At 32.3% G+C, this 72,089-nt stretch overlaps 4 protein-coding genes and 1 long non-coding RNA gene across 5 annotated transcripts; 4 read left to right on the plus strand and 1 right to left on the minus strand.

Annotated features, from left to right (window-relative positions):
* Window positions 1–17,777: 17,777 nt before the first annotated feature.
* LOC133036236 (uncharacterized) lies at window positions 17,778–28,329 on the minus strand. Its single transcript, XM_061112755.1, has 3 exons — window positions 28,323–28,329; window positions 23,820–24,893; window positions 17,778–17,876 (listed from the first exon to the last, which is right to left on the minus strand). Exons 1-3 carry the CDS (start codon window positions 28,327–28,329, stop codon window positions 17,854–17,856), a joined length of 1,104 nt encoding a protein of 367 aa, XP_060968738.1. The 3' UTR covers window positions 17,778–17,853.
* Window positions 28,330–35,542: 7,213 nt separating this feature from the next.
* On the plus strand, window positions 35,543–37,204 carry LOC115695938 (uncharacterized). The gene is made up of 3 exons (XR_009686695.1): window positions 35,543–35,690; window positions 35,996–36,086; window positions 36,222–37,204. It is a non-coding gene; the product is annotated as an uncharacterized LOC115695938 (long non-coding RNA).
* Window positions 37,205–46,631: 9,427 nt separating this feature from the next.
* On the plus strand, window positions 46,632–48,293 carry LOC115715171 (uncharacterized). The gene has a single exon (XM_061112756.1). It carries the CDS (start codon window positions 46,632–46,634, stop codon window positions 48,291–48,293), a length of 1,662 nt encoding a protein of 553 aa, XP_060968739.1.
* Window positions 48,294–50,084: 1,791 nt separating this feature from the next.
* On the plus strand, window positions 50,085–51,617 carry LOC115694974 (uncharacterized). The gene is made up of 5 exons (XM_030622077.2): window positions 50,085–50,411; window positions 50,527–50,760; window positions 50,855–50,947; window positions 51,049–51,165; window positions 51,251–51,617. Exons 1-5 carry the CDS (start codon window positions 50,121–50,123, stop codon window positions 51,275–51,277), a joined length of 762 nt encoding a protein of 253 aa, XP_030477937.2. The 5' UTR covers window positions 50,085–50,120; the 3' UTR covers window positions 51,278–51,617.
* On the plus strand, window positions 51,289–53,671 carry LOC115715172 (uncharacterized). The gene is made up of 6 exons (XM_061112215.1): window positions 51,289–51,823; window positions 51,910–52,505; window positions 52,593–52,971; window positions 53,054–53,126; window positions 53,218–53,318; window positions 53,440–53,671. The coding sequence occupies exons 1-3, from the start codon at window positions 51,530–51,532 to the stop codon at window positions 52,768–52,770; spliced, it is 1,068 nt and encodes a 355-aa protein (XP_060968198.1). The 5' UTR covers window positions 51,289–51,529; the 3' UTR covers window positions 52,771–52,971; window positions 53,054–53,126; window positions 53,218–53,318; window positions 53,440–53,671.
* The last annotated feature ends 18,418 nt before the right edge of the window (window positions 53,672–72,089 follow it).

Consider the following 72,089-nt stretch of genomic DNA (forward strand, 5'->3'; position numbering starts at 1 on the left):
TCAGTATAATCAGATTTACTTATAGATCAGAAATAACATTTAATGTTGCATGGTTCACATGATTTATTTCATGATTATATGTACATAATGTATGAATTCATCTGAAACCCTTTTCACATACTTGATCCTGTTTATTGTGTTGTCAACATATTGGAAAGTAAACATGACTATGTGAATAAAGTTTCCTAGATTTATCAGACACAGGGTTTTACTGATATGATAATCTACAACAGAGTTTACTTGCATTTGGAGAAATGCTATGTTTTTTCCAGAGCATTGGTTAAAGTAAAGCTCAGGTTGGGTGCATGGAGTATGCATCGAAAGGGACCGATATTGAACTTTGACTTAGATTTATTAAACTTACCGTAATATCTATTCAAGTCAATATCGCCTAGTTGATCCTAGATCAAATTGTAACGCCCTAATGCTAAGGCACGCTACAGTGCTTTTTCAATTATTGTGCAATCTTTGCTAATCAAAGAAATTTCTCGAAAAACGTGTCAAATTAAAACTTTTGCTTTAAATATTAAACTTTGTAATATAATATAATATTTACAAATCCCGGGATCCCGATTTCAAACTTTTAAAAATTTACTGTTTCAACTTTACATTTCAAAATATTTAACTTCCAGGCCGCACAGCGACTTTCAAAATATAACTCCCAGATGTCCCGAGACCGAACACTCCAGGTCGCGCCGCTTGACATGTACAATCTCACCCGAGCTCAGGTTCATTCCTGTTCAGCCTTCGCCTTTCCTTTACCTACACATGGAAGCAGAAACTGTGAGTCAACAGACTCAGTAAGAAATGCATATAACATACCATATAATTTCCGACCTGTAAATAGGAGCCCATACACCTATTTACAGAGCTTAACAGATGAGTATGAACGTTCAATACCAGGGTACAACCACTATACCACATACACATCGTACCTCACTGTACGAGTGTTGGTAGGGTTTATCCTGATCACTGAGTAACACTGAGCGATGTACCACACACCTTAGCATTTTCCCATGCTTGTGTTGGTATCACTGTATCGTACTCACAATCACAACAATCATTGTACCAATACAGTCTATAACCTATTCATACAAGTGTTGGTAGTGCTTAGCATAATTCAAGCATGCATATATAAACACATATACACACATTCAGATAATCACATCATACATTATACACAGTTCTTACCTGTTTTCCGAATTCAAGTGTGTTGGCTGACCTGAACGGAATTCACGTGCTAGATGGATGCCCTAATCACAATAATAGTAATACAGATGAGTGACTCGCTAAATCACTTTCCGGGACTTTAAACTTGAAACTAAAAGTTTCCCTATCGATAAACCTCATGGCAATACCCTAAATATCTCAAAATTGGCCAAAACTAGGGTTCTGGAAATTCCCCCAACAGGCAGACCGGTTCCCAACCGGCATCCCGGTTCTGGGTCACCAACCGGTCGACCGGTTGGTACTGGCCTCCCAGAACCAGAATTCCAGTTCTACTACTGGGAACCAAAAATCATCCCCCTTAATTCAATTCAATCCCAAACCTTACCAAACTCTCCAGTATAACTATACAATGCATAAACATCCATTTCCAACCAACAAATCACAGAACAAATCAATAATTCAAATTATGCCATTAAAGCTCAAAGCTTGAGTTTCAAAACTCAAGCTTGCTTAAAACCATTCTCAAGCATCAAAAACAATAGCTAGGGACTCAAATCAACTCAACCTAACCCCAGAATTCGAACCCTAAGCAATTCAAAACCCAACAGCCACTAAACCTAGAAATTCATAGTGAAACTAAACTAAAACTTCAAAAACTTAAGGGGGGAAGAACTAGGGTTACCTTGCCTTGATTCCTCTTGAATCCTTTGCTGAAAACACAAGAATTCAGCTCCCAAAATCCCTTGCCCTTGCTGCCTTCGAAGAGAGAAAGAGAGAAGAAAGAGCTTCTCTTGAATTTTGGTTTTTCCTTTGTTTTTTCCTCAAATGAAATGGTTTTTCCTCAATTAATTCATTGCTGAAAAATAATATGCTAGGTGTCAACTAGAGGGACAGCCACCTAATCCACCATTAAACAAAATGTCTAAAATGCCCTTAGACTTAAAACTAGGGTATTTCTAAAGCTAGGGGTAAAATGGTCAATTCCATAACCCCGCTCAATCCCGATAATTTATTTTCTCTGAATTATTTCCCACCATGAAATAGGGTTCTAAACTTACCCATGTGATCAATCTAGCCATCCATCGCATTTTCCGTTGTCGCCGAACAAAATTACAAAATTAACATATTTCACATATAAAATAAATAATACCCCTAGAGTTTAATAAAATCTCCGGAATTGAGAAATTATAACTCTAATATTTATTTCTAAATATTGGGGTCCACATTTAAAATTAATTCACAAATAATAATTAAATAATAAAAATTAGTGCTAATTGCCTTTTCTAATCCACATTACTAGAGCGGTCATTACACAAATGATCTTAATCCTGTTATGATTAGGCTCAATCTCAAGAGGCTATTCGTGTTCTTTGATTTGTTAGTTAAGCCTACTTTTGGGTCAAGGTGATACGTACATTTTGGGAACACGGTAGTGCAATTGAGTGGGAGCGCTAACATAAACATAGAATCTATAGCTTCTATCTGACGAATAGTAAGTAAAGGATGATCTCCTTCGAGCTTGACCAAACAAAAATAAATGGTGGAGTACTCATTTCACATAAGCTGAAATATCATTTATACGGGGTTAAGTGTTTTAAGGATAAAATACATTGTAGGGTGTAACGGTAATCTAATCCATTTACAGTGTAGATCATTCATATGGAGGATCATTGATCAAATTAGGATTATAACAATGGATAACTAATGTTGTGTTTATATGGTGGAACATATAGAGAATTCTATATACTGAGAGTGCAATTCTAAGTTCTATGCGTGGATTCAACAAAGAATTAATAAGTCAGTGAATTTAAGTTATAAATTCTTGATCTGCTTATTGGAAGCTCGGTTATATAGACCCATGGTCCCCCCACTAGTTGAGATAATATTGCTTGTAAGACTCATATAATTGGTTTTGATTAATCAATTATAATTCTCAATTTAGACTATGTCTATTTGTGAATTTTTCACTAAGTAAGGGCGAAATTGTAAAGAAAGAGTTTTAGGGACATATTTGTTAATTATGATACTTTGTATGGTTCACTTAATAAATATGATAAATGACAATATTATTTAATAATTATTTATAGTTATTAAATAGTTAGAATTGGCATTTAAATGGTTGAATTTAAAAATTGGCATTTTTGAGAAAATAGAAATAAAATTTGTGAAAACTGCAAAATCCAAGTAAGGCCCATTACACTACATGGCCGGCCACTTGGAATGATTTTTCAAACTGATATTTTTATTACTTTAATGCCAAATAATTCAAACCTAACCCTAGTGGAATGCAATAGATAGTGAAGGCTTTAGGAAATTTACACTAAATTTTCTACTTTTTCCTTCAGAGAAAAACCTGAGCCTTCTCTCTCTATACCTAGCCGCCACCTTCTTCTCTTTCTTCCCTCTTCAATTTCAAAATTTTCTTAGTGATTAGAGTAGTGCCCACACACAGCAAGTGATACCTCAATCATATTGAGGAAGATCGTGAAGAAAGACTTTCAACAAGAAGGAGTTTCAGCACTAAAGAATCAGAGAAAGAGATCGAGGTTCAGATATTGATAATGCTCTGCTACAGAAAGGAATCAAGGGCTAGATATTTGAACGGAAGGAGTCATTATATTCCGCTGCACCCAATGTAAGGTTTACTAAACTTTATATGTGTTTATTTCATCATTTTAGAAAGTTCATATTTAGGGTGTTAATCAACATACTTGTGAGTAGATCTAAGATCCTGGTAAAATAATTTGAAACAGTCCACGCCTCGAGCTCTTCAATCTCACTGCTTAGCCTTACCTTTACCTGCACACAGAGTACCCGTGAGCTAACGCCCAGCAAGAAGAGCTATGTAGGACATAACCCTCCTAACTAGTTACTTGACATAAGTTACTCTTTAATATTAATCAACAGTAATTCACATTCCATAAATATATCCACAACGCATGCTGTTCTCACATGCACAAATCAAGTCTCATATCGCACATTATACTCACATACGATAATCAACTATACGCTCATGTTGATCAGACATGAGGTAACCTGCCCTGCCTTGTGTTATTCTCACACTTGGCATCCAATAGGGCAATTAATTACCATAAGTTGTACTCACCCATGATAAAGTTATAACCTGCAAGTGTTATTCTCACACAAGCAGCAAGACCCTAATATTATTCTCATGCTAATGACGCTCACAAAACATAAGGAAATCACAACACAATCAAATTAAATAGCAAACCAACCCAAGTTGTATGCATAACATACACCCTGTGCACAGATTTCCACTCTTCTTACCTCAGTTGCTAAGACAACACTTGCTACCTCGAGCACCTCAACGAATTTCCTTGTTGAGAATAAGATCCTCAGAAACGGTCAGAACGTGGTCGCCGGCGTTCTCGTCGGTTTCGTCGCCGGTAAAGTGTAACTTTGTCTCCGATTTCTCTTAAAGCGTCCTTTCAATTAGGGAAGCTCTCCACAGTGCTCAGGACCTCAAAACGATCAAGAAAAGTGGTCCGAGAAGGCAGATCGGGGTCGTCTTCTTCGTTGGCGGTGTACCGTCTTTAATGGAGTCAAAATGTTGGTTTTTCGTTTTGGACGTTAAAGCTTCGTTTTCTTACGTTAAAAACAATCCTTAGGGTCCCATGCACTCATATATAACCTCCCTTGACCCAAGAACAAGCTTAAACACGTTCGAATTCGAGTCCGTTTCCAAGCCGCACCTTTGAAGCTTCAAAAATGGCGAATCTCGAAACGAGGACCTCCGCCCCTTATACCATGTCAAAAAGCTTCCTTAGGTCGTATGTAAGTGATCCCAAACCCCCACGTTCACCCAGGTTTCGCTCCGCTTGAAGAAATGAAATTTTTCGGTATTGTATACGCCGTATACGTGCTCTCTCTCTCTCTCGTTGGTTCTCTGTTTTTGGTGTACGAAAATAGAGCTCAAAACCTAATTTCTATCGTGTTTAAACTCAAGCAAAGAGATCTCTTTGAACGGAAGTGGAACGATTCTCATTCCACCAAAATCTCGGTTCGGTTGAACGTGAGTATATATGTTCGTATATACATAACAGAACACAGCTATAATACTAAATAATAAGAGTACGTAGTAATAATAATAATAATAATAATAATAAAAATAATAATAATAATAATAATAATAATAACAACAACGTTAATAATAATAATATTAATATTTATAATAATATAATAATATACCCATATAATAATATCCAGATATATATATCTATTAGGCATTATGCACATGCCAATAATATCAAATATTATATCATCATAAAAATCTCATACATATTTAAACCCATAAATATGTAAAATAATAAAAATACTCTCCGCTAAAAAAATTACAAAAATACCCTTTCTTAACTAGCAGTTATTACAATAAGTGTGGCCGGCCATGGGCTTTGGATAATGGACCTCACTTATGCAATTTTGCTATTTTATCATTCCTGCATCTCATTTTCTCAAAAATGTCAATTTTCAAATTCAACCATTTAAATGCCAACTCTAATTATTTAATAACTAAAAATTAATTATTAAATAATATTGTCATTTAATATATTTATTAATTAGACATATAAAGTCTCTTAATTAATAAATAAACCTAGAATCTCTTTTCTTTACAATTTCGCCCTTGCTTAGTGAAAATTCACAAAGTAGACATAGTCTAACTTTAGAATTAAAATTGATTAATCAAAATCAATTAACTGAGTCTTACAAGCAGTATGGTCTCAACTAGTGTGGGGACCATGGGTCTATATATCCGAGCTTCCAATAAGTAGATCAAGAATTTATATCTTAAATTGAATGACTTATTAATTCTTCATTGAATCCACGCATAGAACTTAGAATTGCACTCTCACTATATAGAACGCTCTATATGTTCCACGATATAGATACATCATTAGTTATCCATTGTTATAATCCTAATGTGATCAATGACCCTCTAATAAATGATCTACATTGAAAAGGCACTAAGTTACCGTTACACCTTCAATGTATTTTATCCTTAAAACACTTAGCTCCATATAAATGATATTTCAGCAAAATGAAATGAGATCTCCACCATTTATCTCTGTTTAGCCAAGCTCGAAGGATATCATCGTTTCACTTCTAAATTCCTATAGAAGTTATAGATTCTATATTTATGTTAGCCCTCCCACTCAATTATACTATCATGTTCCCAAAATATACGTATTACCCTGACCCAAAAGTAGGCTTAACTAACAAATCAAAGAACATGTATAATACTCTTGAGATCGAACCTAAACATATCAGGATTAAGATCATTTGATCTAGGATCAACAGGTAATATTGAATTGAATAGATATTACGGTAAATTTTAACATATCTAATCAAAGTTCAATATCAGTCCCTTCCGATGTATGCTCCATACATCCGATGCTGGTAAACTTTGCCAATGTCCTGGAAAGGACATAACACTTATCCAAGGTGTAAGAATACCTATCGCTGATTATCGTGTCAGTCTAAATCCAGTGAACTGACAAATCAGGGAATAAACTTTCAAACATATAATTAAGATTATATTCCACTGTGTTGACAACACTATAATCATTAACAAATTCATATGTTCTGGACTTAAATAGAATTCATACATTATGTAAATAATCATGAAATAAATCATGTGAACCATGCAACATTAAATGTTATTTCTGATCTATATTAATAAGTAAATCTAATTATATTGAAATGAGTTTTATTTAGGGCATGAAACCCAACAATATGCTTTTCTTACTGAGTCTCTCGACTCATAATTCTGCTTCCATGTGTAGGTAAAGGAAAGGCGAAAGCTAAACAAGAGTGAGCTTGGCTACGATGGGATTGTACATGTCGTGGCAGCGTGACCTGGAGTGTTGGGTCTCGGGACATCAGGGGATTATATTTTGTAGTCGCTGTGCGACATAAAAATTATATTTAGGCACATTTTGTGTAAAAGTTTAGAAACGGAATCCCGGTGTTTGTAAATTATTATGTAAATTATAAAGTTTAATATTTATTACAAAAGTTTTAATTTGACACGTTTTTCGAGAGAAATATCTTTGATTAACAAAGATAGCACTGTAACTAAAAAAGTACTGTAGCGTGCCTTAGCATTAGGGTGTTACAGTTTTAATTCAATCACGCTTACATGGTTCCTTTTAGTTGGGTATGTCACTCTTTTAATAAATAATAACAATGACGAGTTATGGTTATAGAATTATGAGATTAATAATTCGATTTAAAATGTGATAAGTAGAGTGAAAGTGGATAGAATTTTTTTTTTGTAAAAATTTAATCCAATTTTTTTCATAATCGCATATGTTGTAGCAATTTAGGATTACTTATAAATTTTAAGAAAATTATGAATAGTTTACAATGCTAAAACTAAAGTTCAAATAGTTACATACCACGCGTATAAAAAAAACGTGTGTGTAACAAAATATAAAAATTTGGTGTTGTAAACTACTCAGGGTGGTCCTAAATAACTTTTATGTACACCATCATGAAAAAATAGAATAAAAAACTCTCTTGATTCCTAAAATAAATAAAAAGTGTAACAAAGTACCTATTTAAGGGTGTAATATAGACTTACCCAAAAGTATAATTTCATTAGGGAGAATTAATACAAAAAAGGATCAATATATTAATATTTAATGAAAAATAATGATACATTAATCCTTCAAAAACTCAAATTATACATTGATAAAAATATATACAATAGAACAAGAGATTGTAACGTCTCTACTTCAAGCTTTCATTGGGTCCTTACACCCACAGAATGAATGGCTCTTATACACGAGTATGCTACTCTAGCTGCTTCTTGGATTGACGACTGACCTTACCAACCAACACGAGTATTTCTAGCATGCTTTGTCCTCACTCGCACGCTTCCTGGGAAAACTTTCCAGGAGGTCACCCATCCTGAAACTACCCCAGGTCAAGCACGCTTAGCTGTGGAGTTCTTTCGTGATGGGCTACCAAAAAACAAGATGCACCTTATTGATATAGGTAGTACCAATCAATCCATTTAAGCCCTCTTCAACTGTGTAGTCCCATACCTACACAGCCTCAGAATTAACACACTTGACCTTTCCCAGGCGATGTAGGATTGCACAGCTTACCTGGTATTTGTTAGGTTTTGTGCCCTAAATAAAACCCATTTCAATATAATCAGATTTACTTATTAGTAAAGATCAGAAATAACATTTTATGTTCAATGGTTCACATGATTTATTTCATGATTATATATACATAATGTATGAATTCTATTTAAGTCCAGAACATATGAATTTGTTAATGATTTTAGTGTTGTCAGCACAGTGGAACATAATCTTAATTATATGTTCGAAAGTTTATTCCCTGATTTGTCAGTTCACTGAATTTAGACTAACATGATAATCAGCGATTCGTATTCTTACACCTTGGATAATTGTTATGTCCTTTCCAGGGCATTGGCAAAGTTTACCAGTATCGGATGTATGGAGTATACATCAGAAGGGACCGATATTGAACTTTTATTAGATACATTAAAATTTACCGTAATATCTATTCAATTCAATATCACATGTTGATCATAGATCAAATGATCTTAATCCTAATATGGTTAGGTTCGATCTCAAGAGTATTATACATGTTCTTTGATTTGTTAGTTAAGTCTACTTTTGGGTCAGGGTGATACGTACATTTTGGGAACATGATAGTATAATTGAGTGGGAGCGCTAACATAAATATGGAGTCTATAACTTCTATAGGAATTTAGAAGTGAAACGATGATATCCTTCGAGCTTGGCTAAACATAGATAAATGATGGAGATCTCATTTCACTTCGCTGAAATATCATTTATACGGAGCTAAATGTTTTAAGGATAAAATACATTGAAGGTGTAACGGTAATTTATTGCCTATTCAATGTAGATCATCTATTAGAGGGTCATTGATCAAATTAGGATTATAACAATGGATAACTAATGGTGTATCTATATCGTGGAACATATAGAGCGTTCTATATGACTGAGAGTGCAATTCCAAGTTCTAAGTGTGGATTCAATAAGGAATTAATAAGTTAGGGAATTTACTTGGTAAATTCGGTTCGGCTTATTGGAAGGTCGGTTATATAGACCCATGGTCCCCATACTAGTTGAGACCATACTGCTTGTAAGACTCAGTTAATTGATTTTGTTTAATCAATTATAATTCTAAAGTTAGACTATGTCTAATTTATGAATTTTCACTAAGAAAGGGCAAAATTGTAAAGAAAAGAGATTTTAGGTTTATTTATTAATTAAGTGACTTTATATGTCTAAATTAATAAATATATTAAATGGCAATATTATTTAATAATTATTTTTTTTAAGTTATTAAATAATTAGAATTGGCATTTAAATGGTTAAATTTGAAAATTGGCATTTTTGAGAAAATGGGATTGAAAAATAACAAAATGGGAAAGTTGCAAAGTGAGGCCCAATTTCCTCTTATGGTCGGCCACTATGCAAGCCTTTTACCATTTATTTTTCTATTATTTTCATGCCATACAATTCTAACCTAAACCTAGTTGGCATTCTATAAATAGAAAGTGTTGGCTTCAGGAAACTATGACTTTTGCACATTATTTCTTTCAGAGAAAGCAATAGCCGCCCCGCTCTCTCTCTTTTCTTCTCTTCAATTTTGAAATAGCCCTTGAGTGATAGAGTAGTGCCCACACACATCAAGTGGTATCTCAATCATAGTGTGTAAGACTGTAGAGAATCAGCATCAAAGAAGGAGAGAAAGAGATCCAGATTCAGATCTTGATTATGCTCTGCTACAGAAAGGAATCAAGGGCTAGAGATCTGAATGGAAGGAGTCATTATATTCCGCTGCACCCAATGTAAGGTTTCCTAAACTTTATATGTGTTTATTTCATTGTTTTAGAATTCATATAAGGATGTTAATAAAACATACATGGTAGTAAATCTAGATCCTGGTAAAATATTTCCAACAACTTGTATCAGAGCCATGGTAATGATTTACTTTCATGAAATATGAATTAAAACGATGTTTTGTGTTGATTTGGATGGTTTCATGTTGGTTTATCTGCTTCTGTGATGAATGTATGTGTGTGTACAAAATTTTTCCATGAAAAATATTTTTTTTCTATTTTTGAAAATATTTTATTTAGATTCCTTGTGAAAAATTAAGCAATATTCGTTGTTACGGAACTTAATTCCGATAAAAATTGAAAGAGTTATGAATTTTGATAAAATCGGGGTTCAATGGTGTCGAGGGTGGTGCTCATGCGCACTAGACCCTCGGACAAGCCCCCCATCCGCGCGCGTGACACGCCCGTGTGCACCCTGCATCCGCCCACATCTGCCGCACACAGGACGCTGCAACGTCCCTCTTTCCGCGCGTGCTGAGGCTGCTAGCAGCTTCTTCGAGGCTGCAGGGGCAGCCACCTGGGCAGCCAGCACCTAAATTGCGATTTTTGTGGGTTTTTCCCCAAAAATCCGATTTTTTTATGGGATTGTTTCCCAAAACTCAATTTTTCCAATTTTAAATATTTCCAATTATGGTAAGATTTAAAAATTTCTTAACTTCTTTAATATTTATATATTATTTAATTATAAGATTATATATTTTGATATTTAACATATTTTAAATTAAAAGATAACTTTGTCTTTTTTATTTAAAATATTATATTAAAATTATCTTATATGACAAATTAAATAATTAATAAATTTGAAATTAACATAGATCTTTTTATAGATACACTTACCATAATAATTTTAAATTCAAAAGTTTGTTATTTTGTTAAATATTTAATTATTTATAAATTATAAGTTTAAAAATGATATTTTTCTATATATATCATTTTTTTCCTTATTGGAAATTTATGAATTATATTTTAAATATTTAAATAACTTAAATATTTTTTGTAGAATTTGAATATTGCTTAATTTGAGATATTTTGACATATAATTATGGTAATTGTTATTTATTTATTATTTTATTCCTAAAATAATAACTATCTAACCATATCTATTTTAAAATTGGTTTATTTTAATTAAATTGTAAGATTTGAAAGTGATATTGAAGATTCTTTCTTTCAAATCATTGATCTTATTTGATATTTAATTTAATTTGATTCAAATAAACCTAGATATTTTAAAATTAGTTTCTAATTTTTGAGATTTTTGAGGTTTGTTTTTTAACAACCCTAAATCTTTTAAAATTTAGCTTGTTAGTATAAGAATAATAATTTAATTATATTAATATCTTATTTCACATTTGTTACATGGACAATGTTTGTTTATTTATTTATATTGTTTATTCAAAATTTTTTTTTTAACAAACCTATTATTTATTTGATCTAAATTGCTATGATTAACTTGTTGACAGATCCAATGATCTGATTTTAATCATAGTCCAATTGTCAATAGATCTTATAAATAATTTGTAATAGGTAAATTTTGAACTTCTTTCATCTGTGTAAACCTAGTAACATGATAGGGCCCATCCAAATCATTTGACCTGTGTGAGCCTATATGTTTGCTATTGGGCTTAGATGCATATAGGAAGCCCATTTATGTTTTACTAAGTAAATGGACTAGGTTGCTAAAATAAAATTTGACATTAGTAATTTTATTTAGGCCCAATTAGATTTGGACTTATTCAATGAATAATAATTGTTTATTTAAAGGTTAAATTCCTCTCTTTTGGGCCTTGTGTGAGAGTTGGGGGCCAATAGAAGTGGGTACGACATACTGGAACCCAGCTCCCCCTCACATGAACTACCCTAATTGTGAAGGCTCATTTGCCTTATTTAAATAATTGTATTAGGTTAATTATATTAGTCTAACCTAATTAAAATTGAATTAGCAACATAATTAACTTTTAAAATATATGAAATTTATTTTTCATTTTAATATTTTAAAGTTAATTTTAGAAAAACACTTAGTTAATGATATATAATCTAGATAGTTATTTCTATACTAGTTATTTTTTCTAATATTAAATAGGAAAATATCATTGATTGTGAAATTAATTGTTTAATAGTTAATATTGGTACAATCTAAGTTTAGTATATTTTCCTAGTATTAAACTAGAATTAATAATTAAGTTTTCTCTATACTTAATTATTTATTTCTTGAATTTAATACATTTAATTAAATTGAAAATTTTAATATCTAAGTTTATTTTCATCATGATACTTAAATATTGTTATTTTCATGTTATTTAATTAAAGTTGAAAATTATCTTAAGTTTGGAATCTTATTTCAGAATAACTTAAATGTGAATAATTTTCAAAATATATTTTATTTTATTTTATTAATCTTTTTCCACAATTTCGAAATTGCATTTCTTTAATGCAGAAATTTTGAATTTTTATTTGAAAAATAGATTAAAGTTAAAAATTATTTATTTTAATTTTGGACCAACTTAAATCAATGATTATTTCATTTAATGATTAATTAAAATAAATGAACTAAAATATATTATAATTAGAAATTGAATTAATTAGTCAATGAAAGTCTAGATAGATAAAGTCTAGATAGATATTATCTGTTTTGCTTGAAGTATTTTTCTAGTGATATTTAATTAAATAGAAAATTAATATTTAAGTTGATTATTAATCATGATACTTGAATATTTGAATTTTTTTTAAATATTTAATTAAATAGGAAAATTATATTTTTGTTGTAAATTAACTTTTATTAATTTTGGGCCAACACAAAATGAAGATAATTTTTTCAGGATTTATTTTTATTTTATTTTAACAAGCATTTTCGAAAATTATATTCTTATATATACTTCAATTTTCGAAATGCAATATATATTTATAGAAAATTAAATTTGAGTTGTAAGTTAATTTAAATTAATTTTGAAACAACTTAAATTGAATATTTTTCTAAATATTTATTGGAAATTATTACTAAGATAGAAATAATTCACGTTATTTTCATATCCATCTAAGTATAATTTATAAATATTAAATTAAAATTTATATTTAGAATTTTTTTATTCTAAATTCGAAATTTTTATTAAATAAATATATATTTAAAATAAATTGATTAAAATAAATATTAGAAGAAAATACAACTTTCTTTAAATAATGAGCTATATTATTAGGATATTCGATCTCCATTGTTAGTTTTACATAACTATTGTTTTAGTGAGTAATCCTCCCTAATGGAGGAACGTTCATTAGCAAGTTAGCGTCGTTTAATCTCGAAAGATAAGTATTCTTGTAAGTTTTTTATGTAGTATTGATCACCCTAATGGTGGCGACTGTATAAGACTTGCAAGAGTATGAAACAATGGTGGAAGCTCATAAGATAGAATAGCCTTGACTCTCGCCTAAACGGGACAACGCTGGATTCCAATCTTGATCGAATAAAAGGTTGCTAGAATGTTTATCATTTTAGATGAGCTGACAACTCTATTCAATGGATGGTAGCTTTGACTCTCACCTAAACGGGACACTGATATCAGTTTGTTGAAGACCTTGAAAATTATTTAGGATTGTATGTTTTAGTATTTTCACTTGTCATTCCTACTTGCTGTGTGTTTAATAATTTCTGAATTGTGTATGAATTTATATTGAACCATGTTATTTTCTGTTATTAAATTGTAGTTTAATTTCGAATCTTCATTGTTGGTCTAACTTGGTTTGTTGTTCTAATGGGATAAATCCCTAATGGATTGTCAACATTAGACAAACATAATAGTGTTAGATCTCGAAAGATAAATATTGTAACTAAACCTAAGTCATCAAAAGACTACAACCATGTTTTATAAATCTATGGCATTTGTATCTTGTTCATAGTGGTTTTGACAAGATCATCTTCTGCAAAGAGTTAATATGCCTATATCCACTGAAAGTAGTTCATCTCATTCGCAGATGGATGTACATTTAGGGGTGGATATGAGTTTTCGTTGTATTCTTCAAACGATCACTCTAGATTTTACCTTATTGAAAAGAAATTTGAAATGTCTGAAAAATTTCATGAATTTCTAGCAATGGTGAAAAACCATTAAGATAAGTGGTTAAAGATCTTGCGAACTGATAGGGGTGGAGAAATAGTTAGTAGATATGCAGTTCAAAGATCATTAAGTTCATTTTTGAATTATATCCAAACTTACCTCCCCAGAAATTTCGATTTGCATATTGATGATTAGTTACTAGTCGTTGCCTAAATCCTTCTATGGTAATACAATTTCAGAATGATGCAATGGTTGTATACTTAATGTAAATCATTACTAGATTCATGGATGACCTAATCGAAATCTTAAGAAAATCTAGAACTGTTAACCATGGTTTGCATGTTTGTTAGCTATTCTAAGTGATTAAGGGTGGACCATCCCATAGTCATTAGATAAGAAAGTGTTTGTTTAAACAAATACTACTTTTCTAAGAGAATGACTAAGTCTGAAAATAAAGATGCAAATAAAGGAGATATTTTTTATTCTTGATTCCAAAAGTGTTCTGTCATCTTTACATGATGATCTCACTGCCTCTGTTGTCTTGACACAACCAAAGAGGTTAATACCATTTAATTTTCTTAGACATAATTCACGGTACCTTGTCGTAGTGGGAGAGTTTCTAGGAACTCACCTTCTTATGACTTGGAAGACACTAGTGATTAAAATCCATTGTGAGTTTAAACAAGTAATGGATAGTCAGGATAAGAAACTAAGAAGAAAAGCCAAGAGAACTATGGTTTAATCCATTCACATGGAGTAACCTAAATTTTTCTATTACAAGGACATGAAAGAAAATTTTAGTTTATAAGTCTATTCAATGGACTTAACAAAACTTCCTGTTCCTAGTATTATAGGTTTGAGTTTATCTAAACCTATGGCTTATGGTATACCTGGTAATTACTTACTCTAATGTAAGCAACTTACTTTAGTAAGATGCTGAAGCATTTTCTTTTTAATGGCAATCTATAGAAGCTTCTCGACTTCTTAGACATAGATTTTATTTATCTAAGGAAAATTCTCAACTATTCCAGAAAAGATAAAGCCATGAAAGAATTTCTTAAATCAACAGTGAGATGTCTAAGATATGCTTTAGTATGCCTTAGACCAGACAGCTGCAATTGAGTGGGAGTAATGAGTAGGTATCATATTAATCCAGGAGAGGAACATTAGAAGACAATCAAGTAAATCTTAAGATTAAGAAGAGGAACTACATGTTAGTCAATAAGGGTGTGTTTAAAACTCTTAGACTACACCACATCAGATTTCGAGACTTGCCTTTGTGCTAGAAAGTTTGCTGATAAGATGGTGATTACTCTGGGGGTAGAGTAGTGATTTTGGAGAAGTGTAAAAACTTATCTGAAGTCTCTAGGTCTACCAGAGAGAGACTGAATGTTAAAGTTGCAGGAAAGATACTTATTCAGTCCAAGTAAAGTTCTATACATTCGTGGCAGCGTTCCAATTTGTCTTAACTACTAGTGTTACTTTCTGAATAACCAAAAAGTAGTTGCCAAAAATATAGAATCCAGTATCCCAAGAGAGTAGACATATAGAGGGAAATTTCACAATATCAACGATTTTGTGATGAAGGAAGAGTAATGATGGAGAAAAGGTTGTGTTTAATTCAACCTGTCAGATCCTATTACAAGGAGTATACTACTACTACACTTGATTTGTATAACAAGGTGTTGAGATTATTAGAAATGCACATTTTGTTTTATATTAGTGCAAGTGGGAGTTTGTTGGGTTTTGTGCCCTAAATAAAACTCATTTCAATATAATCAGATTTACTTATTAATAATGATCAGAAATAACATTTTATGTTGCATGGTTCACATGATTTATTTCATGATTATATATACATAATGTGTGAATTCTATTTAAGTCCAGAATATATGAATTGGTTAATGATTATACTGTTGTCAGCACAGTGGAATATAATCTTAATTATATGTTCGAAAGTTTATTCCCTAATTTTTCAGTTCACTGGATTTAGACTGACATGATAATCAGCGATAGGTATTCTTACACCTTGGATAAGTGTTATGTCCTTTCCAGGGCATTGGCAAAGTTTACCAGTATCGGATGTATGGAGTACACATTGGAAGGGACCGATATTGAACTTTGATTAGATATATTAAAATTTACCGTAATATCTATTCAATTCAATATCACCTGTCGATCTCAAGAGTATTATACATGTTCTTTGATTTTTTAGTTAAGCCTACTTTTGGGTCAGGGTGATACGTACATTTTGTGAACATGATAGTATAATTGAGTGGGAGCGCTAACATAAATATGGAGCCTATAACTTCTATAGGAATTTAGAAGTGAAACGCTGATATCCTTCGAGCTTGGCTAAACAGAGATAATGGTGGAGATCTCATTTCACTTCGCTGAAATATCATTTATACGGAGCTAAGTGTTTTAAGGATAAAATACATTGAAGGTGTAACGGTAATTTAGTGCTTATTCAATGTAGATCATCTATTAGAGGGTCATTGATCAAATTAGGATTATAACAATGGATAACTAATGGCGTATCTATATCATGGAACATATAGATCGTTCTATATGACTGAGAGTGCAATTCCAAGTTCTAAGTGTGGATTCAATAAGGAATTAATAAGTTAGGGAATTTACTTGGTAAATTCGGTTCGACTTATTGGAAGCTCGGTTATATAGACCCATGGTCCCCATACTAGTTGAGACCATACTGCTTGTAAGACTCAGTTAATTGATTTTGTTTAATCAATTATAATTCTAAAGTTAGACTATGTCTAATTTATGAATTTTCAGTAAGCAAGGGCGAAATTGTAAAGAAAAGAGATTCTAGGTTTATTTATTAATTAAGAGACTTTATATGTCTAAATTAATAAGTATATTAAATGGCAATATTATTTAATAATTTTTTTTTTCAAGTTATTAAATAATTAGAATTGGCATTTAAATGGTTAAATTGGAATATTGGCATTTTTGAGAAAATGGGATTAAAAAATAACAAAATCGGAAAGTTGCAAAGTGAGGCCCAATTTTCTTATATGGTCGGCCACTATGCAAGCCTTTTACCATTTATTTTTCCATTATTTTAATGCCATACAATTCTAACCTAAACCTAGTTGGCATTCTATAAATAGAAAGTGTTGGCTTCAGGAAACTATGACTTTTGCACATTGTTTCTTTCAGAGAAAGCCATAGCCGCCCCTCTCTCTCTCACTTTTCCTCTCTTCAATTTCGAAATAGCCTTTAGTGATAGAATAGTGCCCACACACATCAAGTGGTATCTCAATCATAGTGTAAAACTGTGGAGAATTAGCATCAAAGAAGGAGAGAAAGAGATCCAGATTCAGATCTTGATTATGCTCTGCTATAGAAAGGAATCAAGGGCTAGAGATCTAAATGGAAGGAGTCATTATATTCCGCTGCAACCAATGTAAGGTTTCTGTAACACCCCGATTTCCCGAGATGTCACATAGGATAGTCCGTATAAAACAATTTAATAAGATAAAAACAAACAAATACTTCTTTATTGAAAAATATTCAAGCATGAGATCTCATTGTTTAAAACACAATTCTTTTAGTACTGTAAACTTAAATAACAACTAGTTAAGTCAAAATAATAGTTCCAAAATGTTTAGCAGTAAAAAAAAACATTAAAAGCAAAATACTGTGCCAGCCCCCTAACATGCGGTCCACGCCTCGAGCTCTTCATTCTCACTGCTTAGCCTTACCCTTACCTGCACACAGAGTACCCGTGAGCTAACGCCCAGTAAGAAGAGCTATGTAGGACATAACCCTCCTAACTAGTTACTTGACATAATTTGCTCTTTAATATTAATCAACAGTAATTCACATTCCATAAATATATCCACAACGCATGTTGTTCTCACATGCACCAATCATGTCTCATATCGCACATTATACTCACATACGATAATCAACTATACACTCATGTTGATCAGACATGAGGTAAACTGCCCTGCCTTGTGTTATTCTCACACTTGGCATCCAACAGGGTAATTAATTACCATAAGTTGTACTCACCCATGATAATATTATAACCTGCAAGTGTTATGCTCACACAAGCAGCAAGACCCTAATATTATTCTCATGCTAATGATGCTCACAAAATATAAGGAAATCAAAACACTATCAAATTAAATAACAACCAACCCAAGTTGTATGCATAACATACACCCTGTGTACAGATGTCCACTCTTCTTACCTCAGTTGCTAAGACCACACTTGCTACCTCGAGCACCTCAACGAATTTCCTTGTTCAGAACAAGATCCTAGACATTCATTAACACAACAATACACTCCAAATACATTCAAGTATGAATCTCTAAACTCATACAGAAACTTACGTAAACATACTCAACACATAGGTCCATTTCACTTGCATGACACACCATACATAAGCATTTATTATTTTGATTCACCCAAACATATTGCATGGACTCAAACAAATATTCTTAACGTAAAACATGAATTCATACAACACATTTTTACGTAAAATTTACTAAAATACTATTTATTCTTATTAAAGTCCAAATAAATAGTTAATTAATCACCAATAATTATAATAAATACCTACAGCAACCAATAAATAATAAAACCTATTCCATTTGATATCATAGGCAGTAAATGGTATTACAAAAATACATTTTACTATTTTAACAACACTTATCTATTTTTCATAATTAACTTAAGCATTAATTAAGTAAATTCATGAAAAATACCAAAATTGATTAAAAACCGAATCTAACTCTACTAATATACTTTATAATCTTTAATAGGTCATAAATAATTTTCTTTGAATTTTCTAAGCAACCTAGGTATTTTTCATAATTAAAATAATAAATAACATCAATAATTCATGAAAAATACATAATCGCCTGAAAATTCAATCTACCAATTTTATAACCGTTTATATATCATAGTCCATCATATAAAATAAATCTAGATTTTTCTGAGCAACCTAAGTATTTTTCATAATTAATTTAATAAATAACACAAATAATTCATGAAAAATACAAAATTAACCGAAATTCGAATCTACCAATTTTGCAATAGTTTATATCTCATAACTAATCATATAAAATATATTTAGATTTTTCTGAGTAATCTAAGTATTTTTCATATTTAATTTAACAAACAAACCAAATAATTCATAATAAATCAAATAATTGCAAGAAAATTATCAAACTTCATAGTAGGCCTAAGAACACCTAGCACAAGTCAAGAACTGAAAGAAAATCGAAAAATAACCTCCACAAACCCCTAAACGGAGTGTCGCCGGAGTTCTTGTCGGTTTCGTCGCCGGTAAAGTGTAACTTTGTCTCCGACTGCTCTTGAAGCGTCCTTTCGATTGGGGAAGCTCTCCACAATGCTCAAGACCTCAAAACGATCAAGAAAAGTGGTCCGAGAAGGCAGATCAGGGTTGTCTTCTTCGTTGGCGGTGTACCGTCTTTAATGGAGTCCAAAATTTTGGATTTTCGTTTTGGACGTTAAAGCTTCGTTTTCTTACGTCAAAAACAATCCTTAGGGTCCCATGCACTCAAATATAACCTCCCTTGACCCAAGAACAAGCTTAAACACGTTCGAATTCGAGTCCGTAACTAAGCCGCACCTTTGAAGCTTCAAAAATGGCGAATCTGAAAACGACGACTTCCGCCCCTTATACCACGTTAAAAAGCTTCCTTAGGTCGTATACAAGTGACCCCAAACCCCCACGTTCACCCAGGTTTCACTCCGCTTGAAGAAACAAAAAATTTCGGTATCGTATACGCCATATACGTGCTCTCTCTCTCTCTCTCGTTGGTTCTCTGTTTTGGGTGTACGAAAATAGAGTTTAAAACCTAATTTCTATCGTGTTTAAACCCAAGCAAAATATCGCATTGAACCGAAGTGGAGCGATTCCCATTCCACAAAATTTGGCATTCGGTTCGTTCCGTTCGTGTATATATCGTAACAGTTAATAATAATAATCATAATAATAATAATAATAATAATAATAATAATACGATAATAATAATAATAATAATAATAATAATAATAATAATAATAATAATAATAATATACCCATATAACAATATCCAGACATATGTATCTATTAGGCATTATGCACATGCCAATAAAATCAAATATTATATCATCATAAAAATAATCCCATACATATTTAAATCCATAAATATGTAAAATAAAAAATACTCTCAGCTAAATAAAATTACAAAAATACCCTTTCGGAGTTAGCGGATATTACAATTATCCCCCTCTAAAAGAAAATTTCGTCCCGAAATTTTACTCAAATAATTCTTGATATTGTTCTCGCATATCAGACTCTAGCTCCCAAGTAGCTTCCTCAACCACGTTGTTCCTCCATAGGACTTTCACTAAGGCAATTGTCTTATTTCTCAAAATTCTATCTTTTTGATCAAGAATCTTTACTGGACGTTCATTGTAGGACAAATCTTCCTGCAAACCCAGTGTTTCATAGCTCAAAACATGCGATGGGTCTCACACATATTTCCAGAGTTGAGATACATGAAATACATTGTGCACCCCAGATAATGATGGCGGTAAAGCTATTCTATAAGCTACACTGCCCACTCTATCCAATATCTGAAATGGACCAACATATCTGGGACTTAGTTTCCCTCTCTTGCCAAATCTCTTCACCGAGAGTCCTTTTCGTGGTGTCACTCGAAGAAACACATGATCACCCACTTCGAACTCAATGTCCCTCCGCTTCAGGTCTGCGTAAGATTTCTGTCTGCTCTGAGCTGTGATCATTCTAGCCCTGATCTTCTGAATAGCTTCGTTGGTGTGCTGAACTGCATCTGGCCCTAGGAGTTTGTTCTCTCCCAACTCATCCCAATGCAGTGGAGACCTGCATTTTCTTCCATACAACATCTCATAGGGTGCTACCCCGATAGTAGACTGATAGCTGTTGTTGTAAGAAAATTCAATCAAAGGCAGGTATTTGCTCCATGATCCTTGGAAATCTATCACACATGCCCTCAACATATCTTCCAAGATCTGATTTGTTCTCTCAGTCTGACCATCTGTCTCTGGATGATATGCAGTGCTGAACTTCAATCGAGTTCCCATTGCTCTCTGTAAGCTTTCCCAAAAAGACGAAGTGAACCGAGCATCTCGATCACAAACAATAGAATACGGTGCCCCATGTAATCTCACAATCTCATTCACATAAAGTTCAGCAAAATGGTCCATGGAGTAAGTCATGCGTACTGGTAGAAAATGGGCAGATTTTGTATACCTATCGACGACTACCCAAATGGCGTCATGCTGCTTTGTAGTCTTAGGTAACCCAGTCACAAAATCCATGGAAATCTCTTCCCACTTCCATTCAGGGAGCTTCAGTGGTTGTAACAATCCCGCTGGTCTTTGATGCTCTGCTTTAACTTGTTGACATGTTAAGCATTTGGCCACAAATTCAACTACATCCTTTTTCATACCAGGCCACCAATACAATGCTTTTAGGTCATGGTACATTTTAGTGGTCCCGGGATGAACTGAATAAGGTGTAGTATGAGCTTCTACCAATATCCCCTTCTTGAGCTCATCATTATCGGGCACACAAATTCGTCCCTTGAACCGAATTAATCCTGTGTCTGATATTTCATAATCTTTGGCGTTACTATTCAAAATTTCTTGCTTTAGTTCACTGAGCTTTTGATCTGTCGTCTGCCCCTCCTTAATTCTTTCTAACAAAGTGGATTGAAGTGTGACCTTTGCAAGTTGCCCTGTAATAAACTCTATACCAGCTCGTTCCATGTCTTCCACTAATTCCCTTGATACTCCTTGTAAAGTGGAAACTAGTCCGGGACCTCTACGGCTGAGTGCATCCGCTACCACATTGGCTTTACCGGGATGGTACATTATCTCGCAGTCGTAGTCTTTGACTAGCTCCAACCATCTCCTCTGCCTCATGTTTAACTCTCTCTGGGTGAAAAAGTACTTTAAACTCTTATGATCGGTGTAGATTTCACATTTCACTCCATAGAGATAATGACGCCAGATTTTTAGTGCAAAAACCACTGCAGCTAACTCTAGGTCATGTGTCGGGTATCTCTGTTCGTATTCTTTTAATTGCCTTGAAGCGTAAGCAATTACCTTCCCTTCTTGCATTAGAACACAACCCAACCCTTGTTTAGATGCATCACAATATACCGCAAATTGTCCCTCTTCTGTTGGTAAACTGAGGATTGGTGCTGAGATAAGTCTATTCTTCAACTCTTGGAAGCTTTGCTCACACTTGTCTGACCAGAAAAATTTTAGATTCTTCCTAGTTAATTCTGTTAAGGGTGTGGCTATCTTTAAGAACCCCTCAACAAACCTTCTATAATAGCCTGCTAAACCCAAAAAGCTTCGAACCTCTGAGGCGGTCTTTGGTCTAGGCCATTCTTTCACTGCAGCAACCTTGGCAGGATCTACTTTTATTCCCCCGTTAGTGACAATGTGGCCCAAAAATGCAACCTCGGACAACCAGAACTCACATTTTTTGTACTTGGCATACAATTGATGTTCTCTCAGTCGCTGCAAGGTCAAGCGTAAGTGCTCCTCATGTTCCTCCTCTGTCTTAGAATAAATCAATATATCATCTATGAATACAATGACAAACTGATCCAGATATTCCTTGAAGACTCGGTTCATGAGGTCCATAAAAGCTGCTGGGGCATTTGTAAGTCCAAATGACATCACCATGAACTCATAATGCCCGTATCTCGTTCTGAAGGCTGTCTTCGGTATATCTTCATTTTTGATTCTTAGCTGATGATACCCTGAACGAAGATCAATCTTAGAAAATACCTTTTTCCCTTGAAGCTGGTCAAACAAGTCGTAAATCCTCGGTAATGGGTACCGATTCTTTATAGTCACCTTGTTCAGTTCTCGGTAATCTATGCACATTCTCATAGTACCGTCTTTCTTTTTAACAAATAGAATTGATGCGCCCCACGGAGAGTAGCTAGGTCTGATAAACCCTAACTTAAGCAATTCTTCCAACTGTATTTTGAGTTCTTTCAATTCAGATGGTGCCATCCTATATGGTGCGCGGGAAACTGGTGCTGTTCCGGGCACTAATTCTATCACAAATTCGATTTCTCTGTGTGGTGGTAACCCGGGTAACTCCTCTGGAAATACATCAAGAAACTCAGCAACTACCCGTGTTTCCTCCAGCTTTCTTTCAATTTTCTTGGTGTCATCAACCACATTAACTAGATACCCTAAGCACCCACGCTGCAATAGTTGGCCAGCCTTCATTGCCGAAATAATAGGGGTGCGAGGTTTCTTTCCTACCCCTCTGAACTCGAAAGTCTCTCCATCTTCTGGTGTGAAAACAACTTTCTTTTGCTTGCAGTCAATTGATGCTCCATATTTGGTAAGAAAATCCATGCCCAAGATTACATTAAAATCAAATAAATCTAATACAATCAGGTCTACAAATAATTCTCTACCATCTATCCTGACAGGTATACCCCTAAGCCAACTTCTAGAGATTACAACCTCCCCAGATGGTAACATGGTCCCAAACCCCACAGTAAATAATTCACTCGGTGCATTTATATGATTTACAATTGTGCTAGCAATAAAGGAATGAGTTGCACCGGAATCAAACAAAACTTTACAAGTGGTGTTGGCCATAGGAATCTGACCTGATACAACCGAAGGACTGGCCTCAGCTTCTGCTTGAGTGATGGCAAAAACTCTGGCTGGAACATACTTGTCATCTTTCTTGGGTTCTGCTCTGTTCCCAGTCTGTCCCCACAGTGGGCAATTGCGTTTGATGTGTCCTTCTTTTCCACATTTGTAGCATGCTTTTGCGCGACACTCGCCGAGATGACGTTTGGTACATTTAGGGCATTCTGGAATGTTTCGCCCACTGCTGCCATTAAATCGTTGGTCGTTATCACTTTTGTACCTCTTGTCTTGACTTGGCTGCCCGGACTGGTCCTGTCCTCGTTTCTTGTGGTCATTAGAATTGGCTCCACCTTTCTTCGATTCTCTCCTGGCAGCATTTTCCTTCCAAATTTTGTTTTCACTCCGCTCCGCCGTAAGAGCCATTTCGACAACTTGAGCATAACTGAATTGACCCCTTAACACAATTTCCACATCTCGAGCAACCATTGGTTTCAGGCCTTCCACAAATCGATGTGCTCGCACTCTATCAGTAGGCACCAGATCTGGAGCAAATTTCGCCAATCTATCAAATTTTTGTGCATACTCAGTCACAGTAAGACTCCCTTGGACTAACCCAGTAAATTCATCGACCTTTGCTGCTAGAACTGCTGAGTTATAATACTTCTCATTAAAGACCCTTTTGAAATCGTCCCAGTTCATGGTATCTACATCCTTTGTTTGTTCCACCACCTCCCACCAGATACGAGCATCTTTCCTCAGCATGTAAGATGCACACTTCACTCGGTCATTCCCATCCACCCTTAGCATCTGCAAAATGCTTTCTATGCGACTTATCCACTCCTCAGCCACTACCGGGTCTATGCCTCCCTCAAACTCAGGTGGGTGTTGTTTTCGAAATCTCTCTGCTAACAACTCATGTCTAGCCTCTGTAGCAGGATATACCACTGCAGCTGGTGGGTCTCCATTTTCCGCATCTTGCCTTATTTGGACTGGCGGCTCCGGTTGACGTCTCAGCTGACGAAGTTCTTCATCCTGCCTATGAATGATTCCTTCCAGTGCGGCAATGTGCTCTTCCCATCCCTGTGGTGCTTAAGGTGGTTCATTGATCCCTCCATCATCTCGGCTTTGGCCTTGGCCTTGACCTCGACCTCGACCTCGACCCACTCTAACTGACCTTCTAGGAGGCATTTCTAAACTCCTGAACCACACAAACCAATACACATCAAGATCATTTTGATCATCAATTTTACATGAAAATAATGTTACCCTCTCGCATGCAGAAATTTAAGGCAACTTAATTATAAGTAATAACCACTTACAGTACAGTGAGTCGAGCTCGTCTCATGGCGGTGAACTTTACATGTTAGGACTAACCACATTCTTTAGGACCGTATTGCTCTGATACCATATTGTAACACCCCGATTTCCCGAGATGTCACATAGGATAGTTCGTATAAAACAATTTAATAAGATAAAACCAAACAAATACTTCTTTATTGAAAAATATTCAAGCATGAGATCTCATTGTTTAAAACAAAATTCTTTTAGTACTGTAAACTTAAATAACAACTAGTTAAGTCAAAATAATAGTTCCAAAATGTTTAGCAGTAAAAAAAAAAACATTAAAAGCAAAATACTGTGCCAGCCCCCTAACATGCGGTCCACGCCTCGAGCTCTTCATTCTCACTGCTTAGCCTTACCCTTACCTGCACACAGAGTACCCGTGAGCTAACGCCCAGTAAGAAGAGCTATGTAGGACATAACCCTCCTAACTAGTTACTTGACATAATTTGCTCTTCAATATTAATCAACAGTAATTCACATTCCATAAATATATCCACAACGCATGTTGTTCTCACATGCACCAATCATGTCTCATATCGCACATTATACTCACATACGATAATCAACTATACACTCATGTTGATCAGACATGAGGTAAACTGCCCTGCCTTGTGTTATTCTCACACTTGGCATCCAACAGGGTAATTAATTACCATAAGTTGTACTCACCCATGATAATGTTATAACCTGCAAGTGTTATGCTCACACAAGCAGCAAGACCCTAATATTATTCTCATGCTAATGATGCTCACAAAATATAAGGAAATCACAACACTATCAAATTAAATAACAACCAACCCAAGTTGTATGCATAACATACACCCTGTGTACAGATGTCCACTCTTCTTACCTCAGTTGCTAAGACCACACTTGCTACCTCGAGCACCTCAACGAATTTCCTTGTTCAGAACAAGATCCTAGACATTCATTAACACAACAATACACTCAAAATACATTCAAGTATGAATCTCTAAACTCATACAGAAACTTACGTAAAAATACGTAACACATAGGTCCATTTCACTTGCATGACACACCATACATAAGCATTTATTATTTTGATTCACCCAAACATATTGCATGGACTCAAACAAACATTCTTAACGTAAAACATGAATTCATACAACACATTTTTACGTAAAATTTACTAAAATACTATTTATTCTTATTAAAGTCCAAATAAATAGTTAATTAATCACCAATAATTATAATAAATGCCTACAGCAACCAATAAATAATAAAGCCTATTCCATTTGATATTATAGGCAGTAAATGGTATTACAAAAATACATTTTACTATTTTAACAACACTTATCTATTTTTCATAATTAACTTAAGCATTAATTAAGTAAATTCATGAAAAATACCAAAATTGATTAAAAACTAGATCTAACTCTACTAATACACTTTATAATCTGTAATAGGTCATAAATAATTTTCTTTGAATTTTCTAAGCAACCTAGGTATTTTTCATAATTAAAATAAGAAATAACATCAATAATTCATGAAAAATACATAATCGCCTGAAAATTCAATCTACCAATTTTATAACCGTTTATATATCATAGTCCATCATATTAAAAAAATCTAGATTTTTCTGAGTACCCTAAGTATTTTTCATAATTAATTTAATAAATAACACAAATAATTCATGAAAAATACAAAATTAACCGAAATTCGAATCTACCAATTTTGCAATAGTTTATATCTCATAACTAATCATATAAAATATATTTAGATTTTTCTGAGTAATCTAAGTATTTTTCATATTTAATTTAACAAACAAACCAAATAATTCATAATAAATCAAATAATTGCAAGAAAATTATCAAACTTCATAGTAGGCCTAAGAACACCTAGCACAAGTCAAGAACTGAAAGAAAATCGAAAAATAACCTCCATAAAACCCCTGAACGGAGTGTCGCCGGAGTTCTCGTCGGTTTCGTCGCCGGTAAAGTGTAACTTTGTCTCCGACTGCTCTTGAAGCGTCCTTTCGATTGGGGAAGCTCTCCACAATGCTCAGGACCTCAAAACGATCAAGAAAAGTGGTCCGAGAAGGCAGATCAGGGTTGTCTTCTTCGTTGGCGGTGTACCGTCTTTAATGGAGTCCAAAATTTTGGATTTTCGTTTTGGACGTTAAAGCTTCGTTTTCTTACGTCAAAAACAATCCTTAGGGTCCCATGCACTCAAATATAACCTCCCTTGACCCAAGAACAAGCTTAAACACGTTCGAATTCGAGTCCGTAACTAAGCCGCACCTTTGAAGCTTCAAAAATGGCGAATCTGAAAACGACGACTTCCGCCCCTTATACCACGTTAAAAAGCTTCCTTAGGTCGTATACAAGTGATCCCAAACCCCCACGTTCACCCAGGTTTCACTCCGCTTGAAGAAACGAAAATTTTCGGTATCGTATACGCCGTATACGTGCTCTCTCTCTCTCTCTCTCTCTCTCGTTGGTTCTCTGTTTTGGGTGTACGAAAATAGAGTTTAAAACCTAATTTCTATCGTGTTTAAACCCAAGCAAAATATCGCATTGAACCGAAGTGGAGCGATTCCCATTCCACAAAATTTGGCATTCGGTTCGTTCCGTTCGTGTATATATCGTAACAGTTAATAATAATAATCATAATAATAATAATAATAATAATAATAATAATAATATAATAATAATAATAATAATAATAATAATAATAATAATATGTTAATAATAATAATAATAATAATAATATACCCATATAACAATATCCAGACATATGTATCTATTAGGCATTATGCACATGCCAATAAAATCAAATATTATATCATCATAAAAATAATCCCATACATATTTAAATCCATAAATATTTAAAATAAAAAAATACTCTCAGCTAAATAAAATTACAAAAATACTCTTTCGGAGTTAGCGGATATTACAGTTTTCTAAACTTTATATGTGTTTATTTCATTGGTTTAGAATTCATATTAGGATGTTAATAAAACATACATAGTAGTAAATCTAGATTCTGGTAAAATATTTCCAATAGTATTTCTCCTTACGGATCACGAGACTACTGATTGTCACACAGATAAGCATTAGATAAGTTTGTAATTGATTATCTCGTTTCCAAATAAAATTTTAATATTTAAGTATAAAAACATACTAAAATGTACTCACCATTTATATAAGACATACCTGCCATCATAATACTTGATATTATATAAGATATGTTTTTTATAATAAATAACATTAAATCAATACATAATGAGAGCATTATCTTTCCAAACCATGGTATACTAGAAACTAAGGAGATCAAAATTCAGTTGTACGATCAACTACAAATTTAAGAGTATGAAAAAGGCAAAAAAAATGTATAATAAATTAAAAAGAAATTAAACTATATAAGAAATTTAAATATTTTCATAAAGGGGACTATTACAGGTATTGGGTAAAATACTTATTGATAGGGATAGTAATTTATAACATTTGATTTAATCTAATAGTTCAAATTAACCTTTCAAAACTACACCATAATTAATATATTTATCTATTTATAATTAACTTTGAATATTATGAATTATAAATTTAACTAACAAAACTCCAAACCTAACTCCAAACTATAATGTTTATTAAAAATTTAATTTTAATTATATTTTTTTCAATTTTAAATTTATAATATTTTAATTAAATTTATTTTAAAATAATAATTATACTTATAGAAAACTATAACATGTTCAACTTATAATAATCAATATAAGTACTCTTAAAACAATCAAAACGTCAAGAGTTCAATCCTTTAAAAGTAATATTATATTTCTTTATTTATATTTAATTAAAATTTTAATTAATTTAATAATTTCAATGTATAATTATTTACTTTAATTACATTATTTATATAATCATGCATAAAATATTAATTAATTATTTACTTTTCAAAATTATAATGTTCAATGTATAATTATTTACTTTAATTACATTATTTATATAATCATGCATAAAATATTAAATAATACATATTCATAATATATTTTTTGTTCAACTTAGTTCAATGTATTTAAAGTTTTTAAATATTAAATTAATTATTTTTTTAATAACACTATATCTATATAAATTATGCATGTACAGTTAGCTAGTAGTATACACATATAGTTGGAAAGAGTTAATGCACATTATCCTATCTCTTATTAAGTGACATGAGTTCAAGCCTTGACACCTTCATTTAATAATTTTATACAATTTATTTTTTGCATATTTCATTTATTTCGTTCTTTTTGAAGAGTTTTTTTTCTCCTCTTTATCATTCTCAATAACGGTAATCATACAATCCATTCCGTACTATTTTGAGTGCATTCGATTTGTACTAAGTGAGAATTTTATATTTTAGATTCAATCCAATCCACATAATAACTCAAATTCAATCTGCAAAAGTGCGGATTGAATTGGTTAATTTTTAATATTGAATTACTTAATGTTTCTTATTTTTTTCACAAAACTAACAACAAAATAGAAATAAATTATTGTTATTTTATATTCCCAATAAAAAATTAAAATAAATAAAACAAAAAATTACAAACACAAGGGAAAAAATTATATGTATAAAGAAATATTTAGTTTTATTTTACTGTGTGTACTTACATAGCAAATAAATTACCACTGTGTGTACTTACATAGCAAATAAATTTTACAACAATAAACTATTACATTTGGATGATATTAATGTCTTACCACACGTTTTATAATTATCCAAAGTTGTGGTAGACTATCAAATTTAGATGAGATCGACGGTAATTGAGATCGTTCAAATATTTTTTAGTGCAGAACTTTTCATCTATTTATTATGTATTTTTAATTGAAAAAATTTATTATTCAATTTTTTATTTGACAAAATTTTTCATTTGATTATTATTATTATTGCATGTGTTATTTTATTGTTCACTATTATACTTTATGTAATACAACTATCAATGTACATTAACAAATAAAAATTAAAGACTTTTCACCACAATAATTATAAATTTTTTAAAATTTTATAATATTAAAATTGTTCCAAACCCTAAACCCTAATATTTCTAGATCATAAAATGTAACCAGATTTATCATAATATCTTTAGCAATAACAGAAACAGAAAATGTAACCAGATTTATCATAATATCTCTAGATCGAATTATCATTAAGTTTTATTTTAATAAAAAATCAATTCAGGGTCCTATTACAATTTTAAAAAATACAGGGTCCATTTTGTCATTTAATAAAACAGAAGGTCTAATTGGTAACTTTTGTAAAACACGATGTCTAAGATGGTAGATTTCCACTTACAATAATTACAAACTTTAAATTGTTATAGTATAAGAATTGTTTCATACTAATAATGAAAAAATATTGAAGAAATTTAAATTTTTGTTTGAAAAAAAATCAAATTATTCAATTAATTTAAAAACTTAAATTAAAAATAATAAAAAGCATGTCGTTACAAATGATTGAACTTATGACATTATAGTTGATGTAAGAGAATTTTATCACTTACACTATAATTGTATTATTGATTGCATTGATTATTTTAGGATTAAATAACTTGAATATTTTGTACTCTTTTAGCTATAATTATTATTAAGTAGAAAATAAAATTAATACATAAATTCAAAATTAAAAAATAATTAATTAAAATTATAAAAAGTTATAAGGTAAATAAGTAAAAAAAAAAATGTAGGTTTGGAGTTAACTTTGGAGTATTGTTAATTAGATCTAGCTAATTATATTAATATTTAAAATTAATTATAAATAAAAAAAATATTAATTGCGGTGTAGTTTTCAAGAGTTAATTTAAGCCATTTGATTAAATTAATGGCTATAAATCATTAGGTAAAATGTAAATACTTACTGTATTAACTCCCTTATATAAAGGTAAACGACTATTACATAATTGGACATTGGTTGAGAGGCTAAAAATCTTGCAAATCTCATAACATATATAAACCCAAATCCCATATTTGAAAAAGAAAAAGAAGTAATACTGAAATTTTTTGTTCATTCATAATCCAAATTCTCATAATATATATAATAAATCACACTTTATATTCGAAAAATCTTGCAGCTTGCTTGGAATTGGCAGAAGGATTATCGAACCAAAATCCTATATTCGAAAAATCTTGCAACTTGCTTGAAATTGGCAGAAGGGTTATTGAAACAATATTTCAAAAGAATATTTGATAGTTGATCGTCTCCACTGTGAACGAACTTAGGGTTTAAAGCATGTTCACTTTGAAATTCATTGATATATATATATATCGATTAGGTTAATGTTACGTTCAAATGCACGTATACATAATATTATTTTAGAAAAATATATTAATTTATTTTTATTTTATTTTTTAATTATTACATAATTTTCAAATAAATATATGATCGTATAGTAAAAAAAAACATTAATTCATAATTTTAAAAAAATTATATAAATTTGACACATACATTGTCAAATAGTATATAATTTGGTACTTTAATAAATACAATAATTATTCACAAGTGTCAAATAGGTACAAATATCCTAAATATATGAAAACACGTGTCAATTTTGTACACATATTTGATTTGGTAGTGAGTTTTACTTATATAACATATAATTATTGCTGGAATTATTTTACCAGGATCTAGATTTACTATCATGTATATTTTTAACATCTTAATATGAATTTCTAAAACAATGTAATTTAAACACATAAAAGTTATGAGAAACCTTACAGTGGGTGCAGCGAAATTAAATGACTTATTCCGCTCAGATATCTAACCCCTGTATCCTTTCTGTAGTAGAGTATCACCAAGATCTGAGCCCAAAACTCCTTCCTCGTGTTTAGATTCTTCACAGTCTTACATACTATGATTGAGGACCAACTTGATGTGTGTGGGCACTTACTCAATCATTAATGGCTGAATAATATTTTGTGAAGAGAGGCTTAGTGTTTTTCAAATTGAAGAAGAAAAAAGAATGAAGAGGTCTCATCAGAAAGCTAGGTGTTTAGCTTTAGAGGCATTAGTTGAATGAAGAGACCATAGCCTTCCTTTTATACTATCTTCAATAGGGTTAGGGTTGAATTATTAGGAATAAAAAAATTGATAAAATAGGGTAAAAACTACACTTGATGGCTGGCCACTTAATGGGCCCCACTCAAGTTTGGGTTTTATCATTTTTCTCAACTATTTTATCTATTTTTCACAAATACCACTTTTTGCACTTTCAACCCTATAAATGCCAAAACTATTTATTTAATAATTAAAATAACTATCAAATAAAATTGTCATTTATAATATTTATTAACTAGACTCCATAAAGTCTCTTAATTAATAAATAAATCCCAAAACACTATTTCTGCACAATCAAGCCATATCTTAGTGAAAAATTCATAAACTAGACATAATCTTACAAGCAGTTTGTTTCAACTAGTATAGGGACCATGGTCCTATATAACTGAGCTTCCAGTAAGGAGATCTAGAATTTACCAATTAAATTCTATAACGACCGCCTTAATAAATTGGATTAGAAAATGCAATTAGCAATAATTTCTATTATTTTATTATTATTTATGAATTTAATTATTTTGGACCCCAATATTTAGAAATAAATATTAGAGTTGTAATTTCTCAATTTCGGAGATTTTATTAAACTCTAGGGGTATTGTTTGATTAATATGTGAAATATGCAATTTTTGTAATTTTTGCTCGGCGACAACGGAAAATGCGATGGATGGCTAGATTGATCACATGGGTAAGTTTAGAACTTTATTTCTTAGCGGGGAATATTTTAGAGAAAATAAATTATCGGGATTGATCGGGGTTATGGGATTTGACCATTTTACCCCTAGTTTTAGAAATACCCTAGTTTTAAGTTAAGGGGCATTTTAGTCATTTGCTATTAAGTGGAATAGGTGGCTGTCCCATTAGTTGACACCTAGCACCCTCATTAATTTCAGCAAAGGATTAGTGAGTGATTCCCTTTTCATTTGAAAAAAAATAAGTTTAGAAAATTTAAAGAAAAATCAAATAGAACCTCCTCTCTCTCTCTTTTCTCTTTCGGCTGGGGCAATTCAAGGGGAAGAGCTGTTGATTTTTAGTGTTTTCAGCAAAGAACTTTGGGAGATTCAAGCTAAGGTAAGCTTTAATGAGAACCCTTCTTTAGTTTTTAACTTTTTCTTGGTTGAGCATGTGATTTTCTTGAGAATAGGGGCTGTTAAGATTTAAAGCTTATGTAATCTGATTTCTAGGTTAGTTTTGAGTTGTTGTAAGCTCTGGTTAATAGTTTTGAAAGGTGAAAATGGAATTGGGTAAGCTTGAGCTTTGAAACTCAAGTTTAGGTAATTAATGGCAAGTTGGAACTTATTCGTTTGTTCTGTGATTTTCTAGTTGGTTTAGGTTGTAAATGCACTGTACAGGTATACTGGAAAGTTTGGTGAAGTTTGGTTGAGTTTTGAGGTCATGGGGGAATTTTCGGGTTCCCAGCACAGAACCGAAATTCCGGTTCTGGGGGACTTGTGGCAACCGGTCGACCGGTTGGTGACCCAGAACCGGACTTCCGGTTGGGAACCGGTCTGCCGGTTGGGGGGATTTTTGGAACCTTAGTTTTTCCCAATTTTGAGTTATTTAGAGTATTGCCATGTGGTTTATTGATAGGGAAACTTTTAGTTTCAAGTTTAAGTCCCCGAGTAGTGATTTAGCGAGTCACTCATCTGTGTTACAATTAATGTGATTAGGGCATCCATCTAGCACGAGAATTTCCGTTCAGGTCGGCCAGCACATTTGAATTCGGAAAAACAGGTAAGAACTGTATATAGCGTGTTATATGAGATATATGCATGATGTATGTATGATTGTATATGTTTTCGGTGATATCATAGCGGCACAACAATTGTGTCGGTTCGACAGTACATGCATCGTACTAGTTAAGAGTGATATTCACCCCAGAGAGTATTAATTGGCGCTATCATAGCGGCACAACAATTGTGTCGGTTCAACAGTACGGGCACAGTACTGGTTAAGAGTGATATCATGGCCAATTGTACTCTTGGGTGCTATTGATGCTATCATGGCGGCACGAACATAGTGCCGGTCTCGCAGTGCGATCATAGTGCTGGTAGTGGGAGACATCATGGTCAATAGCACCAACCATTAAGAACGTTCTTAATCAGTTGATAAGCCTTGTAAATAGGTGTATGCACTACTAGAAAAATATAATTTAGCAACACTTCAAAAAAAGGTGTAGTTAAATTATTTTATTTTTACATTAAAAACACTTTTAAAAAAAGTGTTACAAAATCATTATAATTTTATAAATTTTTATTTTTAATAATTAATTATAATATCCAAACACAACACTATAAAAATAAGTGTTGCTATTTATAATTTTACATTAAAAAAGACAACATTTTTTATAAAAGTGTCTCTAAATGTTGCTATTTATATTTATTGTAAAAATGTATAATTTGACATATTTTAATCAAAATTTTAGAGAACGACACCTCTATCCTCTTTCTCCTCTTCTTCCTTGGAGAACCCAACCTACAGTACCACCTCAACCTTGGTTGAATCAGCTGGTTCAGCTTCTTTGCATCAGAATGGAAGAGGACCACAACGAAATGAAAATTGGGCGGAATTGTACAAAATTGGGAGCAAAAATTTGAAAAACCCTAAAAACCCATTCGAAGGGATCCCAATGAGTTTCAGAAACATCAAGAAAGCCCATATATCTCTGAAGGCTGAGATTGTGTCGAGAGCTTTACTTGCTGCGATTCAGTGCTTTGTTTGCAGAGATGAGCGATAAGATTGTCTCCATTATTAATCGAATGCATCGTTATCCCTTTGGGTTAAGGAGTAATGTTGAAGCTTCAAAGAAAGAACTTGAGAAGCTTCAGAAAGAAAAGTTAAAGCTTAAAGAAGAGGAGGAGAAACATTCCGAGGAAGTAAAGTTGCTGAAAGAACAAGGGGGCTCCTTCGCCTTCTTAATGTCGGAGCAGAATCAATGTGGGTATGTCTAACTATCAGAATCGATGTGAAGGTCAAGCAAATCTATTCATAATTTGGCTGAAAGCTCTTCTCCCTGCCGTAATCGATGTGGGGATTTAGGTGTTGGAGCTCATCATTTGGCAAGCTTATCAGGCCAAATAGGAGAGCCAATACTTCTGGGCTTTTTTGTTGTTTTACAAGGTACATAATTTGATAACATAAGTTTAATTGATAATATCATTTGTAAGATTTTTTCCAAAAATAAAGGCTAGATATGACTATGGATTTTTAATATTTATATTAACGTTTTCATTGATATCTGTTTCTCGTTTTTGAGACAATGAGATATTGGAAATGGCTCACAAGAGACTTTCCACCATTTTCATTGGAAGTTCTGTTTGTGTGATTAATTATATGCATTTTGATTTGTCCTGTTTAGGCTGGTGAAGATCTTCATAATATGATCGCTCTGGATTTCTTGGAACAGGGATCGCATAGCTTCAAAAACAGAGGTTTTCCTTCACCGACTTCAATGGCAGTAGACGGTGGTCAGAATGTTGCTGTCGTTGACGATAGTAAGGGCTCTTATCTTAGTTTTCAAACTAATAATATGGGGTTTGATGCTTCATCTCGTATAAGAAATATAATTAAGGTTCAAACTCTGATATATTTGGATGTTTCAAAAAAAAAATAATAACGTTATAATTTTGAAAAAGTGTTGCTATTTAGCTATTAAAATTGATACACGTTCTAAGTTTGTTTCCACTTTTATAGCTCTTACATTGTTTATTTATCTTTTTGTTGAATATATAGTGTTTTTTTTATAAACAAGAATGTATAACTGTTCTGTAAGTAAAAGAAATAATTTTCTCTGCTATAGAAGCTTCAACATTCCAACCTCCTTTCACTGCAACTAAGAAAAATAATATTCACTGCAACAGGAGCTTCAACCTTCTAATACCATATTTACGGTAATCTCTAGAAAATAATATATATTTAGCATATGTTAAACATAATTATTTTTTTTATAATTAAAGTTTAATTTCATGCTTATAAGTGATTTTTGGGATTAAAGGATTTTAATATTTACTCTAATTATATTTCAGCAAAAAAATATTCTGCTATCATTCTACAAAATTTGGGACAAAAAGGCTTGGGTCATCAACATTCTTCAAAATTAAATTTTGGCTTATGTGAGTTTTACTTGTCCTGTTATCTTTTGCTATTGCTTTTTTTTTATTCTTTTTACTGTTATTAATGATATGAGTATAATAGAAATGTGTCATATAAATAGGATTTGTTCTGAATAATATTTGGGCATAACTATGGTTTGACCATTTCACATCTTTTGATTGTCTCTCAATTTTATTGATTAACAACATCAATTTACCTAAAACCAGCATTTTGGCTCTGCACTGCCATAACTACAAGCTGAAAACAAAAACAACTACCCAAACCCAACAATACCATGAAATCTCAAGACTTGCTACAAATGAAGTGAAGCTCATATTTATTTTATTAGTATAAGAATTAATTATTATAAATGACCAATGAACTCTTAAGATGAGTCAAACATCTTTATATCAATAAACATTTTTGAAACTAAAATTTCAAAGCAGACTCACAATCTCTTACCAAATTTTTTAACATTTTCAGAAATTTTCTGATAAATGGGAGTTGAGGAGGAGAGAGAAAAGGTATTGGGAAGCTAATTTTGACAATTTAATATCCCTACTATATTTCAACCATTCAGACCAATCATCACTATTATTCAAACACTAAAATTCACTAAACTGTACAAACAACAGAATCTAAATATGTACCACATGAGTGTCTAATTGAAATTAATTAAGAAAAAAGCTACTTTAAATGTTACCATAAAACATACTATAATACACTAAACTAAACTCTAATCAATACAACAAATTAAACTACGAGCATACCTACATTCTGCTCCAACCATATACATGAACACCTCTTGCAAGAGCACACTGAGGAAGTACAAAACCTACTGTGAATGCTTTCAATACCTTTGATTGCAAGATCAGTATTATTAAAAAATTATCAACACTATATTGAAATAACAATAAGGAACTAACATGTGTACTAAAAATAAAAAATAAATAATAAATAATCTTATGAAAATCATAGCAAATCAATTTTTTACAGGCCACCAATAAATTTCTACTGTTCCATGTGATTTCACTCCATTGATAAATGAGTGATGCACTCCAATAATAAATTTCTAGCATTCTGAATGAATGATTCCAAATTCTAGTTGTTAGAATTTCCTATTTTCTTATAGCCTTGATATGCTTAAAGTTGTGTATTAATCTGGTTTCTTGGCCATGTGCCTTAAAATATTATTGATGTTTCCTCTAAAAAAATAATAAAGGGGTGATTCAAAATTAATACAAAGAAAACAGTCAAGATAAAACAAAATAAAGGCAACAATTAAATACAATATCTTATTCAATTATTAGACCAATTCTGATTATTGTAGCCTAATTATTTCATAACATAAGTTAGAAGAAAAACAAAGGACATGAAATATGGTATGCATTTCAATTCACAATACTATTTACACTAACAGCATCGTTGCTTCCCATCTCTAAGCCATCAAAGAAAAATTCTAAAAAATATTTCTTAATCCTCATTTACTTAATAAGCTTGAGAACAAGATGCTAGAATATTCCATTACATACTTACTCTTATAGTCACACCTTTTTTTAAATGTTCCATAATGATACTCCTTCCACATCTTGAGCCAATTAATTTCAAATGCCATAAATTAAGGTTTTCTTCTACAATATTTCTCTCCATTGCTAAAACCTAGTAAGCATCATGAAGTTTCTGGTTCATCAACGACTTCAGCTAAGGGATTCGACGTATTTTATTTTTAAGTTGAGTTATAAATTTAATACAAAAATAAAGAACTAATTCAAAACTAAATGTTACATAACATAATATATAAACGAACTTAATAATATCTATTACTTACATTTGCACAGTTAGTTGTCAAGTTCACTCATCATCCCAGCAATGGTTAAAATTAATACCAATTTTTCCTTAATTTGCTGATATATAAGTTGTTCAAGTGTGAGAATTAACAATAATTTAGGCCAAAAATATCTTCAGGCCTTTGTAGTTTATATCCTATATAACATGTTCAATAAATTTTAGAATGTGTGATATATTGGGAGAAAAATGTATGATCCTTAATAACCTTCCTTGCTATTGAATAAATATATAATGTTAGACTTTTTATTTGGGCTTACATTAACTTTTATTGGTTTTATTAAAACTTGGGTTGATTGGATAGTTCTTTGCTGTGTTAGCCCATGTTGTTGGTGATCAATTGTTAATGGGCTTAGCATCTGTGTATAAAGTCTAGGTGAAGCAGAAGTGTGGGCTTTTCTAGTTGACTGAAGCCTTTGATGAGCAGGCCCAGCCCAACTAGGGTTTTGTAGCTAAGTCCCCTCCCTAACTCTATAAATACATATTGTCTCATCACAATTGATATACCTTTTGATAATCAGATAAATAAACTGCTTCTGATTTAGAGATCTAGGGAGGAAGACTTAGTTGATAGTATTGCACTATCAAATTGGAGTAACTGCTGTGGATCAAACAGAGATAATTGCTATGGATCAATCAGGTACACATACCTAATTATTATATATTACTATTGTGTTCTATGTTATATACAAATTGATCTTGGGTTTATATTAATTTATCTAACATGTGGTATCAGATTACCTATTGTATATGATTTAGAACCTATAATTAGTATAATTAATTTGTATATGTTAATTATCCATAATTACATATTAATTTCGTTATTATTTTATGTTGAATTTTTTGTTTCTAAATGTTAAAACTTTAGGGGTTTTGTTCATCATTAAATTCTTGTTCTATTGATATATTATATGCATGAAATCATTATGTATATTATGAGAATTGTAACTTTAAAGTTTTAGGGTTTATAATTTGTGTTTTTTGATTTTATTGTTTTTGATCTAAAATTGATTATAGATATCTCATTATTAATTGTTTATCAATGTTCTTACACAATTTATTTCGTGTTTCAATTGAGAATTGATATCACATCAATTTTTTTTTTAGTTCTTAATTTTCGGATGGATTTTTGCCATGAAATTTAGAGATTTAAACCTTAATACCCGAAATTAGTAGTGTACATGTATTAGAAATTGTAAACCAATCAAAATCCCTCTTTTTCCCGTCCGTTTCGTCACTTTTTGGCCGGAATTTCGTCCCGACCCCCTCGGGTCTGAACCGGGTCGCACAAAACCCATTTTTTTCAGCCATGGAGGTTGCTGGAGGTTGAAGACAACCTGCTGGGACGAAGCCCACTCGCGGCTGTCGGAGAGTGAGAGAGAGTGAGGTAGTTTTGTGACTCCGTTTTCGACGATTTTTTTTTCAGCATTATTAGAATTTGATTTCTGATTTTTTTTGTGATTTTTAATTAATTTTTTGACGCCTTTTAGTAATTATTATTATTTTAATGATAATTATGCAGTTAAAAAATTATTAAAAATAATTTTTGATGATTTTTCAAAATCCGTAAATCATAGAATTTTTTTTGGGTTTCTTTTCGTTCCATAAGATATAGTCACTCTCTTATTTGATTTATCTTGACTATGTAATCTCCACCAATATTCTTTCTTTAACATATTTCCATTATTTGTTGTTCTAAAGCTATAAAACTTGATTGTTTGATACAAAAATAATGTGTTATGGTGGACACTTTATTTTTTGATTATCAATATAATAAAAGCAATTAATATATCTCTTTTGGAAATTTAGTTGAAAATTATTAATTTTCAATGATTGTTTTATCACCAAATTTCACATGTTGAAGAAAATATTATATCTTTTAGTTGACTATATGTGTAATTACTTGTCCAAAGGTAGTATTTACATATATTAGTTCACATTCCATGAAGTGAGTTAATATTAAATGTATATATTTTAATTATTTGCCCAAAGGTAATAATTTAAATATATAAATTTATTATTATTTTTTGCTTGAATTAATACATATTTTTTAAGAAATTTATTTGCCCAAAGGTAATAAATGCTTAAATGATATGTATTTTTTCTTTGTTGTTAACTTCATGAAGGTAGATCATGTGTGTGTTATATTCTCACCCCAAAGGGGAGTTTATAATGACCAGTTGACTCTACAATATTTTCTAATGTATTGCTCATATTGCTTAATCAAGTTTTAATTTTTTTGAATTTTTCAGTCTCCTTTTCTGTGAACAACAATAATACTTCCATCCATATTTTAAATGCTTCCAACTTTAAGATATGGAAACGAGATGTGAAAATTACTTTAGGCATAATAGATTTGGACTTATGCTTTCGAGAAGAAAAATCTGCTGATCTTATTCTAATATCAGAATTGTTGCCCAAAAATTCTTCATGCACATTGGAAAAATTCAAATCATCTTAGTCTCATTGCTATGAAACGTTTAATTCCTGAACATCTTTTGGTGGTTTGCCAAACACCACAAATGCTAATGAAATATTTCAAAGCAGTGGAAACAAACTATTTAACACTGGTGAAAACGCTGAAGTTGGACATCTTATGGATGAAATGACAACCATTAAGTATGATGAATTAAAAGGAGTGCGAGATTTTATTCTGAAATTGGTTAATGTTCAGTACAAGTTGAAAGATTATAATATTCCTCTTCCCGACTTTTACACCATTCTTCAAGTTCTTCATGAACTTCCTACTTCTTATAGCTATACCAAGACAAGCTAAACACTTATAGTAAAATATGGAGTGTTAGTAACCTTATTTCTCAGTACATAGTTAAGAAAAGTAAGCTAACAAAATGAGAAGAATGAGTCTTCTCACTTTGTTTCTCAACTCAAGCCCAACAAAGGATAAAGAAAATATGAAAAGAAGCAACCACAACCAGGGGCTAAGGGATCTCAGAAGATAAGTGAGAGAGAGTCAAAGCTTAAAGTAGTACTTATGTTGGAGTTGATGTTATCTATATTGGCACACTTATTCTTGAATTACAGTTTAGTGTTCAGATTGTTTTGAACAGTACTTTCTTGATTCCTACTTTTAAAGTAATTCAGTTTCGCTTCCGCTTTTAGTTAAACAATGATTTTCTTTTCGTTTTACCAATTATAGTGTTAACATTATGTTTGACTCCGAATAATTGGAAACTGTTTTTACTCTGATATTCTTTTCAAATTATCATTGACTTCCTTAGCTTCCTTTTTCAATGCTGTGAATATTGTGGGTAAGAAATCTTATATTAAGATAACATCCTTATTATTATGGCACGATATATCGGGTCATATTTCTAAACAAAAAATGATCGATTCCTTCTAGCTAAAATTCTTCCTCCTGTTGATGTTTCTGGTTGGAATACTTGTGCTGATTGTACTTGTGAAAAATTGACTAAAATAAGAAAGCAGACTGCTATCTATAGTCACTCTTTATAAGAGATTATCCACACAGACATTAGTGGACCTTATTCCACCATGTTGTGCAGAAACAAGTATTTATCACTTTTATCAGTGATTTTTCTCGTTATGGATTCACCTATTTAATTAAAGAAAAATCTGACGCCCTTGATAAATTCAAAAATTTTCGAAATGAGGTTGAGAAACAATTAGGAAGAGTCATCAAAGTTGTTCATTCTGATCGTGGAGGAGAATATTGTGGTCGTTATACAGAATCTGGACAACACATGGGGCTTTTTGCAGAGTACTTATAAGAAAATGGTATAGTTGCTCAATACACTATGCCTGGTTCACCTGAGCAAAATGGCGTTGCTGAAAGGAGAAATCGCACTCTCATGGATATGGTGAGAAGCATGATGAGTAGAACAAATCTTCCAGAGTTTTTATGGGGTGAAGCACTTATGACTGCAACTTATATTTTAAATCATGTTCCCAGTAAATCTGTTCATAAGACCCCTTTTGAGTTGTGGACTGGGCGGAAGCCTAGTCTGAATCATCTTCGTGTATGGGGTTGTCCAGCTGAAGTACAGATTTATGATCCTAATTTGAAAAAGTTAGATCCGAGAAGAAATTGCTGTTATTTCATTGGTTATCCAATGCGCTCAAACACTATCGCTTTTGCTATCCTACTCGTGGTACGCGAATTGTTGAATCTCAGACTGCTAAATTTTTAGAATTTGATGTTGCTGAAAATATTCCTTCAACATCTCTTGAAACGGGGGAGTCATCTAAAGGAATTTTTATTCCTATGTCTTTTTCAAGAGATGATAATAATAGTAGTCTTATTCTTACTCTAGTTGATAACACTCCCATTACTGATGAATATATTGCTCCTAATATCTAAGATGACGAGAGTCCTATTATTGATGAGGAACCTATTATTGAAGAAGGTTTTGTTGTTGATGAGGGTCATGTTATCAAAGAAATCTAATTGTGGAATATGTCATTCAAAATGATGGTCAATAAATAGAGGTTATTCCAGAAGTACCTCCTATATGGATATCTCAGAGACAAAAGAAGTCAACAAAGTGTCATGATAATTTTGTTTATCTTGGAGAAGGAGAATATGATATTGATCATTTTGTGGATCCTGTCACTTACAGTGAAGCACCTAATTGTCCACATTCTTCAAAATGGATAGAAGCTATGGATGATGAGATTAAGTTCATGGACAAAAATAATGTATGTGTGGAAGTTAGTTCTAATACTTGATGGTTTCAAACCAATAGGTTGCAAATGGATTTTTTAAGAACTGAAAGGGATAAAAAGGGACAGATTGAAAGGTTTAAAGCGTGTTTAGTGGCTAAAGGCTTTACTCAAAGAGAAGGTATTGATTACACTCAAAAATTTCTCACCTGTTTCCACTAAAGATTCATTCATAATTATTATGGATTTAGTTGTGCACTCTGATTCAGAGTCGCATCAAATGATTGTTAAAACTGTTGTTCTGAATGGAGAATTGAGTGAGCAAGTCTATATGTCTCAACCTGAAGGCTTCGAGGAAAATGGAAATGACAACTTGGTTTGCCAGTTAAAACGATCCATTTATGGTCTCAAACAGGCATCTCGCCAGTGGTATTTGAAGTTTGACAAGGTTGTGACATCGTTTGGTTTCGTAGAGAACAAGTTTGATCAGTGTATTTATATGAAGATCAGTGGGAGTCGTTATATTTTTCTTGTTCTTTATGTAGACGACATTTTACTTGCCAGCAGTGATTTGTCATTACTAATAAATAAGACCAAAAATTTTCTGTCTTCCAATTTTGATATGAAAGATCTTGGAGAGGCATCCTATGTTTTGGGGATTGAGATCCATCGTGACAGGAATCGAAAAGTTCGTGGCTTATCTCAAGAAGCTTACATTAATCGTGTGCTCAAAAGGTTCAACATGGATTTGTGTAAAGCTGGTTCTGTTCCTATTCTGAAATGGGACAAGTTCACTAAGCAACAATGTCCTAAGAACGACTTAAAAAAGAGAAGCAATGAAGAATATCCCATATGCAAGTGCAGTAGGGAGTTTGATGTATGCTTAGGTTTGCACTAGACCTGATATTGCTTTCATGGTCGATGTTCTTAGGAGATATTTATCTGATCCTGGCCATGATCATTGGGTTGCAGCCAATAAAGTTTTGAGATATTTACATAGAACGAAGAGTTTTATGCTTGCGTATAAGCATGTCAACAATCTTTAAGTTGTTGGTTATTCAGATTCAGATTTTGGTGGTTATGTAGATGATTTAAAGTCAACTTCTGGCTATATTTTCACTTTTGTTGGTGCTGCTATTTTTTGAAAAAGTGTTAAATAGACTTTAATCACATCATCTACTATATATGTTGAGTTTGTCGTATGTTATGAGGCATCTTTGCAAGCTTTATGGTTAAAGAATTTGATTTTAGAGATACGACTAGTTGATCCTATTTCCTCTCCTATACTAATCTATTGTGATAATAATATTGTTGTTTTCTTTTCAAAGAATAATGAGATTAGTAGTGCTTCCAAATATAAGGAAATAAAGTATCTCACTATTAAAGACTTGGTTAAGAAAGGAGACATTGTGATAGAATATTGAGAGACTAAGTTGTTGTTTGCAGATCCTCTAACCAAAGGATTAAGTGTCATATTGTTTGATAAACATGTTTTTGATATGGACATTTTATAATCTTTTGCTCCTTTGGATTAGTGGGAGTTTCTTGCTTTATCTTTTGAGATTACATTTATATGTAATTTACTTGTTGATGTTATGAACTACTTTGTGGGCCAATATACTTTTTTGATTATTGGATGTTTATGCTTTCAGTTAGGCTTTGTTATATTCTCGAGAATAATTGAATTGAAAGCATGTAGTTCATGTCTTGTTGTGATCATTGTATTTTAAGTATATTTGCTTAATGACAATGATATTTTGTTGGCTTAATTTTTAAGCATGTTTAGTGACACTTACTTATTTATTAAGTAGTGTATGGTTAATTTCACTGGCTTATTTATTAAGCATCACGGTATCAGTGAAATTGAGGACTGATAAGGATATTATGTTATTTTGAATTGATCACATGTTGAACATAATTCCTTACCACACTACTAGACTTATTGACCATGTCGATTTAATACTTTGGTATTTGTGATTATGAATGTCTTTTGTTGATTTAAAAACAATATGACTGTCATAGTTCATTATCAAAGGTTAAATTGGACCGGTATGTTGAGATGCTATTAGAGAACTATCATTTTTTAAAGTGGCCACAAATGTTTTCCTGTTGTTCAACCCATGAGTCATTTTCAAACAAAATTATTTTGATATATAATATATATGTATTAAAATTAATGTAGCCCAAGTGGGAGAATGTTAGACTTTTTATTTGGGCTTACATTAACTTTTATTGGTTTTATTAAAACTTGGGTTGATTGGATAGTTCTTTGCTGTGTTAGCCCATGTTGTTGGTGATCAATTGTTAATGGGCTTAGCATCTGTGTATAAAGTCTAGGTGAAGCAGAAGTGTGGGCTTTTTTAGTTGACTGAAGCCTTTGATGAGCAGGCCCAGCCCAACTAGGGTTTTGTAGCTAAGTCCCCTCCCTAACTCTATAAATACATATTGTCTCATCACAATTGATATACCTTTTGATAATCAGATAAATAAACTGCTTTTGATTTAGAGATCTAGGGAGGAAGACTTAGTTGATAGTATTGCACTATCAAATTGGAGTAACTGCTGTGGATCAAACAAAGATAATTGCTATGGATCAATCAGGTACACATACCTAATTATTATATATTACTATTGTGTTCTATGTTATATACAAATTGATCTTGGGTTTATATTAATTTATCTAACATATAATAGTCTCTAAAACTGAAGGTAGTGTAACTGATTTAACTTACTAACATTCTTTGGCAATGTTTTGGTTATCTTAATTTATATTATTTAATTTTTTAAAATATATACGATCCCCACTAAAAGAAACTACCTTTCTAGAATTCTTACTGTCATCGATGACATAATTTTGATGCTGAATTTGTGGACATTACTGATTGAGGAACAAAATTACGCCTAGGCCCTATTATATTTGACACCCTCACACATGAAACTTCCCAAACAAGAACAAAATAATAACTTCACAAACATAGCAATTCTACATGTAAATTTCTTTTTTAACTTAGATAATAGTCCGAGTAAGCTTTACATTTATCAATTATTAGATATATCAAGCTCAAACTTCCTTCAATAAAATGAAAAAAAAAACACTAGCAGAGATATTTTAGAGAAGCATACAGAAATTAATAGAGTTACCGATAAGGTCGCAAAGTTTAAAGGCAGCTTGAAAATATCAGAGAAATAAAGCTAGTGAGGGAGTACTTACTAATATTAATAGAATTACCGATAAGGTTAGAATGAAATACTTTCTGATTTGATTTTCATACATCTTTTCCTTTTTTTGCAACGATAAATCAAGCTCTATCTGAAACTTACCTCCCATAATATGAATATAGTAAGATAGAACAAAATATATGCATGAGTGCATTTACTTTTAGAGTCATATATCATTTTCCTACTTTTCATATATTATGAATCAGCCTAAATAATTTAAAATTAGGAAATTTTCAATACACTACTACCCGTTTCCAACCCAAATAATTTTCTTTATTTTTTTTTCTTTTTTTTCAGTAGAGAAACTTTTAAAGAATAGATATGGATAGAAATTGGATGTCAATTCGTGATAGAACTGCCAAAGACTATGTGGATGGAGTTGAAACTTTTTTGAAATTTGCAATAGATCTATGTCTCCTGCAGATAGTAATGGTTTAATCTCATGTCCTTGTAAGAAGTGTGTAAACTTTAAGAAAATGTCTCCTGTTGATGTAAGAGGACATTTATTTTTTAATGGGATCAATCCAAATTATAAAGAATGGAGTTGGCATGGGGAGTATGTACCTAGCCAGACTCCACATTCTCGTAAGAATGTTTGATATTCAACTAAGAATGATGTTGATGATTACCCATTAGAAATGGTGGAAGATGCATTTGATGATGATTTTGTAGATCGTCCTAATGAATTTGCCAAAATTTTAGAGGACGCAGAGAAACCAATTTATCCTGGCTCAAAATTTTCAAAACTTTCTACATTAGTAAAGTTATATAATATAAAGGCACGATATGGATGGAGTGATATTGGATTTTCTGAATTGATTGTCTTTTTTAAAAAGGTGATGCCTGAAGAAAATGAAATTCCAATATCTTTGTATGAAGCAAAGAAGACGTTATCATTATTGGGAATGGAGTACGAAAAAATACATGCTTGCCCAAATGACTGTATTTTATATCGTAAAGAATTTGCTGATGCAAATAAGTGTCCGGTGTGTACACGTTCAAGATGGAAACTGAAAAAGAATTCCGAAGAGGAGCGAAAAGGTATTCCGGCAAAAGTGTTATGGTATATTCCACCTATCCCACGGTTTAAACGTTTGTTTCGAAATTATAATCATGCAAAAAATTTGATTTGGCATGAGGAAGAAAGGATAAAAGATGGTAAGCTACGACATGTGGCTGATTCACCTGCGTGGAGAAATGTAGATGATAAATGGGAGAAAATAAAAAGTGATCCTAGAAACCTTCGTCTAGGTCATTCTGCTGATGGTATCAATTCACATAGTTCTCTTAGTAGTACGTATAGTTGCTGGCCAGTTGTTCTTGTTATTTATAATCTTCCTCCGTTATTGGTCATGAAAAGAAGATTTACAATGCTCACTCTATTAACATCAGGTCCAACACAACCAGGAAATGATATAGACGTATTTTTAGCTCCACTAATCGATGATTTAAAATTATTATGGAATGGAGTGGAAGGTTGTTACGATAGGTACAAGGAAGAGTATTTTACATTAAGAGCGGTACTACTATTTACTATCAATGACTACCCAGCTCTTTGTAATTTGGCTGGATGTACTGGAAAAGGCTATAAAGGGTGTGTAGTATGTGGTGACCATACCTTTTCGAGATGGTTGTACAAAGCTAAAAAAGCATGTTATATGGGGCATAGACGTTATCTTGATCTTAATCACCCTTTCCGCAAATACATAAATTCTTTTGATGGTCAACAAGTGCTCGACTTGCCTCCTGAACCATTGAGTGGAGAACAAATTTATGAAATAGTTCAACACATCAATATTCAATTTGGAAAGCCAATTAATGAAAAGAAGGAAATGAGTAAACAAGGCAAGGGTAAAAGAAAAAAAAATGACAAAGAGAAAGGAAAACGAAAGCGCAAAAAGAAAGACGAAGAAAAAGGCATAGACAATGACTTGAATTCATCATGTTGGAAGAAAAAGTCAATCTTTTTTGACTTAGAATATTGGAAGACTTTACTTGTTCGACATAATCTTGATGTAATGCATATCGAGAAAAATGTTTGTGATAGTATAGTCGGGACACTTCTCAATATTCCTGGAAAAACAGAAGATACTCTTGCTGGTCGTCTAGACTTAAAAGAAATGGGAGTGAAGTCAGAATTACATCCTACAGTTAGTGAAAAGCGTACTTATTTACCACCTGGATGTTTCACGCTAAGTAAGGATGAGAAGCGTAAATTTTGTGAAACTTTGGGTAATATCAAAGTTCCAGATGGGTATTCTTCTAACATAAGCAATTTAGTTTCAACGAAAGACTTCTGATTGATTGGATTGAAATCCCATGATTGTCATGCTCTAATGCAACAATTATTACCAATTGCTATGAGATCCGTTTCACAAAAACATGTAAGATATGCAGTAACAAGGATGTGTTTTTTTTTCAATGCTATTTGTGCTAAAACTGTGGATCCATCAAAGTTGGACAAACTACAAGACGAAATTGGGAAGACATTGTGTATGTTTGAAAAATATTTTCCTCCTACATTTTTTGATATCATGATCCATTTAACAGTGCACCTTGTGCGGGAAGTAGAACTTTGTGGACCAGTTTACTTACGTTGGATGTATCCTTTTGAAAGATACATGAAGATTTTAAAGGGATATGTTAGAAATCGTTATCGCCCAGAGGCAAGCATTGTGGAGAGCTACATAGCTGAAGAATCTGTTGAGTTTTGCTCTGAATATATTGCAAATGTAGAAACCATTGGAATTCCAAAGCCTCGCCAAGATCCAAAAGAAGAAAGTAAGGGTATCTCTTGCGGTCGTTTCGAGAATGTTGAAGAAAAAGATTTAGACCTAGCACATCGAAATGTATTAGAAAATACAATTGGAGTACAACCATACATCGAGTGAGTTCAATAATACTTTATAAATGTTTTCTTTTTTCTTTTTTCATGTAACTATGGCTTATTTTGTCATGTTTTTATTGAAGGGAGCATTTAGCATGGTTGACTCAACAATATTCTTCAAGAAGAGAAAAATGGATTCGCAATGAACACCATAAAACATTCAAGAGTTGGTTTAAAGAAAAAGTCCATCTTGATATGAAAGATCCCTCAAAAAATGTGTCAGAGAACCTAATATGGATTTCAGAGGGGCCTTCACACATGGTTGTTAAGCATGATGGGTATATAATCAATGGTCATCGCTTCAATACTAAAGAGCTTGATGGTAAGAGAGTAACCCAAAATAGCGGTGTAAGTATTACTGCTAGTGTTGCACAATTTTCTACAGCAAAGGATAATAATCCTGTCTATTCTGACATGACTTTTTATGGCGTAATAGATGAAATTTGGGAACTTAATTATCATTCATTTAAAGTTCCAGTGTTTAAATGTGATTGGGTTGAAAGTAATAATGGAGTTAAAGTTGATGAATTAAGCTTCACCCTAGTAAATTTCAATAAAATGGGACACAAGAGCGAACCATTTATTTTAGGAACTCAAGCAAAACAAGTGTTTTATGTTGAAGATCCACTTAACTCCGCATGGTTCATAGTTCTATCAACCCAACCAAGAAATTTTAGTCAAGAAGATCAAAGTGATGATCAGTGTTTAGATGAACTAAATAATTTTACAGAAGAACTACCAAATATCGTGAGTTTTGATGATGCAGAAGCAACAACAGGTTCATATGCACGTCAAGATGTTGATGGAGTATGGGTTGACAAAATAATTTCAGGTTTAATCTCAAACTGCGATGATGATTGCTATTTGTGAACTTAACCTCAACATGGATTTTTAAGACTAAATATTTTGAGAATTTTTCATTCTTAAATTTATATAGAATTTTGAAATCATTAGTGTAGGTTTGATTTTAGTATTTTTGTTTGTTTTATTTTAGTTGCTGCTAGTTTTAGTTTATTTTATGTTAAATTGCTTGTAACCACGGTTTTCCTCCGCCATAAGCGAGGGTTTTCTATATATAACGGGTGGGGGGCCAGTCTAAGACAAGTGGCCTCCTTTCTTTTTATTTTAAAAAGAAGCATGTATATATCTTTATTTTAGTGTTCAACATACATATACATATATTTATTTTAATATTTTGTAAAAATCAATAAAGAATTCATTTTGTGAATTTCAAGTTTAGATGTCTAATCAAGAGGATAGTTTTGAGCAAGCACTCAATCATGATCCAAAATCAAAGAAACCAAAGAAAAAACGAGGAACTACCCAAGGAAAATATACATTGAAAATGAAATCCAAAGGAATTCAACAAAAGGTGACATACAATAGAAGATCACAACCTATTGGGAAAGGAGCAATACGCTACTGTACTTATTCAGGAGCCTTAGCATGTAATGGATGGGTTCCTATTGATCTTCCAAATTGGCACAATGCAGATGAAGTTAAGTTGGACATGATATGGAAAGAAATGAAAGTAAGCATTATTCCTATGTATATATATATATATTAGTTTTATATATATATAAGAGCTCCTTCATTGTTTTTTGATTGTTCAAATAATATCTACTTCAATATTTTGCTTTTGGAAGACTACTTTTGACTTAGATGATTGTGTGCGACACCAAACATTATCAAATATTGGTAACAAGTGGCGAGGGTTTAAGTCTAGGTTGACTAATAACTTCATAATGAAGTACATGGAAGATCCTGCTTATAGGGCAAAGAATCCTCACACATTAATGTTTCCACCTGCCATATATCCTGGCATTACTCAACCAGTTTGGCACAATTTTGTGGCGACTCGAACTACAGCAGAATTTCAGGTGAGAAGAGTGTACACAATACAGATTTTATGATGCAAATACATACAGATTTTTTGAAGAAGGAAACAACTAACATGTTTACTATTTTTTTCAGGAGCTTAGAAGGTTACAACAAGCTAGACGTGCTGCAAATGAGAATCCTCATCGCCTTGGGCGTAAAGGTTACCCTAATTTAGAATATGAGCTTGTGAGTTCACCAAGAATTATACTATACTAATTTTTTTGATTAACTATTATGCTAAACTTTTTAATAGACGAATAGTGCTAACATTATTAAGATGTAAATAGCAACAACAACTTGACACTGAGGAAGAAATAGAAAGAGCTGTATTATGGAACGAAGCTCGCAAGGATAAAAAAGGAGAGTATGCGAAAGAGTCTGATAAAGAAATAGCTGACACAATAGTAAGTTTTTAATATTTATCTTGCTTGAAGAAATATTACACATGATTGTTAATATATAATTCATATTCTAATTTTATTATTGCAGGACTCCTTATTTGAAAAGCGAAAATAAGGGGAGGTTATTGAAATCGGTACAAATAATATACTTAGTCAAGCTTTAGGGACTCCTGAATCCTATGGACGTGTATGAGCTAGAGGACATAATGTTGGATTTAAAGATTGTTTTCCAAAGTCAAAAGGTGGTGTAAGATCACTTCATGAGAGACAAATTATTTATGAAAATGAGACACGGAGAAAATATGAAACAGAAATTGAAAGTTTGAAGAAGCGCACAAATGACATTGAAAACAATTTTAAGGCAGTGATGAAGGCTCTTGAAGAGAAGTCACATGGTCATCAAGGTTTCTCCACTGATATTGAAGCTCATTTTTCTCCAAACATAGTACAAGAAAGGGAAGATGAAGACATAGCCAATGATCACGTACAAGAAGAAAATGTGGAACACAGTGTAGAAGATAAAAATGATTATCCCAATTTTCTACAGGATGAAAGTAATTATCCCAATTTGGTACAAGATGCATCATTCATTGATGTTATTGTGACACCAAATGAAGGTACATGTAGTCGGTTAGATTTGGAAAATCTCATTGATAAACAGGTAATAACTCTCTATGATTTGATAAATTTTATTTAATTAAATCTTTTCTTACATATATATTTATATTTGTCACAATTTCAATACAGGCAACAAGATGTGTTCTTTTGGATTCCATACATCGTAAGGTTGCCAAAGGTATTATTAGACAAGCTGCTGAAGTTCATAATAAACCGTTAGAAGAAAATGATTATCGAATAGAAGTTAATGAACTCTTGATTCCTGATGCTTTAATACCTAATGCAATTGATCCTGATGAGATTTACTTAGTTAAACATGTCTTTAAATCTTATGTGGCATGGCCAAAACATCTTGTTCTTTTAGAGGGTGAGAAAATTAAAAAATATACACCAAAGAGAAAAAGAACCAATACAAAACAACCCCAGCCAATTCTACCCAAAACACAATCACAGCCACAACAAGAGACTAGTTTAGCTTCTTCAAGCTCTAGTGCAAGGCCACCGCAAAATTCACAAAAAGTAACATTCATAGATGATGTTCCCTCAAATCTGAAAGCTATGTGGAATGATATTATGAAAAAATCTGAATCATTTATGATTAGTGTGCCTGTGAACGAACACATATTTGGTATTAAAGAGCATAGCATAGCAGTGATTAAAGAAGATGTTCAGTTTATGGTATATTTTGAAAAAATCACAGCTGCTTGCATATCACTATATATGAGGTACGTACTTTACAATATAATAACTATTTTCTTTCTTATTTTATATTTTTAAAAGCCTTGTGATAATTGTAAATCATGTACATGTAGGTTTTTGTATACAATACTTGTAGAGAATGAAAGAATGCATTTATTTACATTTTTTGAGCCTCAACTTTTAGCTGCAATACTAGGGAGAACACCTGATGATAGAGCTAGAGATCTTGCAAAAAGACTTGGAGAAATTATACCAGGACAACTACTCATGACAGCCTTTAATGATGGGTAAGGAAATATATTCTAAACTTATATATATATATATATCAATTAATGTAACTATATAATTTTATTTTATTTTTTTATAAACTAAATGTTTTATACTTGGGAGACATTGGATGTTCTTGTTGATTGACGTATCTAAAGAGATAGTATACTTTTTTGATCCCCTTGGAGGCTACATTCCTCAAGATTGTAAGAATGTTGTAGGAATGTAAGTATATAAATTATAAATTTTGAATTTATCATCATAATAATTAAATAAATATTCATTTAACTTTTATTATTTGATATAGTGCATTTCAGTTGCATAACTTAGCAAAGGGCAAAAGAATGAAACAAGATTCATTACAATGGTATAATGTCAAGGTAAAATTTGCATACTTTATTTTTTTATTTAAGTTTATTATTAACTTAACAATATCTAACGATTTCTATTTATTATTTGATATTTATGTAGTGTCCTCAACAACAAGATTCAAAACATGTGGCTTTTACGTTTGCGCCATGATGAGAGATCTTGTGTTTGAACCTCAACAAAGTAGTTATATAAAATCAAAGGTATATTTTTTATTTTATTTAAGAGATTAAAAATTTTATGATTCTAAGTATAAGTATGTGAAATCTCATGTATTTATAATATATTAAATCTCTTAATACTTATAGTTTTTTTTTTATATAGTGTAATAATCAGGATTTTTACTCAAAGGATCAACTAAATGTGGTTTGACGTGAGTGGGCAACACATTTGAATAATTTTAAAATTTAGAGAGTTAAAGTTTAAAATTTATATATGCATATTTTGAACTATATTTTTATAATTAATTTTCTTTAAATAGATTTGTAATTGTTATTTGTACTAATAACTCTTGAATTTGTAAACTTTAAATTAGTGTAGGTTACGTTTTTTTTTTCTTTCTTATGGCTTTGTGACATTTGGTTAATTATTATTATGGTATTTATTGATAATAAGAATATACTCATATATAAATATATATATATATATATATATACTCATATAACAACACTAGTCATATAAGTGTTGCTAGTTGTCTAATTAGAAAAATTGATAAAGCAACACTTAAAATAAAAATGTTGTTATAAATAAGTTTTAAAAAATGAAGTATTGTAACATTCTTAATAAAAGTGTTGCCAAATATTATATAATAGAAAAAGATTTAGCAACACTTTTAAAGTTAGTGTTACAATTTTTTATTTTTAAAGCATTAAATATTATCATAAGGCAACACTTATATAAGTGTTGTCTTATATACTAGATTTTTAGCAACAGTCTAGGAGACAACACTTTTATAAGTGTTGCCTTTTAATTTTTTTTAGTTAAAAAAAAGTGTTGCTAGAAGTTTATTTTGTAGTAGTGATGGGTGCCTAATTACAAGTCGAAAGTTATATGATATGTTATATGCTTTTCTTACTGAGTCTGTTGACTCACAGTTCTACTTTCATGTGTAGGTAAAGGAAAGGCGATAACTGAACTGGAGTGAACCTGAGCTCGGATGGGATTGTACATGTCAAAGCAGCCCGACCTGGAGTGTTCGGTCTCAGGACATCTGGGAATTGTATTTTGATAGTCGCTGTGCGACCTGAAAAATGTGTATTTTGAAATATTACTTTTAAAAGTTTGAAAACGGGATCCCGACACTTGTAAATATTTAAATATATTATAAAGTTTATTAATTAATATAAAAGTTTTAATTTGACACATTTTTCAAGAAAACTCTTCGATTAGCAAAGATTGCACTGTAATTGAAAAAGCACTGTAGCGTGCCTTAGCATTAGGGCGTTACAATTTTGGTATCAGAACCGCCAGGTTTGTCTACCGAAGCTTGCTAAGACATGTACAATCTTCGTCAGAGAAAGCCCGGTTCACGGTTCAGTAAGCCTGTACTTGTTTAGTATTTTAAATAATTGTGAATGTGAAAGCATGTTAGGAAGCATAATAGATTTTAACTAATTAATTATCTTAAAGTGAATTGCCTTAAAATCCGTAAGTGCGGTAGTAAGTATGTAAATAGGTCGTTGCCTGACCAGGCTGACTTACTAACTGACAGGTTAGTCTTTTAAAATGGACACCTGGTGCATTATGGAGAGTCAGAATAAATTGGCCAGGGCTAGTAACGGTTGGAGAGAATGGAGTCCAAGTTGTCCCCGTAACCAAGGTGAAAGTCCTTGGAGGGCTTCCGACGGGAGTGATGGTTATCAATCACAGGCTCCGTTGGATTTGGAGCAAAGATTTGTAAAAATGGAAGCTGTGATTCAACGACATGAAGAAGAGATTCAGAGGTTGAAGCAACAAAGGTCTCTTGTAGTATCTTTACCGCAAATGTCAATTATTTTTGATTCGGTATTACCAGCGAAACATGGAATGGCTAGTAATCAAGTGGAATCATTGTATGAAAAGATTGGGATCCATGAATGTTCAGTCTTTCAGGGGGATTCAAATATGAAGAACGCTTCTTGGGCTGAAAGCCCTGAGGAAATTATTGTGAGACCTCAGGAGATTATGGCAGAGGGTCAAGATGTCACCTGCCTGATTCCAGATTATGGTGGAAGTGGTAGGAGCTCCATGATTGAGCGGAAGAGGAAACCTACGTCATCAGTGGTGGGTTTAAGACAGAAAAAGCGGTTCCGAAGGTTTCAAGGCAAAAGAGGACGCCAGGGTTATTCTTACCCTGAGTGCCCACGTTGCATGAAACACCATCCCGGAGAATGTAACCGAAAAGTATGTTTTCAATGTGGTATGGTTGGGCATTTTAAGAGAAATTGCCCACAGGTGGAGAAAGTAGAGCAAGAGCAGGAAGCGATGTTTGTTCCTACTCCGGTGTATGCTAATGTTCAAGCTGATGACGCAGTGAGCTCTTCTGTGGTGGCTGGTCAGCTCCCTGTAAACGACTTCTTTTATTTTGTGTTGTTTGATTCGGGAGCTACACGTTCATACATAGTTATGTGAATAAATAATCTTTTAGGGTAAGGCCTTGTGATATTTTGGAAAGAGGGTTTGGAACCCTAATGCCTAGTGGTGAGTTGGTTGTCTCTAATAGGCGTATTAGGTCTATGCTGGTTAGGATCGAAGATAGGAAGTTGAGCGTTGACCTTATAAAATTGGAATTAATTGAGTTTGACATTATACTGGGAATGGATTTTCTGTCCAAGTGTTCGGCCAGTATAGATTGTAAGTAGAAAATGGTGACTTTTCAGCCGAAGGTGAAGATCCATTTGTTTAGGATGGATCAGACCAGGGGTCTTGGATCTCGGTTATCTTTGTATTAAGGGTTAGAGATTTACTATGCAGTGACTGTGTAGAACTTCTAGCAGTAGTAATTAATATCAGCAGACCCGAAACATTTGCGCCTGAGGCAGTCAGGGCGGTGAAAGATTTTCTTGATGTATTTTCCGAGAAGTTGCTGGGGTTGCCGCGTCACCACAACAAGAAATTGATTTCATAATTGATATGGCACCTGGAGTTGATCCTGTTTCTAAAGTTCCATATAGAATGGCTCCAGCAAGACTCAAGGAGTTTAAGTTGCAACTTCAGGGGATGCTTGGGTTTATTTGACTCAGTGTATCGCCCTGGGGAGCTCTGGTTCTGTTTGTCAAAAAAAGAAAGATGGTTCCCTCAGAATGTGTATTGATTATTGGGAATAAACAAACTGATGATTAGAATAAGTACCCGTTGCCCAGAATTGACGATCTGTTTGAACAGCTTTAGGGAAAGGCAGTATTTTCGAAGAATGATTTGCGATCTTATTATCATCAACTCAGAGTTCGAGGAGAGGACTTACCGAAGACTGCTTTTAGAACCAGATATGGACACTATGAGTTTCTGGTAATATCATTCGGATTGACTAATGCTCCTGCGGCCTTTATGGATCTTTTGAATAGAGTATTCAAGAATTTCCTCGATAACTGCGTTATAGTGTTTATCGATGACATTTTTGTATACTCCCAATCAGAAGAGGAGTACGAGCATCGTCTTCGAATGATATTTCAGCGACTTAGGGATCATAAGTTGTATGCAAAGTTCCAAAAGTGCGTTGTTTGAGGTGGCCTTTTTGGGTCATATTGTTGGGAAGAATAGAATTAGGGTTGATCCAAACAAGGTGAAGAATTGGCCGAGGCCAAGTCTGTGACAGAAGTTTGAAGTTTTCTCGGTTTAGCAGGATATTATCGACGATTTGTCGAAGGATTCTCTGAAATTTCTATGCCCCTAACCGAATTGACCAAGAAAAAACAGAGATTTGTGTGGTCAGATAAGTGTGAAACAAGTTTCCTGGAGTAGAAGTAACGTTTGATAATAGATCCGGTTTTAGCTTTGTCATCAGATCCAGAGAAATTTGTAGTTTATTGTGATGCATCCTGATAAGGTTTAGGATGTGTTCTGATGCAAGCTAATAGAGTCATAGTTTATGCTTTTTGTCAACTAAAAGATTATGTGCAACACTATTCAACTCATGAGTTAGGTCATGCTGCGGTGGTTTTGTTTTTAAGATTTCACGACATCATCTTTATGGTAAAAGTGTGAGATTTATATTGATCATAAGAGTTTCAAGTACTTTGTCACCCAGAAGAATTTAAACATGAGGTAGAGAAGATGGCTGGATTTGGTTAAGGACTACGATAGTGAGATTTTATATCACCCCGGGAAGGCCAACGATGGGGCCGATGCGTTGAGTAGAAAGAATTGCAGGCAAGTTTGTACTACTGTTCTGATAGCCCTTAACTAGCCTCTGAAATGGTTAACGCAGGGATTGAATTCGTAGTTGGAAAGTTACACAGTTTAACGCTTCAATCTGATCGATTAGAAAGAATCAGAAAAGCGCAATTGGAATATCCTAATCTAGTTGAGGTTCGAGACGATGTAATAGTCAGTTGACCTAAAGACTTTTTAGTCTCGAACAGTGGAATGTTGTTATTTAAAGCTCGAGTAGACATCTCAAATGTTGAAGAAATCAAGAAGGAGATACTTGATGAAGCTCATACCGCATCTTACTCATTGCATCCAGGAACCACCAAAATGTATCAGGATTTAAAACCCTATTTTTGGTGGTATGGGATGAAAAGAGAAGTGGTGGATTATGTGTTCAGGTGTTTAACCTGCCAGCAAATTAAAGCTGAACACCAGAGGCCGGTAGGGTTACTGCAATCTTTAGTCCTTCCTAAATGGAAGTGGGAGGACATTGTAATGGATTTTATAATTGGAATACCTAGAACTACGGGAATGTATGATTCAGTAAGGGTCATCATGGACAGATTCATAAATCAGCTCACTCTCTACTAGTGAGAGTTACATATTCAGTGGGTCAGTACGCTGAATTGTATGTGAAGGAAATAGTTCGCCTCCATGGAGCCCCTAAATCTATTGGGTTAGATAGGATTCCAAAGTTCATATCGAAGTGTTGGGTGAGTCTTCAGAAGGCTATGGGTATCAAGTTAAAGTTTAGTACAGCCTTTCACCCTCAAACTCATGGTTAGTCGGAAAGAACAATTCAGATATTGGAAGACTTATTGTGAGCCTGTGTCATGAACTTGAGAGTTCATGGAGTAAGTACTTGCTTTTAACAGAGTACTATAGGAATGGCTTCCTACGAAATATTATATGGTAGAAAATGTCGTTTCCCTATTCATTGGGACGAGATTGGAGAAAGAAAGTACTTGGGTCCAGAATTAATACAGAGGACCACTGAGGCTATTGATAAAATTAAAGATTTGGATGCTTGCTTCTCAAAGCAGGCAGAAAGTTTTGATAACCTGAAGTGCAGAGATGTTACATTTTAGACAGGGGAACATGTTTTATGCGGGTTTCACTAATGAAGGGTATTAGGTGCTTCGGAAGGAAGGGTAAGTTAAGCCTTAGGTTCATTGGGCCAGTTCAGATACTTGAGAAGGTCGGGCAGGTAGGGTATCGGCTAGCCTTACCACCAGCATTGTTGGTTGTTCATGACATATTTCTTATTTCCATGTTAAGGAAATACGTGTCAGACCCGACTCATATCTTGAGTTATGAAGCCCTTGAACTGCAATCAGACTTATCCTATAAAGAACAACCTATTCAAATTCGAAACAAGACTATTGTTCTGATTAAGTGCTCTGGAAGAATAGTAAGGTGGAGGAAGCCACCTAGGAATTGGAGTCTAATGTGAGGACTCAACATATCCAGAGCTATTCAAGTTAGATTTCGAGGACGAAATCGTTTTAACGGGGGGATAATTGTAAAGACCGCCTTAATAAATTGGATTAGAAAAGGCAATTAGCACTAATTTCTATTATTTTATTATTATTTATGAATTTAATTATTTTGGACCCCAATATTTAGAAATAAATATTAGAGTTGTAATTTCTCAATTTCGGAGATTTTATTAAACTCTAGGGGTATTGTTTGATTAATATGTGAAATATGCAATTTTTGTAATTTTTGCTCGGCGACAACGGAAAATGCGATGGATGGCTAGATTGATCACATGGGTAAGTTTAGAACTTTATATCTTAGCGGGGAATATTTTAGAGAAAATAAATTATCGGGATTGATCAGGGTTATGGGATTTGACCATTTTACCCCTAGTTTTAGAAATACCCTAGTTTTAAGTTAAGGGGCATTTTAGTCATTTGCTATTAAGTGGAATAGGTGGCTGTCCCATTAGTTGACACCTAGCACCCTCATTAATTTCAGCAAAGGATTAGTGAGTGATTCCCTTTTCATTTGAAAAAAAAATAAGTTTAGAAAATTTAAAGAAAAATCAAATAGAACCTCCTCTCTCTCTCTCTTTTCTCCTTCGGCTGGGGCAATTCAAGGGGAAGAGCTGTTGATTTTTAGTGTTTTCAGCAAAGAACTTTGGGAGATTCAAGCTAAGGTAAGCTTTAATGAGAACCCTTCTTTAGTTTTTAACTTTTGCTTGGTTGAGCATGTGATTTTCTTGAGAATAGGGGCTGTTAAGATTTAAAGCTTATGTAATCTGATTTCTAGGCTAGTTTTGAGTTGTTGTAAGCTCTAGTTAATAGTTTTGAAAGGTGGAAATGGAATTGGGTAAGCTTGAGCTTTGAAACTCAAGTTTAGGTCATTAGTGGCAAGTTGGAATTTATCGTTTGTTCTGTGATTTTCTGGTTGGTTTAGGTTGTAAATGCACTGTACAGGTATACTAGAAAGTTTGGTGAAGTTTGGTTGAGTTTTGAGGTCATGGGGGAATTTTTCGGGTTCCCAGCACAGAACCGAAATTCCAGTTTTGAGGGACCTGTGGCAACCGGTCGACCGGTTGGTGACCCAGAACCGGACTTCCGGTTGGGAACCGGTCTGCCAGTTGGGGGGGATTTTCGGAACCTTAGTTTTTCCCAATTTTGAGTTATTTAGAGTATTGCCATGTGGTTTATTGATAGGGAAACTTTTAGTTTCAAGTTTAAGTCCCCGAGTAGTGATTTAGCGAGTCACTCATCTGTGTTACAATTAATGTGATTAGGGCATCCATCTAGCACGAGAATTTCCGTTCAGGTCGGCCAGCACATTTGAATTCGGAAAAACAGGTAAGAACTGTACATAGCGTGTTATATGAGATATATGCATGATGTATGTATGATTGTATATGTTTTGGGTGATATCACAGCGGCACAACAATTGTGTCGGTTCGACAGTACAGGCATCGTAATGGTTAAGAGTGATATTCACCCCAAAGAGTATTAATTGGCGCTATCATAGAGGCACAACAATTGTGTCGGTTCAGCAGTACGGGCACAGTACTGGTTAAGAGTGATATCATGGCCAATTGTACTCTTGGGTGCTATTGATGCTATCATGTCGGCACGAACATAGTGCCGGTCCCGTAGTGCGATCATAGTGCTGGTAGTGGGAGATATCATGGTCAATAGCACCAACCATTAAGAACGTTCTTAATCAGTTGATAAGCCTTGTAAATAGGTGTATGAGCGCCTAGTTACAAGTCGAAAGTTGTATGATATGTTATATGCTTTTCTTACTGAGTCTGTTGACTCACAGTTCTACTTTCATGTGTAGGTAAAGGAAAGGCGATAACTGAACTGGAGTGAACCTGAGCTCGGATGGGATTGTACATGTCAAAGTAGCGCGACCTGGAGTGTTCGGTCTCGGGACATCTGGGAATTGTATTTTGATAGTCGTTGTGCGACCTGAAAAATGTGTATTTTGAAATATTACTTTTAAAAGTTTGAAAACAGGATCCCGGCACTTGTAAATATTTAAATATATTATAAAGTTTATTAATTAATATAAAAGTTTTAATTTGACACGTTTTTCAAGAAAACTCTTCGATTAGCGAAGATTGCACTGTAATTGAAAAAGCACTGTAGCGTGCCTTAGCATTAGGGCGTTACAAATTCACTAACTTATTAATTCCTCATTGCATCCATCATAGAACTTGGAATTGTACTCTCAGTTACACAGAACGCTCTATATCTTCCACGATATAGATACGCTATTAATTATCCATTGTTATAATCCTAATAATCAATGATCCTCTATAAATGATCTACATTGCATAAGGATTAAACTACCGTTACACCCTTTCAATGTATTTTATCCTTAAAACACTTGGCCACCTATAAATGATATTTTAGTGAACTAATATAATCACTAAAATGAGATCTCAATCATTTATCTCTATTCAGCCAAGGTCGAAGGAAATCATCGTTTCACTTCTAAATACCTATAGAAGCTATAGATTCCATATCTATGTTTAGCGCTCCCACTCAATTGTACTATCGTGTTCCCAAAATGTACGTATCACCCTGACCAAAAAGTAGGCTTAACTAACAAATCAAAGAACACGAATAACACTCTTGAGATCGAACCTAATCATGTCAGGATTAAGATCATTTGATCTAGGATCAACTAGGTGATATTGAATTGAATAGATATTACAGTAAATTTATCATATCTAATCCAAGTTCAATATCGGTCCCTTCCAATGTATACTCCATACATCCGATACTGGTAACTTTGCCAATGCCCTGGAAAGGACATAACACTTATCCAAGGTGTAAGTATACCTATCGCTGATTATCATGCCAGTCTAAATCCAGTGAACTGACAAATCAGGGAATTAAACTTTTGAACATATAATTATGATTATATTCCACTGTGTTGACAACACTATAATCAAGAACAAATACATATGTTCTGGACAGGATTGAGTACCTATCCCTTACGGGAATCGAACCTGTGTCTTCGACATGAAAAGCCATTCTTCATATACCTCAGCTCCGAGAATCGAAGTGGTTCGTGTTGTTTCTATACGCAATTCAAGACTTGGTGGAGTAACTTTCAACCAGTGCTTTAGGGCTCTCTCCACACGGGGCGTCAGTCGTGAATCCTATATATGCCTATATGATGATATGGAAGGGGATTGTCAAGTGGAAAAAGACCCTTCGATTCGCCTTGATCGGATCACATAGTGTTAGCGGGGCGGTAAACTTCTCTCAAGAGTCAAGAGACTGACTATCTCTCGTTTATTTATACGAAATTATAAGTATAAGTAGCAGAGTGACTACTGATTTCTGCTCGTAGTTCCTCTCTTGTTAGTGTACTTATGATACATCGTGCAACAGCGCTTACAGCAGCTCGTAGCTATTATATGCATGGGGGTTACGAGATATTGATTGCACGAGCTAGCCAGCCCTTTTCTTGCTTCCATCTGCCTATTAGGTCAGGTGGGCCGACCTTAGGCTTGACAGCTCAAAGCTTTGTAATATAGCATCAGCGAAGTATTTGAGTAGCCTCTTGGCCGATTACAACGACACGCTTACTGACAGGGATTATAGATCCTAGAAGGCCCCCTTGTAGATCAAGTTTTAGCCGGGGTTGGTCCGGCCTTCGCAGGATCGTAACCATGTTTACATTTTAATAGTCGGTCTGGTGATCGACAATCTCTTCAATGACTACGGAAGATGGTTCTTGTGTGACTGGTCTCAGCACACCCATTTCCCCGAAGCAATCAAATACTTATTGGGCAACTTAGAAGTCGACGGTGTAACCGTAGGTTCAATCGGCGCCGCTTGCGCGGTCTTGGGAAATGGTTGCTTGTCAATTAACATCTATTTTCCCTTTTCAGGAAACTTCAGCAAGCCTCCTCTTGTCCTGTATTGTGTGGCAGAAGGCTACGCAGTCAGCAGTGGCGTGCGCAACCCCACCCCGTTATGGTATGGAATAATTGAACTTATTGCTGGGCTGGTTATTCAGAGCCAGCAATTGGCTGCCGGATTTCGCTCCGCAACTAGAAGAAGATCGCTTCGGGGGGTGGGGGGGAGGAAGCTGGGCCATCTAATAGAGTAGTCCCCTATCCCTATCAGCCCGATGAAATGATAGGCATTTTTCTTCAAACCCCCAATCCGCTCTCGCTCGCCGCTACTAATGGGGTCTCGGTTGTTGTAGCTCTTTCATACCCTGGCTTTTTCACTAGACGAACATGGATGTATTTTTGGGGCTTTCTATCAAAAAAGAAAGCTATTTGGTCACTTTTATGCTATACAACCAAAAACCATTTCATTGCCTCGTATTCCTCCTCCTCCAATGACCACACATTTATCTCGTTTTCCATACTCCCCTCCTCCTCATCCTCAATCTTGCGGTCCCTCTCCTAGCGCTCAAGGAGTTGCTTCTTTTTCTTTTCTTGTGCTCAACCTAAAAACCTTTTGAGGTTGGGAGAAGGCATTAGTCGTCTAAGTCGGGCTGCTCCTCAGTGCGTAAAATATAATCATGAAATAAATCATGTGAACCATGCAACATAAAATGATTTCTAATCTTTATTAATTAGTAAATCTGATTATATTGAAATGGTTTTATTTAGGGCACAAAACCCAACAACTATGTCTCCACTTGAAATCGCCAGAGCAAACTTCAATAGAGCATTGTCCTTGACCAAATCTAGAAATCGCAGTATCTGGTTCAATGAACAGTTAATGAGATTTTATATTGGCATTGTGTCGTAGTTTAAATTTGAGAGCTCAAAGAAGCAAGAATGTACATACAAAAGTATATGAATTGTGATAAAAATAACTCTTCTCCATTATTGATATCATTTTAATAAAGTGAGGAAAAGCAACAATGAAGAAAGCTCACCTTAGATGTATACATAATGGAGTTTCATAAGAGAGAATTCAAAAACGAAAAAGGAGTAAGTTGATTTGATTTGATTTGATTTGTGTTTTGTAATGGCTATTATGTGCTCGAAGAAGAGAAGATGATTGAAATCATCCTGCCGTAAAACCATGGCTATGACATTTCGATGAGTTGGTATGGGTTGTGTCAGAATATTTTGTCAAATATTAGAATATTCTGTTAGCATTTTGACAGAAAAACAAATAATAACGTGAAACCAAGAGTTCTGTTACATAGCCACAATTTATGGAAATAAGATATTTTAAAAAAAAGTCACCCAATAATTTCTCATAAACCAAGAATTCGGTTATATAGCCAAATTTTATATAGAATAGATATATAGATTGATTTTGATTAAGTATTAGATTAATTAAGATTTAATGTGATTAAAAATGTGAAAAAATGAGAAAAATATTAGATTAGAATAAAGCTAATTTAGACTGTCACGTCACCGTCTCATTCCTCTCTTTTATATATATATATATATATATATAAATATATATATATATACTAGTAAACAGGCCGAGCTTCGCGTGCGGCTATTTATAGAAATTTTAAATTATATTTATGAATAATATAAAAGTATATATTTATTTAAAAAATAAATTTATATAAAGAACTCTAAAAAAAGTTTCAAAATTCTTCATAAAATTTCTCATATACAAAATAAAACACATAAAAAATATATTCAAATATATATTATAGTGACAAACTATTGAAAATTAAACAATACTCACACAAAATATAGATCTAAAATATAAACAAAATAATAAATCTATAGAAAACTCATCATATAACTTTAAAATAAGTGTTATCATCGTTTCTTACTTGTAGTCACTACTATATTTAAAATTGATGTCATCACCGTATATCACTTGTAATCATCATTAATATTCTTCCTATTACTCAGTTTTATAGCTTTATTATTATTATTATTATTATTATTATTATTATTATTATTATTATTATTATTATTATTATCGAAACTAACCAATTTTAAAATTATTTCTCTCACCTTACTATTTTGATGGATTAAATTAATTACTTAATTTGTTATTATTATTGAAATTAATATTTTATTTCACATCAATTATTAATTTTAAAATGCTGATAAAAAAATAAAAAAAAATAAATAAATAGAGTGGTTTTGAAGATTTTAAAGTGTAACATTAAAAAAAAAAAGTTATTACACATTATTTTAATCTTTTTAAGTTATTTTTTCTATTAATTTTTAGCTTAAAATATTTATATATTATAATATTTTGTATTTAAGGACCGTATCCCATTATCATAAATTATTTTTTCAAAGCAAGATTTTGTTTATATTTTTTGACTGTATATTTTAAAATATATGTACTTCAAATTAAAATCCTGATTTGATTTATTATATATATTTTTTTATTTCAATCATAATATATAACTTAAAATAATTGATTTTTTTTAAAAAAAACAATGAAATATCTCCAATAGAGGCACATGTCCTTTGGTAAAAATTAATATTTTTAATTAGATTTGTAAAAAAAAAAAAAATTCATATGTGTATAAATGTAGATTTTTTTTAATGTTTTATTTTACATATTAAAATAAAATAAAAAAAATAATTAAAAAATCAGAAAAATAATTTTAGTTAATTTTATTTGAAACCGTGCCTATACAAAATATTTGAATTAATCCTATAAAAATAATATTTAATTAATAAAATTATAACAATCACTCTTATAAAAATAATATTTAGTTAATAACATTATAAGAGTGTATATAAAATAATAATAAAATTCTATAATAACAATACAATTAATATATATTTCCAGTTTAAAGTTTAAACTATTATAAATTGAATATAGTCATAAACTCGATGAAATTTCCTATATTAATATATCGATATATTGATATATTGATTATTATGTGTCTTTTTAAATTTATACAATTGATAACATAGATTAGAAAAAATTAACAAATTTTTTTTACATAGTATTGTTTTTTTTTTTTTTTTACAAAAGTGCTTAAATGTTATATAGCACTTCAATAAAGATGCTATTATATTCAAATATTACTTTAAGGTAGCTTATGTGGTGAGAAAAATTATTTGTTATATGGGGATAAAAGAGTTAAAATTGATATTGTGTAAAAATTTAAATAACATTTATTTTAAATTTTTGTAAAAAAAAGGTACCATTTTAAATTTCGCTCTAGGTCTCCTAACATCTTGAAACGACCCTATTCATATGTGGAGAGAGAATGATAAAATCTAAAACAAAAAAATATAGAATGCATGTATATCAATCGTGATATACAATAAATATGTGGCTAAGGAGGAAAATATTACCTTCATAATCACTATAATTTTAATTAGAATTCAAACTCTAAAAGAAAAAATTTCATTACTATATATAAACTTCACAATAATGAGTGATAGAATTGACAATTAATAATAAAGAAAATAAAGGGTTTTTTTTATAAATGTACAACAAAAATAACATAATTACAAAAAATGTGAAAAAAAAAATATTTTAAAAATTTATACATTTTGAAAACTTATTACATGAAACCATACATTTTAATCATTAAATAATAAAATATGTTTATTAAAACTCAAAATAAATAATTTCGTAAAATTAATTAAACAGTTTTATAAAAATAAACAAGTAAAATATTCTTTTATTAAAAGATAAATGTTTATTATCTACTTTAGTATGAATTATTATAAAGGGAATTACCTCATATACTATTTTTTTAACGTTTTTTTTTTCAAATTTACGGTTTGAGTTTCTAAATTGGTTGCAGCGCTAGTTGCAATAGATGTTTCTATGTAGAATTCTGTAAAAATGCAAAAAAAAAAAATTATTTTGAAGTGTAAAAATGAAAAAGCCCCTTATTATAATTTAATAAGATTTATTTAATAAAATACAATATTAAAATTATAAATAATTTATGTATATAAATATAAATCAATACTTAAAATTACTAAAAATAAACATGACACATAGAGTAATATAATAAACATATGTGAATATTATTATTTTTTTTATTAAATTAGTATGTTTAATAAATAGAAAACAAAATAAACGCATATATACAAAGTATTTTATAGGGAAATTACTCCGTATACTATTTTTTAAACTTTTTTTTTTTCAAATTTACGGTTTGGGTTTCTAAAGTGGTTGCAGCGCTAGTTGCAATAGGGGTTTCTATACGATTTTTTGTTGCAATTTAGGTTGCAACCCTAGTTGCAATAGGGATTTCTATGTAGAATTTCGTAAAAATGCAAAAAAAAAAAAAACTATTTTGCAGTGTAAAAATGAAAAAGTCCCTATTTTATATTATTAACATGTTTATTATAATTGTAAACATAAAAATAGACATAACCAATTTATACTATACTAAAATAAGTATATTTTCTTTCTATTGTTCTATATATTGATATTTTCCAATGAGTTAGTGAACGAATTTTCTATTGAAGTATAATTCTTACATCAAAAAAATAAATAAACAAACATAACTTTATAAACTCCGAAAATTATTTAATTAGAAACAATAAACATGACACAATAACAAAGAAAAAGATAAAGATAAACAATTTTATATATATTATTTATTTTTTAAAAAATTACAAAAAAATAAACATAACACACATAAAGTGATATAATAAACCTATGTGAATATTATTATTTTGTTATTAAATTAGTATGTTTAATTAATAGAAAATAAAATAAACACATATATAAAAAATTTTATATTATTGGTATGTTTATTATAATTGTAAACATAAAAATAAATATAGCCAATATTACCATATATATAATAGTCAATAATTATTACCATATATATTATAAAAAAAATTAAAAAAAAGTTTTTAATTATATATAAAAATGTATGAGAAATTGATAATAATTTTTCTTGCACATATTTTGTCATTAATTAAAATAATGTATACAAAATTGTAAAATGCCCAAAAATGTCAAAATTTAGTTCATATTTATAGCAAATTACATAATTAAATGGAGAAGTGGTCACTTACAAAATATAATGTTGATGATCAAAAGCCAAAACGTTATGTGGAAAGATGAATCGAAAGCAAGTGTAAAGAAAAAACAATTAGTATGGAATAAATGAACCAAATATATATATATAATTTCTTTTTTCAAGAAGATTGAAACGTAGCCATAAACATATTACTGAAATTATTTTATTGGTATGGAGAGTCGCAACCAAATAAAAAATTAAAAAAACCTATTGTTGATTCAAAACAGAAAATTTACCGGACAAAAATCTATTGTTGATTTTCAAGAGTTGAGCTCCCTCAGTAGTAGTCGGTAGTGAGCACGCACGAGCATTGGTTTTTTTTTTTCTTTTTCTTTTTTAACCTTATATATAATTTTTTTTTTTTACTTATTATATATATATTAATTTAAATTTGAATGGTATTTAAAAAAAAATACCAGTCACGTATTTTTTTTTAAAAAAAAATCAGCAATGTGATATGGTTTAAAAAATTATTAATTGATATAATTAATAATAGTAAAATTATAAGAAATAAAAAAAATAAGAAAATAAATAATAAATATTTATAAACTTAATAAAAAATGAGAAAATTAAAGATAGAGTAAATAATACTCTTTGGAGAAATTTTAAGGCGCCACGTCACCTTCTAATACTTCTCCTTTATATATACATATAGATTGACTAGGCTACGTTGACTTGTGAGTTATAATAATTAATTTAAAATAAAATAGTTTAATTATGACACAATCGCTATAATAATTGATTTTAAAAAATAGTTTAATTAGGATTATTTAAATTTAAGAAACTGATTGCGATGACCTAGATATGTTAACAGATAAGTTGGAAGAAGTTATATCCAGTCAAGAATCGTTAGTTGGCCAATGATTTTATGACTTTAACTTCAAGTCCTTGTTTTTGGTTGTTCAAGATATTCAGAAAAAAGTTACTGTCATTTACGACCATCCTTCAGTTGAGGTGTATTCATTATAATTTAGGCTGTATTGTTTTTAAATCCTTGTTATGTTAGGGTTGGTTTCTTTCATGGTTTGTTCAGTTGCGACATCTGATGATATTGATGACCCTTGTTATCCAGATTTTTGTCCACCTGACATGGCATACTTACAAGGACAATATTTACGCAACGTGGCAATACAGCTCACAAAGAAGGAGGTCAAGTTAGCATCCTGACCAACGAGGGTCCCAACACTCTGTTGGAAATTATTTTACCACGATCTAGATTTACTAACAAGTATGTTGGATTAACAACCTAATATGAATTCTAAAACAATGAAAATAAACACATATAAAGTTAGAAAACCTTACAGTGGGTGCAGCGGAATAATATGACTCCTTCCGTTCAGATCTCTAGTCCTTGATTCCTTTCTGTAGCAGAGCATCACCAAGATCTGAACCTGGATCTTCTTTTCTCCTTCTTTGATGTAGAATTTCCATAGTCTTCCATACTATGATTGAGATACCACTTGATGTGTGTGGGCACTACTCATCTCACAAGGATTTCGAATTTTTCTCTCCTTTTCTCTCTTGAATTTCGTGGCTTATGGCTTACAAGAGAAGAGAACAAAGGTTGCTTTATATAGGGAGAAGGGAGAGCACAACTTTCCAAATAAAACAGTTTCCTTAATTACTGTGTAATCAATTAACTGTCTTATTTAGTGTGATCAACCACTTTCCTATTTTTGCTAGGCTTTGATTAGCAATTACATGGCAATTAAAATTGAAAATAATAATTGGGAAACACACAAAGAGGTGCCGGCCATAGGGTGATATGGGCCTCACTTGGATTTTGCAGTTTCCTCAATTTTATTTCAATTTCTCCAAAAATGCCTTTTTTCCAATTCTAATCATTTAAATGTCAAAACTAATTATTTAATAACTAAAATAGATTATTAAATAATATTGTCATTTAAAATAATTATTAATTAGACATACAAAGTCTCTTAATTAATAATTAAACCTAGAAACCCTTTTCTTTACGATTTCATCCTTAAACTGTGAGAATTCATAAAGTAGACATAGTCTAACTTTTAGAATTATAATTGATTAATTAAAATCAATTAACTGAGTCTTACAAGCAGTATGGTCTCAACTAGTATGGTGACCATGGGTCTATATAACCGAGCTTCCAATAAGTCGAACCGAATTTACCAAGTAAATTCCCTAACTTATTAATTCCTCATTGAATCCACACTTAGAACTTGGAATTGCACTCTCAGTCATATAGAACGCTCTATATGTTCCACGATATACACACGTCATTAGTTATCCATTGTTATAACCCTAATGTGATCAATGATCCTCTATATAGATGATTTACACTGTACAGGGATTAAATTACCGTAACACCCTACAATGTATTTTATCCTTAAAACACTTAACCCTGTATAAATGATATTTCACCTAAGTGAAATGAGATCTCCACCATTTATCTTCGTTTGGTTAAGCTCGAAGGAAATCATCCTTTACTTATATTTGCCAAATAGAAGCTATAGATTCCATATTTATGTTAGCGCTCCCACTCAATTGCATTACCGTGTTCCCAAAATGTACGTATCACCCTGATACAAAACTAGGCTTAACTAACAAATCAAAGAACACAAATAACACTCTTGAGATTGAGCCTAACCATATCAGGATTTCGATCATGTGATCTAGGATCAGCAGGTGATATTGAATTGAATAGATATTACGGTAAATTTTAACATATCTAATCAAAGTTCAATATCGGTCCCTTCCGATGTATACTCCATACATCCGATACTGGTAAACTTTGCCAATGTTTTGGAAAGGACATAACACTTTTCGAAGGTGTAAGAATACCTATCGCTGATTATACCATGTCAGTCTAAATCCAGTGTTCTGACAAATCAGGGAATAAACTTTTGAACATATAATAAAAGATTATATTCCACTGTGCTGACAACACTATAATCTTTAACATACTCATATGTTCTGGACTTAAGAAGAATTCATACATTATATACATATAATCATGAAATAAATCATGTGAACCATGCAACATAAAATATTATTTCTGATCTTTATTAATAAGTAAATCTGATTATATGAAATGAGTTTTATTTAGGGCATAAAACCCAACAAACTCCCACTTGCATTAATATAAAACAAAAAGTGCATTTCAAATAATCATTAACACCTTGATATACCAATCAAGTGTAATAGTAGTAAACTCCTCGTAATGGGATCTGACAGGTTAAATTAAACACAACCTCTTCTCCACCATTACTCTTCCTTAATCACAAAATCCTTGATAATGTGAAATTCCTCTCTATATGTCTACTCTCTTGGGATACTGGATTCTATACTTTTGGGCAACTACTCTTGTTAGCCCAAGATATGTTTCCAAGAGGGGGGGTGAATTGGAAATTTAAACTAATTTCGGAAAATTAAAACTTTTAACACAAAATTATGCAATTAGTCAATCAATCAAGTAAAAGCAAGTAGTATGGCAAGCAATATATTAAGACAAATAATTAAACTTGTAAAGTAAAGAGTTTAAGGATTAGAAAATGCAAACTCTCGATTTTTACAAGGTTCGGTAGAACTATGCCACCTACGTCCTTAGTCTTCAAAGCTATGGACCTAGCTTTGAGTTCCAATATCGAGCCAAGTTAACGGGCTTGACTAACCCTTACAACCGGGAAATTTTCACCAAGGTATTTCCAAACCTCTTACAATAGTTTCGCACCCCCGAGGACTATTAAACCTCTTTCTCGGATTGTTAAAGTGCCAATCTCACTATTTCCGGATTGTTTACAAAACCGGTGCCAACCTCACCTCAATCACAATATGGAAATGTGTTTGATATACAAGCTAAAATCACTCTAGAAATATGATGATACAATGGAAACCTAGAGTGAAAAGCAAGCACACTTAAGATGAATAAAATCAAATTTTGGCTCAAAGTGTGTGAAAAGTGTTGGTTTGGATTTCAAACTTAGAAGCTCCTTAATCTCACTTAGATAGGTTAGATATATGTAATAAATGCTCAACCAACTTATTTTTTGAAAGAAAAATCGAGTTTATATAGTGTTTGATGAAAAACTAGCCGTTTATAGCCGTTAGCACGTTTCCCGAGGTGGGGTCAGCCATGAACCGGAAGTCCGGATGGGAACCGGAATTCCGGATTGATTACAACCGGAATTCCGGTTGCCAAC

The sequence above is a fragment of the Cannabis sativa genome, chromosome 3, assembly GCF_029168945.1.
Source record: "Cannabis sativa cultivar Pink pepper isolate KNU-18-1 chromosome 3, ASM2916894v1, whole genome shotgun sequence".
NCBI lineage: Eukaryota > Viridiplantae > Streptophyta > Magnoliopsida > Rosales > Cannabaceae > Cannabis > Cannabis sativa.

Coding starts and splice junctions, on each gene's coding strand:
- LOC133036236 (XM_061112755.1), bottom strand. Junction 17,877..23,819: donor CAGTCCTTCGGTTGTATCAG/GTCAGATTCCTA, acceptor CTCTGTGTGCAG/GTAAGGGTAAGGCTAAGCAG.
- LOC115715171 (XM_061112756.1), top strand. CDS start 46,632: ATGGTGGAAGATGCATTTGATGATGATTTTGTAGATCGTCCTAATGAA.
- LOC115694974 (XM_030622077.2), top strand. CDS start 50,121: ATGTCTAATCAAGAGGATAGTTTTGAGCAAGCACTCAATCATGATCCA. Junction 50,761..50,854: donor GAACTACAGCAGAATTTCAG/GTGAGAAGAGTG, acceptor TATTTTTTTCAG/GAGCTTAGAAGGTTACAACA. Junction 51,166..51,250: donor AAGAAATAGCTGACACAATA/GTAAGTTTTTAA, acceptor TTATTATTGCAG/GACTCCTTATTTGAAAAGCG.
- LOC115715172 (XM_061112215.1), top strand. CDS start 51,530: ATGAAGGCTCTTGAAGAGAAGTCACATGGTCATCAAGGTTTCTCCACT. Junction 51,824..51,909: donor AAAATCTCATTGATAAACAG/GTAATAACTCTC, acceptor ATTTCAATACAG/GCAACAAGATGTGTTCTTTT. Junction 52,506..52,592: donor TGCATATCACTATATATGAG/GTACGTACTTTA, acceptor ATGTACATGTAG/GTTTTTGTATACAATACTTG.